The sequence below is a fragment of the Sarcophilus harrisii genome, chromosome 1 (genome assembly GCF_902635505.1).
Source record: "Sarcophilus harrisii chromosome 1, mSarHar1.11, whole genome shotgun sequence".
Classification (NCBI taxonomy): Eukaryota; Metazoa; Chordata; class Mammalia; order Dasyuromorphia; family Dasyuridae; genus Sarcophilus; species Sarcophilus harrisii.
The window spans coordinates 306,817,531-306,889,619 of record NC_045426.1 but is presented as its reverse complement, the minus strand read 5'-3'; the positions used below and the strand labels follow the sequence as shown (position 1 = coordinate 306,889,619).

The 72,089-nt window shown below is 34.9% G+C and overlaps 1 protein-coding gene across 1 annotated transcript; it reads left to right on the top strand.

Annotated features, from left to right (window-relative positions):
* The first annotated feature begins 15,656 nt into the window (after positions 1-15,656).
* Positions 15,657-58,869, top strand: C1H16orf72 (chromosome 1 C16orf72 homolog). The gene is made up of 4 exons (XM_031944744.1): positions 15,657-16,013; positions 17,001-17,081; positions 26,835-27,110; positions 53,070-58,869. The coding sequence occupies exons 1-4, from the start codon at positions 15,791-15,793 to the stop codon at positions 53,312-53,314; spliced, it is 825 nt and encodes a 274-aa protein (XP_031800604.1). The 5' UTR covers positions 15,657-15,790; the 3' UTR covers positions 53,315-58,869.
* Positions 58,870-72,089: the final 13,220 nt, after the last annotated feature.

Below are 72,089 nucleotides of genomic sequence, written 5' to 3'. Positions count from 1 at the left end.
CCCCAGAATAAATGCTAAATATAGAACATTCATACAGAGGAATCAAAATCTTATAGCCCAAGTTGGAAACAGTTCTTTTAATAAGTACACTGACTCATTGGTTCTTCTGGCTCTGACACACCCAAAAGCTGAGTCACTGTGTCCCTGGAGTCCCCAGAAGCTTACAGGGGGAACTGGAAACTTCAGGTGCATGCTTCTGAGATTGGCCTCTATAGGCTTGTAATATGGAATGTTCTAGGGAAAGAAAATTCTATAAAAGGGGAAGGAAGACCAACAAGACTTGTCTGAAACAGAAACAGATTTATATATATTAAAAAAAAAAATAAGACTAGGCATAGAAGACCAGAGAGCTTTTTTGGACCAATATGGGTAACACCAAGGTCTCTCATTGCATCCAGGGCCATCTTCAGTTGTCTTGATTTGTATCTGACCTCTGGACCCAGATGCTTCTGGAGGAGAAAATGAGGCTGGTGACTTTGCACAGTCCTCCTTTACTTACATCCAACTAACTTGCAAGTCATGATATGGCTTTCCTGATGTCACAGTCCTTTTGCAGGATGAAGGACAAAAAACAACAAGGAATGATTTTTCACTCTACGGGAGTTAAATACGTCATCTGATTTTTTTTTTTTTTTTTTGCCTTAACTATTGTCCTAATCCTCATTCATAAACTATAGAATTGAGTGAATTCTTTTGCATTCTAGTCCTATCTTTCTCCTTTCTTTTTTGATCCAACAACTTCAACTGTCCCTGGGTTTCTAAATTTGCCCATTTCTTTAAGTGAACCACAATATATGTTTGAATTTGTCTTGCTGGAAAATATTGTTAGATATAGCTCCCTCACTTTCTCCCTGTCCCTCTTTTCCACTCCCTTTTATGGCATGAAGACTCAAAAATTTAATACTCAGGCTACAATAGTTCCCTGTAGCTGTCATGATAGTATTGGCAGGGCAATGGATGTAGGAACTTTCTTTAAGTAAATTGGTTCATGTGGTAGCCTGCCTAGAAGCTGGAATGTCTGATAATTCTAGATCTCTTTGGAATGTAGGAGAATTTCTATTCCTTATTGATCATACTAACCACATTGATCAGCAGACCTGGGGCAGGTCATTTAAACACTTAAATCTATATTTTTCCACATTTCAAAAAGGAATAATAGTATCTGCTTTGCATACCTAACAAGTTGTGAGGAATAATAGCAAAAAACATTGACATTCCATTTCCCCTACAAAAGCTCTTTGAGAGTCTATATAAATATTATTATCCTCATTTGGCAGTTGAGGGACCTAAGATTTGAGAGGCTGAATACAAGGTTATATAGATAACAGCTGGAAAAATTTGGGATTTTACCTGGGTCTTCCTGACTTCAACCCCAAGGAGCTTTCCACTACCACATTACCTTTATCAAATGATTTAGGAAAATATCTTTGTAAACTGTGAAGCATTATACTAATTAAACTGTAATAATGGCAGCAAGCATTTTTATAGTGCCATAAGGTTTGTAAAGATCTTTGCACATACTTTTCTGCACTCAAGCCCACCAAAGTACCATTCACTGCTACAAACTATAATTATTATAGACTATTATAAACTACTATAGGATATTATAGATCCTCAATAGTAACCTTCTGAGGTTGATAGAATTATTATTCCCATTTTACAGATTAGAAAATTGAGACTGATAGGTGTTTATTTTATTTTATTTTTTTATAAGTATTCCATTAAAATTTTTTTTAAAGTAGCTAAAAGTCAGATGTCAACTCAAAAACTGTAGGAATCTACAGCCTTTTTCCCTCCCCCTGGAGTTATTTCTTTAGTTGCATCTAACTTTATTTGTCCACTCTTAGTTATGATTGAGTCAGTTCATTTTTTTTAATACTGCCTCTAAGCTTCAAGAAAAAAAGATGGCTATGGGCCAAAGGTTTGAAAGCATCTGTATTGTGAAAACCCAACCTAAATGACTGGTTCATTGGCTCTTTAAGTTGTACATTTTAATTAATGTTTGATTAGATCACCTGTGGAGGAAGGCCTATTTCATAATGAAGGAAAATGGCTCCAAATTTTCTTTTTGAATAATGGCAAAGGTATGATATGTGCAATTAGATAAAGAAGAAAGAAGCATTAGTGTTTAGAACAACATACTAAGAATAATTATTTCTATTTTCTATTCTTGACCTGGTCACTAATTTATCATGTGGCACAAACATGTCATTGGCTACTCAGTTTCCTGCTTCTAACTTTTTAGAAGGCATATTTGTCATATCTGAAGACATTGTTTTCATAGTTGTTTTAAACTTTGAATTTCCTTGATTAGCAGGATAGCAGATCTAGAATTCAAGAGATAATCATATCACTCTTCAGTTGGACCAATTTGCTTTACACTTAGGTTTTACAGATATCATTTTAATATTTATTATCCTTTGCCTCATAGAGTTTAGAAAAGGACTGATAATTTTAAAAATTCCTTTAATTTCCTTGTATTTGGTATTTGATTACACTAAGAAAGGTTAAAATTGTTCTGATGATTTACTTATTTGAAAAAAAAAAAACCTCCGATTGCTTATGTCATCAATCAAAAATAGTTTCAATATGACCATACAGATCACTTCCTTTTTTGCCCCCAAACAAAATCCATTTAAGGTATTGAAGCTTATTTTGCTTTGTCAGCTTTATAAAATAGATATCTGGATTTTGTTTTGGGTTTAGGGTCTTTTTTTTTTCTAATGGAACTTTTCTCCTTAAGTATTGCTAATTTCTTCAATATACAATTATAGTGAAATCTGCAGTCTTTTGATCAGCTGTGAAGAATGTTTAAAATCTGTTTCCCCATTTGACAAAATATAGATGCACTTAAATCTAAATTTCTTGCTATTGGTCTAAAACTACTTTGATGCCTCTGAAGCTATACTTGGTGGGTCATAATTAACATTCATCTATTATATCTACACACATATTCTTTTCTCCTTACATGGATAGCAGTTCTTCATTTAATCCTGAATAGCTCACAAAATCATGAATGACTGGTGTGCTGTCCAAAGCTCAGTGGTGTTATTCTATATTCAGAGAGCACTGTTTTCTTTTCCAAGGAGATCAAATAAAGGTCCTATTGTGAATTTTCAATTCACCAAGTAAATGAAGATATGCAAGGAATTTGTCATATGCCAAATATTTCTATCTACTAAAAATTATGGAATTGCTCACTTAAGGGTCGGTGAATACAAAGGCTATTGGGAAGACAGTCCAACAATTCAGGACAGTTTCTTCTTATCATAACATCATTGTGGTCTGGAGGTGACCTTAGATTCTCAAAGGCTATGACAGTGGAACACATCTTCTGTAGGATTTACCAGAATGGAAAGGCCTGGGGTACTAGGCCCAGTGATGTATTATGAATTGAAAAATAACATAGCTATGGACAAAGGGATTTCATCACTAGGAGATTAGCCCCAAGATTATACTTTTTTTTCCCAAAGCAATTTAATAAAATATCCACAAAAGTATGGAAATATCTTTCTCAGTAGAAGGAATACTTTCAGTGGGGAAATCATAGATATTTTGATGCTTAATCAACTTTAATAGATACTTTCCTACAGCATATGATGGAAAGGGAACTGAATTTGTTGTCAGAAGATTTGGGTTTCAGTCCTTAATAGTCATGTGATCTTGAATAAGTAACTTCTTTCTTAGCCTCAGTTTCCTCATCTATAAGGGAAAAAATGAAGCAACATATTGTTATTTATTTTTATTATTATCTATTTTGAGTCAAGTATTGTGCAAAGAGTTTTACAAGTATTATCTTATTTGATCCTCATAATATCACTGGGAGGTAGGTGCTCTTATTACCCCTGTTTTATAGTTAAAGAAATTAAGGAAAAAACAGTGTTTAAGTGACTTGTGCAGAATCATTGAGTCAAGGTTGGATTTGAATTCAGGTCTTCCTGACTCTAGACCCAGTGTGTTATCCACTATGCCACCAAGCTGGCTCTATGATATGGTTGATAATAATGGCAAAACCTATTTTACCTTAGGAGATGGGGCTCAAATTACATAATGCTTGTAAATATTTGTTTTTCTTTTTTTCTGGATGCAGATGGTATTTTTTTCTATCCAAAGTTTATTGGGATTGCCTTAGACATGTAAGTATTTACAAAATACTTGTAATCATTGTAATCACTTGTAATCAACTTAGTATCATAATATGAATCTGAACTATTAGTATTGTCACTCTTCCCTCATCATATCTATCTATTACCTTTTCCTTCTTTACTGAAGTTGAAATTTTGTACTTGTACAACTAGTTCTCTGATGAAATAATTGAAAAACTAATTTTTCCTTACAAATTCATGTACCTGGAATGGGCACATAAATGGGCAATTTCTCTCTTGGTCATACCTCCTTTTTCAGTCTATTCCTGGTTAGTTCAAACTAGGTTTATCTTAATCTTCCTGGTTAAGAGCTTTTTAAGGAGTGGTTTGTGTTTTTTTTTTTTTTTTTTTTTTTGTTGTTGTTGTTGTTGCTGTTTGTTTGCATGGTTTTTAAAGAACATTTCAAATTCTAAGAGTCAATTTGAGGCAACTGTCCAAATGCTTTTGTTTGTTGTCCTGGAATTCTTCTCTTAAAAAGTGGGATGGAGGCGAGAGAGTGCATGGCAGAGCAGATACATCACTTAGCAATTAGGAAGATCTAAGTTTCTTTCTGTTGGTATGTACCAACTGATTGTATGAACTGAAGATATTAAATTATAAAACAGCTACTAATAAAGGGGGAATTTCTTCCCTGGGAGTTCTTTGCACTAATGAGATCAATAGTCCAGGCCAAAAAAAAAAAAAAGTGAAGAAAAGGAGTCTGGAAATGTTTTTGTTATAAAAGATGAGGCTAGAAAACCTTATTACATGTTAAGTTTTTTTTCAATTTAAGGAAAATTAATATATGAAAATCCATATTTACAAAGTCAAGAAAATTAGTGGTGATTAGTTATATTACAAATGTTCTTCATTTTATAAAAACAATTTGTTAGCATTCCTTTAAACAACAAATGTAATTTGGTTTTCAGAACTTTTAAGGACTACATAGCAGAATGGCTTTTTTTGTCCAATTTTCTAGCATCAAGTGGAGGTGGTAGATATTATTAGACAACTAATACATATTCAAGTTGGGTAATGTGGGTACTTCATGTATATATACAAATCTTTCTGTGGAGTGACAATAGAGGATGTGCTATATTTGTGGTAACTATGGGGTTAACATGACTTGTAAAGTGTCATTATGAAGATTGTTTCTAAGCTGTTCACAGTTGGGGTGCCCACCTTTTGGAAGGAATTTTTTTTCAATTTACCAGAGCCTTGGGTGGGAAGAGGGAAAACCCAATGATAAAGCTATTGTCAGTGATAAAAAGTGAACTATTGACAACAAGTCCCCAGAAAATCAGGGAAGAAAGCTATTATTATAGTTTGCTCCCCTTCCAGCTCAGAATCTTGACAAGTTGAAGAGAGATAGGATTGGCTGTGTAAAGAGAACTGTGGATATCTACTAGGGTAAATTTGAGATGTCCAAGGAGGATCCTATTCAACTGAATGGGGACCTATGGATGTAGGGATATATTTTTCATGCGCATTTTAGAATGAAAAAGCATAATCCTTAAATGTCATTTTGTACCTGTGTTAGCTAAAAAATGCTTAATTACACATTATTCTCCTTCATACTTTGTACACACTTGCCAAAGTGACCCACTAGCTATTTCTCTGCATTCTCATTTCATTTCCTGCCTTCTAGCTTTTGTACATGCTGTCCCCCATGCCTGAACTGCTCTCTCTCCATTTATTTTTTTATTAAAACTTTTTATTTTCAAAACACATGTATAGATAATTTTCAACATTCACCCTTGCAAAAGGGTGTTCTAAAATTTTGTGTTCCAAATTTTTTCCCCTCCCTTCCCTCTACCCCCTTCCCTAGTTGGCATATATGTTAAACATATGCAATTCTTCTATACATGTTTCCACAATTATCATGCTGCACAAGAAAAATCAAATCAAAAGGGAAAAAATGAGAAAGAAAACAAAATGCAAGCAAACAACAATAAAAAAATGAAAAGACTATGTTGTCACCCACACTTAATCTCCACAGCTCTCTCTCTGCATATCCAAATTTAGCCAATCTGAACAAATCATGGACAATCACCAGGTCAGGAAAAGAAACAAAACGTGGTATAATCAAGTACAAGGAATGCTGTATAGTTCAGACAATATAAATTTAATTTTCAAGTAATTTTTTGACATTACCTGGTTAGTCCCAAATATTTTATATGCCTGAATAGACTTGGGAAATATGAGTTCTCCGAACTTCTTTCTGGTAATGTATATTTGCTAAAAGATAGGAAAAGATCGCCAGATTTCTTGTGAGAACAATCAGATTGTGGAGGAACTCAGTGACCAAGTCCTAAAAATGTAATAAACTAGACTCTAATATTGTCATTTCAGTATCCTGGGCATAGGAATAAAATAAGAATTGTTTGTTCAGGCTGGGATAATATCTTGTTTATTCTATTTTAATGTCCAGCATTTCCAAATAGCCTTGGTTTTAATGCTGTGACAATTTTACAATATGGAATTTTCAGAAGAATGAAAAACCCCTTTAAATTTTGAGTGTTGGAGAACTTAGCATAATGTGTCTTAGTGTTCACAGTAGTGTTATCTGTCATTGTGCAGAAGCATTGTAAAAAGGCCACCTGGTGAAAATGCAAAACATATAAAGGATTTTTCAGGAGCTCCACATAGTCCAAATAACTTTATTTCCCCTTCAGATGAGTCCCACTTTTCCCTAGTAACTTGTACTCTAGACTTGTAATGCTATTCTAAGTTTAAGGGAGCCTTATTTAGTAGGTCAGTGAGCATTTATTAAGTTTTTTTTGGGGGGGGCAATTGGAGTTAAGTAGTAAGTATTCATAGGATCACACAGCTGGGAAATGTTAAGTGTCTGAACTCAGATTTGAACTCAGGTCCTCCTAACTTCAGGGTTGCTGCTCTATCCACTGCATCACCTAGCTGCCTCTATTTATTACGTTTTTACTATATTCCTGGCACTATGCTAAACCCTGGGAATATAAAGAAAAGCAAAAACATTGTTGATATCCTGAAGGAGTCTAATGGGAGAGAAAGCATGCAAATAACTATGTGCACCCATATACGCTGTATACAGTATAGATCAGGGGTCCTCAAACTACGGCCTGCAGGCCAGATGCAGCAGCTGAGGACATTTATCTCCCTCACCCAGGGCTATGAAGTTTCTTTATTTAAAGGCTCATAAAACAAAGTTTTTGTTTTTACTATAGTCTGGCCCTCCAACAGTCTGAGGGACAGTGAACTGGGCCCCTATTTTAAAAGTTTGAGGACCCCTGGATAGATGGAAGATCACCTTAGAGGCAAGACAGTAGTGGTAGTACAAATAGTAGTACTTGTTGTGGTAGTTTATCCTTCATTCTCAAAGAGGATCATAATATTAGGGAAATGATGCCATGACATGCAAGTGAATTGGATTTAAGTGTGGGAGGGCTGTGCAAGATCCCTTGCCTCACTTTCCCCTCCAGAGTCATCTTGGTCCAGTACAAGATATAGATCAAGATGACTAGAGAAGCTCTGGATACAGTAGGAGACCTTGGTGTTTTTTAAGCCAGGTATTTAACAGGTATCAGTTTGACTAAGGTCACACCCATTCAATGATTAAGGCAATCTAGCAATTGACACAAAGAATGACTTTTCACTTAGCCCAAAAAAAATTAATAAATCTTGGAGGGGAAGACCCTTAGGATATCTGGCCAAAATAGAAATGATTGCTGTTTCATTCACTCTGAGTCGATGAGAATCTGAACTATGACTAAATGGGGCTTGGCCTGGAATCTATTGTTGACCACTCAATGAAAGTCAGAGTGATTTGGATTTAAGAAATGGTCCATAAGAAAAAAATCTAGCCAGTAACCCAGGATATCATGGGAGGGTTTCCCAACTGACCAGTTCCATTTGGGTTTCCAGTAGGACAGCTCTACTCACAAAGGTTTTTGCCCTTCATCCTCAAAGATGACCATGACATCATGCAAGTGATGCCATGACGTGCAAGTAAATTGGATTTAAGTGAGGTAAGGTTGAGTAAAATCACCAGTTTCATTTTCTCTTCTAGAGTCCCGTGGGTCCAGTGACCAGATACAGATTAGGGTGACTGGAGATTTCCCTGGATGCTGTGGAAGCCTGTCCTTTAACAGGTTTTAGTTTGAATGAGGCTGTATCCATTCAGTGATTAAGGTGAATTTACTACTCAGGAAAATCTACTGAATCTACTGCTCTGGAAAGATTGTAGACAGGCTTGCTAAAGTATATTTGCATATGATTCACCTTCCAGATTACAGTCATGATTAAATAGCAAACTTATATCCTATATGTTGCTGGAAAGCAAGTACCAACTTGCATTCAATGTTATAGTGTATATTTATTGAAGGTAGCAAATCACAGTATGAAGACGGAATTTTCTTAATATAAGGAAGCCTTCACTTTAATAGAAATAGCTGCTGTAATGAACAGTTGAGCAAGACAAAAACTGGAGAGAGACACTATCATTGTTATAACTCAGAAAGTAACTGCTTATCCTGAGATTCAAAGTATAATTTTCCAACTTTTCTTCATTTATTTTCACAGGGTCAGGAAGGGCCATAGATCAAGAGATAGAAGGAAACTTCTAGCTCATTTCTCTCCTCACACCTTTCCCCATTTTTCATATAAGGAAACTAAGGTTCATAGAGTTGGCAACCTACTTGCTCAAAGTGACACAAGTAGTAAGTATTCATAGGATCATAAATCTGAACTGGAAGGAACCTCAAAGCTAGTTTGTTCAACTATTTTTTCCCTCCCTCCCTCCCTCCCTCCCTTCCTTCCTTCCTTCCTTCCTTCCTTCCTTCCTTCCTTCCTTCCTTCCTTCCTTCCTTCCTTCCTTCTTTCCTTCCTTTCTTCCTTCCTTCCTCCCTCCCTCCCTCCTTCTCTTCTTTCTTTCCTTCCTTCCTTCCTTGGTCAAATACCAAATAATATCATATCAATGAAGACATATATGACTATCAATTAATGCTTGTTCAGTTCCAAATGGACCTGGTTAAATCCCTATTTTCAATTAGTTACAGTGTCTCTTTAATCCCACTTCCATAGCATTCCTCACATCAATTTCCTCTCTTTACTAATTCTGTATCTATCCTACAATGACCATCCCCACATCTTGCATGACTATTGCCATGACTTCTTAATTGATCTTTCTGCTTCCAGCTTTTCCAGTCTCTAATCCACCCACTAAATTGTTCCAAGGTAAAATTCCTGAAATGAAGATTTGACCAGGTCATCTACTTTATTTAGAAATCTTCAGTGGTTCCCTATTGCCTCTAAAATAAAATACACTTTCAGTCTGACACTGAAGACCTTTCACCATCCAGTTCTTATTTACTTCTTAATTTTTATTTCAGATTACTTCCTTTAACATAGTTTTTACTATAGTCCATCTAAACTACTTATTCTCCCTGATACATGACATTCCACAAATGTGTCTTTCCTCTTGGTTTCTAAACAGATGCCCCATATTTGGAATATCCTCCTTACCTCTGTCCTATAATATCTTTAACTTTCTTCAAAGCACAGGTGGGTGCCACCTTTCTGTTTGTTATGGGCCAGAACTCTGAACTTGAAATAAAGGATTCTTACAAGGTGCTAAGTCAGTGGAATTGATATAGACAATGGTTATCTAAGTTAGCATGGTTCAGTATGATAGATTTAATCTTACAACAAATAATGATTTCATAATGATATAATAATTGGTTTATACTCAGTGTAGAACACATAAGCTAGAGGCCTCAGCAGGTAGATTCAGAGATTTCCAGAGGCAGAAAAGACAAGGAACTAGAGACTGAAGCACAAGCCCTCATCTCACACCACCTTGGTGGCAGGGCTCTCCTCTTTCATTTTCTTCACTGAAACCAAGACTCCAGAAGACCTCTAAGAAAGCTAACCAGGCCCTAGGAAAGGAGACTAAACTTTGAAAGAGATAATAAAGGATCTGGGCTTTAACCCCGGCTGTTCTTGTGGTAATTACTGAACGAAAGGAAGGCTGCTCTCAGAGACCCCAGGAAAACCGAACCAGAGAACATTACACATGTTAGCACTAGCTATCATTTTCTTCTCTTCTGCCCCTTTTAAACTATACTTTTTGCATAGTTTAACAACATTGTATTTACTTATTTATTCCTGTACAAGTTGCAAGTTGTATCCTACCATAATGTAAACTTCTTAAGGGTAGGTGTTGTTTTTCTTTAGTGTTTATATCCTCAGCACCTAGGACAGTTCTCTCTCTATACATAATCAAGAGATAGAAGGAAACTTCTAGCTCATTCCTCCCCCCACACTTCTCCCATTTTTCATATGAGGAAACTAAGGTTCACAGAGTTGGCAACCTACTTGCTCAAAGTAACACAAGTAGTAAGTATTCATAGGATCATAAATCTGAACTGGAAGGAGCCTCAAAGCTACTTTGTTCAACTAAGACTTTTTAAGCCCGGTCTTTAACAGGTTTTAGTTGGACTGAGACTGCACCCATTCAGTGATTAAGGTGAATCTACTACTCAGGGTATTTACTTTAGAGATACCCACACTTAGGAGGACATAGCGGAAGGAAGGAAATGGATATATATATAATTTTTGGAGGGTGGGAAAGGAGATGGAATCCAGACTTGTGGGGAGGAGTTGAGATCAAGAATTCTCAGGGCAAAAACTCCTTCAGTGATTTAGATCAACAATTAATCTTAGAAAGCTTTCTGAGGACCAACAAGTTAAGTGATTTGCCAGGATAATATAGTTAGTATGAATCAGAGGCAAGACCTGAACACTGGCCTTCCTGACATCTTGTATCTTTTCTCTCTGTTACATAACAGGTCATTTAATATAGGTTTGTTTAAAAAAATTCAATTCACTCAAATCAATTCAACACATATTTGTTGAGTGTATTTCATTTTCAAGGCAATGTATTGGTGCTAGAAAAATATAAAATAAAAATGAAATAATCTTGCTATCATCGTGCTCACATTAAACTGAGTGATATGACATGCATATGGATATTTAAATATAAAAAATTAACAAGCATCTATTAAGGACAAATTGACAAGCATTTATTGTAGGAACTGGGATACATACTAGAAAACAAAATTTAGCACCGAGTATGAAGGATTAAAAAATAGATTTCATAGAATAGATTAAGATGATACCTGAGCTGAAACTTGTTGGTAGATAAAGATTCTGAGAGCTGGAGAAGAATGAGGAATGCATTCCAGCTATAGGGAATAGTCTGTGCAAAAGCAAAGAGATTGAAGATAGAATATTGAACTCTATTATGATAGTGCACAGGTCTGATGCAAGAACATTAGAACTGAAGTCAGGAAGGTTGAGTTCAAATACTACCTAAGTCACTTACTAGCTTTATAATCATAGGCAAGTTGCTTCATTCTCTAAATGTCAGTTTCCTCATATGTAAAAAGGAGACAATAAGACTTATACCAACTTGCCTCATTACAAAAGGCCATTACTATCTTTTACTTTCTCTTGTATCCCCAGCACTTAGCAGGGTGCCATAGTAAGCACTTAATAAATAAATATTTTCTCAAACACTGATTAATACTCTAGGTAAGGCTTGTAAACTGACAAGAGGGTCAGAACTAGAATGGTGGACTTTGGAATGGAGAGAATGATATGATGAGAGAAACTATGGAAATAGAATCAATAAAACTTGGTGCAGAGTAGGGTATAGGACTGCATAGAATACATATGGGTCTTTAGAAGAAAGAAGTTGAAAGGAAAATTATTTTTTAAAAAGGAAATTCATGAACATATTCATGGAGAAGAGAATAAACTTAATTGATGTCATTGTCTTTGGTGCAGCAAACTTTATCTTTAGGTTGCTCAAAATGGTTTGTAGTCATTTGATATTTCCTAAAGAGTTTTCTTTAGGTGAAATGGGTAATGGAGATTTTAATGATGGTTCACTCTCACAGTAGACTCAATCTAATAGAAAGTAATCTAACTAAATCATTGTAGAAGGACATATGAACACTCATCCTTGTAGAGACAGAGAGAATGGAGAATAGGGATAGGAGAATGCTAAGGGATACATTGTACCCTAACCCTGTTTAAGTATATATAGTTTATTCTAAAATCTTGAGACAGAGCTTTCCAGATGAATGACTTATGATTGCTTCTCAGAGAGTGAGATTGATCTCACCTTAAGCCTCTGCTAAAGCTCTCTAAAAAGATATATAAGGACTAACATTTATATAGTGCTTTTTAAGATTTACAAAGGATATTATATGTATTATCTCACTCGATCCTCACAATCATTTGAGGGGGGGAGAGGGTCTTAATCTTAAACTTGTTAGACCAACCATTTGAAATTTCCATTGTAACAATTACCATTAGAAGCAAAAAAACAAAAACAAAAACAAAACAAACAAACCACAAAAAGAGAACAAAAACTTACTATTACAGTTCCTTGAAAACAATCCTTGCTTTACTTTGGGCAGCTGATGGGGGAAAGGAGGGAGGAATCTGTTTACCTGGTGAAGGTAAGACTTATGGGGTATATGTTTCATAAAAGCTTCATTTAATTTTCAGAGGGGCTATCTTGAGGGAGAATTAGATTTACTCTACTGAGTCTACTCCTATCTATCATATTTTCCTATCTATTCACTCCTTGGTTGCCAATAAATATATTCTGGTTTCCCTTATCCTTAAAAAAAAAATCATGTGACCTTGCTATTTTCTTGATATTGATCAATATCCTCTCATTCACTACTAAATTCTTAGAAAGAACAGTCTCCATTTGCATTCTCCAGTTTCTTGCCCCTTATTCCTCTATATTCTGGTAGTTCATAATCTCTATTGTCCTGAAGTTATTCTTTGAGAAGTCAGTATCTTAGCTGCTAAATCTTATACCTTTTCCCCAGTTATTTATTTTTTTGGGGGGGAAATTTCCATAGCATTTGACTTTGTTGACCATCCTCATCTCCTGGATACTCTCATATATCTTGGATTCTGTGATGGTCCTTTTATTTCCTCCTGTATGTCTGACTGTTCCATCTCTATTTCATTTCTTCCTCTATGTCCTCCTAAGTGTGGGTATCTCTGAAGGCTGTCCCTAAGTCCAATTCTTGATTCTTTCGCTGCTAAATCTATGTACCCAGTCATAACCTGCCTCCAGTTTCAGTTGCCTCCTGAACAGCTTCACATGAGGGCAACTCAAATTCAGCGTACTAGTTACCATTCTCCTAGAAGCCTAAACTCTTAAGTCTTAGAAATTTTTTTTTTATACCTCCTCCCCTAACTGGTATCCATACCCCATCAATCAGTCATTTAATCCTGCTTACTCTAACTTCTCATCATCTTCCTCTTCTCTCCATTCTTATTAACATGAGTCTAGTTCAAGTCCTCAGCTCTTGCATATATTACTGTAATAACCTAGCAATTGTTTACCTTGTTTCTCCTCTCTCCAGTCTGTCCTTCATACAAATGCCAAAACAATCTTTCTAATCATAGGTCTGACCCCATAACTTCTCTGCTCAAAATCTTTAGTGATTCTACATTGGTTTCATAACATGGCTTCTTATCTGAGGTCTATGGACTTATGGGGGTGGAGGTCTGTAAGTTTGGATATGAAAAATGTTGTAATGTTAACAATGTTTTTAATCCCATACATTTTATGTATCTAATCTTATGCATTTTATTTTATGCATTTAAAAACAATCTGAAAAGAGCTCCTTAAGCTTCATCATATTCTTCAAAAGAGATTTGTGACACACAAAAATATAAAAACCCCTTCTCTAGAATAAAGTACAAATTTTTCAACCTTGCATTTAAGGTCTTCACCCCTGGCTCCAATTCACCATTCCAGTCTTATTGTACATGTTTCCCTGTCACCCATTTCAGATTCCAGTCAAGCGATACCTGACATGTCATTTCCCACCTCCAAAGCATTCTCACAAGCCATCAGTACGCCAGGAAGGCATTCCCTCATCTCCATCTTTCAGGTGGAGAAATCCTTTTCTTCAGAACAGCTCAGGCATCACCTCTTCCGTGAATCACTTTCTCCTTCCCTTCCCCCCAAAATGTATTCTCTTTTCGTAAATATCTGTAGAACCTGTTGTGTGGATCTTTCCTTTATATACACCCAGTCCCTAACGCAAAGCTCTTCAATTTTTAGTGATATTCTGTGTTTCTTGAAGGCACCAGCGGCGACATTTTTTATCACGTCCCCAATGCCTAGCCATCGAGTGCCTTGAATATTAAGCGCTTAATCAATGTTGAATTAAATTTTGCTTGGCCCTAGAGGGCTGGAATAGGATCGATGGATGGAACCCACAGGGAGCCAAACCATTGGAAAACAAACGAACTTCTAAAACCTTTACAGCTGACGGTCAGTTCCCCGGAGCTGGGGTGGCGTGAGGTGCGTGATTAAGCAGGGATGCGAGTAGAGAGGGGCTGTCTTACATTTGGGTGGTACACAACGTTACATAGTCCTTAAGATTCCTTTTCAACCCTTAAGGATGCTATGCTTCTTAGATACACACTTCTGTGATTCACTGTCAGATTGCCAAGGAGATTTCCGTATGCATGTTCATTTTACTGGGCTACCGGGCTGTTGCGGGTATTGCTCTTGTGTGTTGGGTAGAGGGAATAAACAATGATGAACCAAAAGGGGGACGTGATGCAACTCGGGACCCAAGGGTAGAGATCGGTTTGCGTCTTGGGAGCCAGTGATACGGAATAAAACCCGTCCTCCTCTAAAGGAGGTCCCAGCCGGGCGCGGCTCCTGCACTGAAACACGTGACTCCTTGGCTCTAGCCCACAGCTAAGGGTAAGAGACCGCTGACAACCTGCTTGGGGCAAACGTGAAACACGCATGCGCACCCAATACTTCTAGGTTTTTTTTTTTTTTTTTTTTTTTTGCGGATGCAACCACTCTTGGCTCCTCCTTCTGCTTCTTCACCCTCTTCCCCCCACTCCCTCCTGCGCTCTTCACCCTTTATGACATTCCCTCTCCGCCACCCTCCTCCCCTCTCCCAAGCTCGTTTACGTCACGACAGACACTCTTCTGCACCAATCATGTCTAGGGATCGGGTGGGCCGGGGCGCGGAATGAGGCGAGACTAGCCAATGAGGGCCCCGGAGCGGGTGGGACCCGGAGAAGGGGAGGGGGGAGAAGTGGGCGGCACCTTCTCCTGTCAGCATGTGGGCGGGGGAGGGGGGCGCGGGGCGGGGGGAGGAAGGAGACGAGGGGAAGCGAAGCGGCCGTCGCCGCCGCCGCCGCGTTCCTCAGTTCTCAGTGTGGGCTCCGTGGCGCAGGCAGGGACTGTGAGCGAGGGGCGTGGGGGAGCCGGCTGAGAGCGGCGGCGGCGGCTCCGAGGCGGTAGCAGCGCCATGGGGGGGCGGTAGGAGCGGGCCCGGCGGGCCGTGTAGGGGAGAGAGGCGGCGGCAGTTCTAGTGCTCATCTCCCCGGCGGCGGCCCGAGCGCGGCGGCGGTTGGCGGGCAGCGGCCCGGCCCTCCGGCGGGCCAGGCTGGGGCTGAGGGGGTGGGGTGTGTGGTGAGCTCGGGGCCTGGGGGGTGGGGAGGTGAAGGAGGCCCCGGGGTGGAGGGGAGAGAGAGCAGCCGGCCGCTGGGCCCCGCCGCCAGCTCGCCAGACGACGAGGACGACGACGAGGAGGAGGAAGAAGCGGAGAGGAAGGAGGAGGATGGAGGATAAGAAGGAGGAAGGCGAATCCGAGATCCAGGAGCACGGGCCCGAGCATTGGTTCACCAAGTGGGAGCGGCAGTGCCTGGCCGAGGCCGAGCAGGAGGAGCAGCTGCCCCCGGAGCTGCAGGAGGAGGCGGCCGCCGCGCAGCCCGAGCACAAGCAGCAGAAGCTGTGGCACCTCTTCCAGAACTCGGCCACCGCCGTGGCCCAGCTCTACAAAGGTGAGGGGGCGTCCCCGAGACCCCCAAAGACCTCCCCTTCTCGTTCCCCCCCCAAAAAAAGCAGACAGGGGACACAAAATGGCGGAAGGTGGCGCCTCGGCTCCCAGACCGGCCCCGGGGCCCGGGCAGTGGGGCGGAGTCGCCCCCGGCTCCCCACTCTGACCCCGGCCTCCCCGGCAGTGGGGGGAGGGGAGCCCTGGTCTGTGGTGGGTGGGGGAGGGAGGTCGGTCGGTCTGGTCTCCGCCCCGCTTCAGGTGGGGGCCCGAGGGGTGGGGCTGGGGTGGGGAAGCCCTGCCTTCCGGGGACGGGACCGGCGGGTGTCCCTGGCTGAGAACTCCCCCTCCTCTCTTCCCCAAAATGGCGAAGCACAGCCCCGGGATGGGGGGAGGCGGGGAGCGGCCCTGGCTTTAGGGGGAGGTGCTGCGCCCCGGGCCGCGAGCTTTCCGGGGGGCCAGGGGGGGAAGGAAAATCCCTCCTTGGGTTCCTGGGGCCACCAGGCCTGGTTTGTTTGCTGCTCTTGGGGAGGTGTGAAAAGCTGCCGGGCGTTTCTGGTGGGTGTGGGCTGGGGCGGAGTAGGACGGTGGGCGTCGGGTTATTCCTTGCCGGCCCGGAAGCTCTGGGCCTCCCCCGCTTTGCCTGGGTCAGACACCACCACCGAGGCCGCTGCCAAATCCGGGAAAGGGGGAGGAGGCGGCGACGGTATCAACAAAATGGCGAAGGAAGGGCCGGCTCTATTGTGCCCGGTGATCCCGGAGCCGGGGCTGAGGGGAGGGGCCGCTGTTCGGGTCGAGCTCGGGCGTTTACTCTGTTGCGGCTTTGCGGCCTGTAGCGCCGGCCCGAGGGGTTGGGATGAGGGGGTCAGCGATCGGCCTTTACACGGTCTCTGAGACTTGTAAAAACCCCTGAACAAAATGGCGAAACCTAACATGGCCGTTCAAATTGAATGATTCCAAAATCCTGTTTTTCTGTATTTATATGTTTCTTTAGATCGAGTATGTCAGCAGCAAGGACTTTCCCTCTGGGTTCCCTTCCAAAATGCAGCCACTGCCGTTACCAACCTCTACAAAGGTAAAGATGACTTGTACCTCTCTCCAGGCTAAATAGTCTGTGACAGTGCTGGGGGGATTTCTGAAGTTGGTGGCAGGGAGCCTCTTTTTGCCTTCTGTGTGTGCAAGAAATTGTTTACAACTTCGAGTAATTGATTGCATGACTAACTCTGAGGGCCTTACATTTCAAAATATTCTTGAAGCGTTGTAATTAAATGTTGTGAGATATTACTGCATTCTAAATGAAGAATACAGGAAAGAAAGTGCTTGATAGTATTTGGGCTTTTTTTTTTTTTTTTAAATCCAGTAATAATAATGAGAGCAACACTTGTGGTTGTCTTATCCAATAACATCAAATGATTGATTGCTTAGTTATATGCAAATGAGGGTATCGCCAATTGAAGTTAAATGACTTAAAACACCTGGGATGATGGTCTGGCTAGTTAGTAACTATGCTAATATTCTCTAATAAGTTGAAATTATTCTTTTTATTTCAAAGTTTGGATAGAGGTCAATCTGTCCTTACCATTGATTATAAACAAATTTTGATCTTGGTGATTTTGCATAATGAACTTTTCTTTGATGACATCAAACCTATCCATGAGTCACTTATTACTATTGCTGAGGTTCATTCTCAATTAATTATTGCATTTTATACACACTGATTTTGAAAATAAGGAATATGTCAAAGGTGGTTTTGGAAATCAACTACTTGATTTAAAAGTTAAACACTTAAAAGTTGACAGCACTAATGGTATTTCTTTGCATACATAGTAGTATCTGCATAAGTTGTTATGCAAAAACCAGAGATGAAAGTAACAAGGGTTCTCTACATTTATTTCTTGTTTCAAAAATTTAGGATTACATAGATGACATGTGAATATGTAGGTGACAGTAATATTCCTTATGAAAAGCTTGTTATTATAGTCTCTTTGAATTGCTCTTGTAGTTTTCTATCACTAAATTCTAAAAGGGTTGATATGATTATGAATGTTTTTAGGAAGGAAGTGTTTGTTTTTTCTGCTATTAGTTGAGACAAGTGATAGTTCTAATGAATTCCCATTTCTAGGTTCCATGTTTAACCTAATCTATGCTCAACCTTTGCTTTCCTTTTGGGCTATCAGTGTGGTAATTTGAAGGAGTAAGTATGAAATAGTTAAGAATGCTTTTGTCTTTGAAGGTATGTTGGTAATGAAAACACAATGTTGCTAATTTGGAAAAAGGCAGGCTAGAATTTGTGTATTATTTGAATTATATTTTAGATGTATAAGCTTAAATACATTTTCTAAGATGAGAAGTTAGTGAAAAATGGCATGTCATGTTAATGTAATGAACATAAAACATTGCTGGATGCAGAAATTGAGGTATATTGAAATAATCCCTAAATTTCCTGAGTTTTTATAGAAAAATCTATTTTAGAGTAATCTCCTATCTGTAAAAAATGGAATATTGGCAAAGGAAGAAGTTATTTTTTGGTTCAAAAGCAGCACGTTTTCAGTAGTTTTTAGTGGAGTCTGAATGAGGTTTTTCCATTAATAAGGATTTTGCTTGTAAATATGGTTAAACATTTATTTCCATCATTGTAAATATGTTGATGTAGATGATATTTATGAAATTTGCCTGTAGTGACCATCACTTGTAATCCATTTTTAAAAAAATTTTTTGAAAAAACTTCTTGAATAGTGATTTTCTCTCTCTCCTTCCCCCCCCTTTAAAAATTTTATCCTTGAAATGGAAAAGATCAAAGGATCTTAGACTTAGGGATGGACTTGATCCTCAAAGTCTGATGCAACTTTTTAATTTTATACTTGAGGAGACTGAGGCCCAGAGGTTGTGACTAGGCTTATTGTCATTGTCATGAAGATGAGTCTGTTCACTGTGTTACTTAACTGCCCTGTATTGAAATATTTTTTGAGAGGCAATTGGAATTAAGTGAATTATACCCAGATTCAAACCTTTGATAAGTGTCTGAGTTTGGATTTGAATTCATGTCCTCCTGACTTCAGGACAGGTGCTCTTTACAAATTGTTGTTAGTTGCCCTTTATATTATATAAAAACTGTAAAGCTTTTGTGTATGTGAATCATATTTACCAAACTTCCATATTAGAATTTAAAATACCCTAGGAGTATTGTGAAAATAGTTTTAACTTTGTGGATTTCTTGAAAGTGTTTTGAGGACTTTCAGGACTCCCAGAGAACACTGCTTGCTTTTATATATGCTAAATTGTGTGATTATATTCAGTAAATTAAAAATGGTAGGTTTTGTGTACTTTGGGCACTCTTATTGGCTACTAATTATTATCTAAAATGAATTTGAGAACAGCCAAAGTGAAAGTAAATCTGAGAATCCCTTCAAGGGGCCTGACAAGCCTATTGGTTGCAGTTTTAATCAGCTGTATGTCAAAGGCTTGGAATGCCTGCTCCAAGAACATTCTTTGTGTATTTACCATTATTCCCTCTTTTAAATGTATATAGGAAAATCCTGACTGCTGATTTTTGGCTTCTTAACTAAATTTAATAATCATGAATCGCTAATGATATTTAAGTTCTCATTTTATAATTTTTAGAAAATAAGTTATCAGGTTTTTGTATGTTTGTGAAATTAAGATCTAGGATATTGGTGTGAGTATAATTTGGTTCTTTCCCAGGCAGGATGGTGATTATTTTGTTGTTGTAAACATATCTCTTAGTAATTCCCAGTTTCCCCTAATCTTCTTTGGTGACATGTCTTCATTTTTCAAGTGTTGATGGCATTTGGAGTGAATTCCCTTTTCTGTTTTAAAACCTAGATAATTATTAGATAATGAGCTGATTTTTCTCTCAGGCAGGTGTTTTCCCATCATTGATTACTATTCTGGTCAATCTCCAGTCTAATTGCTGTGAGATTCTCCTCGTCATAAGTAGGAATAACCTAAGTACTTGACTAAGGACTTACCTCAACCCCACTTCATACAATTTTTAGGACTATCAAAAGTAGATAAAACAAAGTCTATGAGACTCTTTAAATCCTTGCCCACACTCTGGTTTGGGGGCTAGTTTGTTAGAAAGCTTTTGAAAATGGTTTTGGGAAGGGGCAAAGACAAATGACTTAAATTGCTAATTCTGATCCTGAGTAACTTGGATTAAGTTTTTTCTAATATTTTTTTCTTTTGATTCTGCCTTTATCTATCTATCTATCTAGGTGTGTGGGGCTATCCTTCCATCCATTTCTAAAATTGGGTCTGATATTTTAGTGAATCTTGGCTACTACTTAGTAGTTTGAGAGAATTACCTCCTATAGTGACAGTATTAGATGTGCCTGTGGGTTTATGGTATCCTAGAATTTAGAGATGGCCAAAAATAACTTAGTGTGGTAGAAAGGACACTCACTTCAGAGTTAGGAGACTTGGGTTTAAATTCAGCCTGACACACTTACCACCTTTTGGGGTCTCAGTTTCTTTAATTATAAAATAAGGGAATTTGGACCAAGGTTCCAAGATCCATTTTAGCTCTAAATTTATGGTCCTAGGTGCCTAGAATTCCTCTTATTTAGTAGAATTAGAATTTCAAACTCCGTTCTTTTCACTTACTCTTTCTCTTTTCATTGTACCATAACTGACTTATTAGCAGCCCAAATTATTTGTAAATAGTGTTAGTGTAATAATGTACTCAGTATAAGTAGTCCTTACTGTTTTCATCTTGGATAAGGTTTGTTGAAGAGAATCCTCTCTTTGAATAAGATTTTGAGTGAAGAGTATTAGCATTATTATATTGACTAAATTTATAAGTACTGGTTCTGTGTGTGACCTCCTTACTCTACCCTCAAAATAAATTCTGCTTTTGTCTTTTCTGTCCTATATCCTATGATCTCTTTTCAAACATTTTTTTTCCTCCAAAGCTCTCAACATTCTGTTTGTAGACATGAGAAGAATTTTTAGGACTAATGGTCCTAAGATTCTTGAGTACTGTGTTTTCCTCCAAGTCTTGTCTTTTTTGAGTTACTTTACATTTTGTGACCTCTATATAGAGATGCCAACTAAAGGACATTAAAATTCTAAAGGTCAGAGGGGAAAGTGAATGCGAAATGGATACTTGGTTGGGTCAGGGAAACTTTCTAAAATCTAGAATCTAAAATCTGTTTTAAAAATAACTTTCTGGAGCTAGGTTAATAAACCAAATCATTCATGTAATATTGCTAGTTAACTTTGACTTAAAAAACAAACATAACTTTTACACAGTAGCATGAAAGTCCTAAATGGATTTGTGTCTTCTTTAGATAAACTGCATATATTAGGGGAAAAGCCTCATTCATCCATTAATAGTTTTGTGTAAAAAAATTTTAATGGACTATTTGAATTAAAGCAAAAATTGTTTTGTAATAGGTTTTTTTCCCCTCATTTTTTGGACCATATCTCTTGTACTTGATGAGAAGATATAGTCTGATATTCTAAAGTCTAAGTCTTTTGCACAATGTATAGGGTATTTAATAAGCTTGTTTTATTTATTACTCCATTAGTTAACACTTTGTGTTTTTATTGAGAGGCAACAAAATACGAAACTTGGAATCAAATTTGAATATATGAAGAATATAAATTTATTTGGGGGGGGGGGTGATGGTTTGAACTTTGTCCGATTTCCCTTTTCTGATGCATATGTGCAGATCTGGCTATCTCTTCAAATGGTTTTAGATTTGCCTGAAGACATGGAAAGATTGAGTGACTTCTCTATCGTGACACATCTTTCTGCATAGGAAACTGGGCTTGAATCTAGTTTCTTGATTTCCTTGGCCTTCTGTGCACCATTCCTAATCATTTGGGTTAAAAATAGATATCTAATTATATAATTGAAGATACTAGTAAGATTTGAAAAAAGCATTTGTCATGTTCTGTAGACTTTAGGTGATGGTTACTTTTAAGGAACTTCGTAAAAATGGTTTTTCTTAGTTTATTTCTTTATAGGGTCATTTCATGTTTGAACAGAGTAAGATGGAAAACCCTTAGAAAATCTCAGATTTCTAATTGGGGTGAATTTGAAAAAAAGAAAAGTTTTTCTCCTTTGTGGACAGCAGCTAGATTGATAATTCCAAGATTTTTATTCTTAATGTTTTGCTATGATTAATTTTGTGTGTCCTTGAACTCTGTTTCTTTGCAGTCTAATATTATTGAACTTGGAAGACTGTCCCTTGGTGAAATTAAAAAATTCTGATATACTATAACATTTAGCTTTAAATAATAGCACATTTCAGTAGAACTACCTATATAAACCTATTGAAATTGAAATGTGGATTTTAGCTGATCTGAAATAACTTATTTTATGAATTTATTTATTAGTAAGAAAAGTCTGATTATATGACGATAGATGGTACTGTTGAGGTCCTGCCAAAGTTTAATTTTTTTTTTTTACACTTGGGCTTTGGCCTCAGGAAAGTAGTTTTGGATAACAGCAGTGGTGTGCTGGCAAATGTTTAACAATTGACTCTTTGGGGGAAAATATACCCATGTTTAATCTGCATTGTTAACGTTTTCTAAGTGACTCAAGTCTAGACAATCAGCAGAATATCCCTGATTTATAGCATTTGTTAAATTGTGAGGTGTAAGAACTTACTATGAAAATGTAATAGCTGGCTCCAGTATACCTTTAGATACTAATACCTCCTGAATCTCCATGTATATACTTAATTATTGGTGGGAGCCTGTAGATTTGCCATACATTTAGAGATTAGGAGTTAATTTGTTTATAGCATTCAACGATGCAGTAGGATGTAGCTGTTGAAGTTGATCCCTTAATCCTGGAGTTCATAGTCTCATTTTGGACCCTAAATTATTATAAAAACATTCGCTCAAAAAATTTAATTATTCGACTTGAAACTTAAGAGAACTAGGTTCAAGTTTTGTGTCTGATATATAGGGAAGTGTCCTCCAAAGTCAGTTATATAACTACTCTGAATCTTAGTTTCCTCTTCTGCAAAATGGTGGTAATAATTCTTAAACTATGTGTCTTACAGTTATTGTGAGATAAATGCTTGTTAAATCTTACTGTTCCATATAAATGTGAATTATTAGTATTACTACTTTTCATGTAGGTAGTTGAGATCTCATAATAAGGAGACATAATGCATTTGTTTTAGTTCATCTAAAGTCACAAATAAGAATTACCGTGCCAGCTAAATAGATGGATAAGAAAGAATAAAGCAGGTAAAACATTAAAGTTTAGAATTTTAAAAGGATTTTTTATTTCCTTTCCATATGTCAGACTTATTTGCTGCTTTAGGAAATGACAGTTTGGAGAATCCTTGGGAATAGACAGACTGTCTTTGTGCATTAATTTAATAGTGCACAGTTTAATAATTGTTATCCTAGAAACATAAAAGCATACACCTGAAAATATATATATAGCTGACTTTGTATGTTTTTTATATATTGTATTTTTGAAACTATGTTTACAGAACATTTGAGTCCTTTATTTTCTAGAGTCTTTGCTTGGCTTCTTGTTACTAGTGAAGGTAGGAAGGGCTTAAAACAAATTTCTGAGCTGAAATGATTGACCTATATAATAAAAAATGTGTTGTAGCAAGGATTCAAAATTAATGCATATCTATAATCAGTGTAACATTTTTTAAACCATGCCTTAAATCTGCATGATTTGGTTATAATTTTTGTTCTTTGAAAATTTTTCTTTTAATGTCTCAAGATCAAAATAGAATTTCTTTGCTTAGAATCTGCAGTGTTGTGTCTTGTTAAATAACTACTTTATTGACCCATTTCAATTTGGTTTGTATGAAATTTTGCTTTTCATTTTTGCTATCTGGTTTGTATGTATATACTTTGCTTGCTTTCTTATACTTTGGACTGTCCAAATCTGTTATTTGTTTTGCATATCTTTGTGGCTAAAATTTGTTTCTCTGTTCTGACTTTTATTCCTGGAATGTTGTAATCTGACTAGAATCTTATTTTCATTTAATTCCTTGTAAAATATATTCCTCCTAAATTATCTTTTGCTCTTACCTATTGAGGAATGCTTAATGAGAGTGAGTGAGGAGTGAAAGTGGAGATAGACTACTTAACTCTCCTTAGGATTTTTTTTTTTTTTTCAGTGTAGGCTTGAGCATCTTTTTTCTTTTAATGTGCAAGAAGCTAAACCAGAGAAATTGGGTACAACAAGACACCTTAGATTTGTAGCATTATTTCACTTTTTTGTTTTTTTGTAACTACTACCTCTTCTAATCATAGAACAGGAAGTAATTCCCTGGGTCAACCATGAGAAAGTGTACACTACTAGACTCTTATTAACTGGTGTAATTTAAGTCTGTTTTCTCTTGTATTCTTAGTGGAAGCATAATTGAGTAATTCCCTTGTTTAATTTTTTTTTTTGGGGGGGGGAGAGCTCTCTTTATTTACGAGTTCTCTTCTAAAATATATTGACAAAAAATTTGTGTTTTGAAGTACAATTTTAGTATGAGCAAACTCAATGGATAAAAATAAAGATGAAAATAATATAATTGGGATTATTTATATTTTATAAATGTTTAGATAAGGTATATATATATATATATATATACACACACACACACATATGCAAAAACTATTTCTCCTGATCTAGCTATGAACTTAAAGAATTTTTATTTGTTTTTCTAATTCTGCTTTTTATATTTTTATTTAGATCATTGCCCTTTGTGTTAATCACTTATTTCCATGGTAATACCTTACCTGTAATAAAATTAACCCACGGAATGACTGCCTCATAGTGTATAGAATAATTCTTCATTTTGTTTAATGTATAAAATAAAGATTTAACTCATTATAATGGAAAGATTTATTTATTTTTTTGGTTTGAGTGATATATGTTACAGGTTCATTTTTTACATGCCAAATTTCCATTTTCAGTTTGGGATCTGACATGATAAAAAAAAAATCACTTTCTACTATTTGCAACTATAGCTAGTCATTATTATTTTTTCCTTCCAAAAATGTGTCTAGGGTTTGAAACTGCAGTGGAAGAATTTTTTTTTTTTTCATTTTATGAAATAGTTTCTTTTCTTTATAAAAAGACCAGGAATAAGAGGGATGTGCTTTATTTAAAAATGATTAAAGATGCAGCATCAATTTTTTTTTTTTTTCTGAGGCAGTTGGGGTTAAGTGACTTGCTCAGGGTTATATAGCTAGGAAATGTTAAGTGACTGATACCAGATTTGAACTCGGATCTTTCTGACGTCAGGGCTGGTGCTCTATCTACTGAGCCACCTAGCTACCCCCATGCATTATCAATTTACTAAGACTTGGAAACAAGCTTCAAGATTTTCTAATATTACTGTTAAGAGAAATTATTATCAAAGGAATGTTAAATTAAGAGGTATCATTTTACTGAACCTAATTGAAGTACAAAAGTGGACAACTGTGAAAAGTGAGGAGATGATGTAGTAAATTTTAGGCCAAGATTTTAGATCGAGTCCATAGGCATTAGAAGTGGTTTACTAAACATTGGGCACTGCTCACATACCTGCAGAATACCCAGGATCCAAGAAAAATGTCAAAGTATTCATTTCATGCTGAAGTTTAATATTTTATAATCATCCAAAAAAATGTACCTTGACAAGGTTTTGCTATGTTGAGTTTGTTAAATTTCGGTGTGGAAATGTCTCTCTGAAATTGCATTGTAAATGAACATGTACTTAAGATTTGATTTCATGTAATTTTTTTTGGTTTATCCTTTCCTAATAGTATCTTATTTTTTCATTTACATGTAAAAGATAATTCTTAGTATTTTTTCATTTACATGTAAAATATAGTTCTCTACATTTTTTTATTAAAGCCTTTTATTTTCAAAATATATGCATAATTTTCAATGTTCACCCTTGCAAAACCTTGTGTTCCAAATTTTTTCCCTCTTATCCCCTTTCCTAGAGAGCAAATAATCCAATATATGTAAACGTGTAATTCTATACATTTCTGCAATTATCATGCTGCACAAGAAAAATCAGATCAAAAAGGGGGAAAAATGAGAAAACAAAATGCACGCAAATAACGAAAAAGATTCTACATTTATTTTTGTAAGATTTTGAGTTACAAATTTTTTCAGAATCATTTTAAGTTTATTTCCATATTTATCATGTTTCATGCAGTTTTTTTAAAAATTTCACACAATTTAAAAAAATCTACATATTATTTGAAATAATTTTCAGAATTTCATTGAACTGGGAGGTTGGGTGGGAATTCAGGTTTTAAAACATAAGTATTTTGGTTGCACTTAGATTAAAAATGATGGGAAAAAACTCGAAATAAATTTCATAATGAGATCTCAGTGAAGAAATAAAACTGACTTATTTCAAATTGATTAAATTTCATTTAATCTGTCAAAATTTATATTTTATATTTTACTTGAGAATATGATGCAATATTTTAGTCATTCAAAAAATGTCATTTTGATGAAAGATAAAATTGAATTAAGTCAAGCAATGTTTTAAAAATGATGAGATCTGAATCTTGTTGCTTTTAGCATGAAGATCTACAATTTGGAGTTGGGTAAAATGACATGTAATATTTCCAAGTCAGTTTAAAGTAGCTTTTTTTTTTTTTTTTTTTTTTTGGGGGGGGGGGCTGAGGCAGTTGGGGTTAATTTCTTGCCCAGGGTCACATAGCTAGGAAATGTTAAGTGTCTTGAGGCCAGATTTGAATTCAGGTTCTCCTAATTTCAGGGTTTAATTATATTGCAACTAGTCTTAGCCATTTATAAAATTTCTACTTTGAAAATAATAAACAAAATAACTAATAAATATATTTATATATATTTTTTTAACAGAAAGTGTGGATGCCCATCAACGGAGTTTTGATCTAGGAATTCAAATTGGCTACCAGCGTCGCAATAAGGATGTGTTAGCATGGGTTAAAAAACGCCGAAGAACTATTCGTAGAGAAGACTTGATCAGCTTCCTCTGTGGAAAAGTTCCTCCTCCACGAAACTCTAGAGCTCCCCCAAGACTAACTGTAGTATCCCCTAACCGAGCTACTTCAACAGAAACTAGCTCATCTGTAGAGACTGATTTGCAACCCTTCCGTGAAGCCATAGCTCTGCATGGTAAAGCTTTTTAAAAACATTTCTCTGCTAAAAATGATTATGCCTTGTTTGGACTATTTTTTTCTATCACAGCTAAACTGTATTGACATTTATAGGTGTTATCAAGAATATAGATAAATAGAATGTTAACCAAAAACCTAGGTAAACAGACGCTTAGGTTGCTAGTTAGACTTAATTTTCCAATGTCCCAAATGCTGTTGTTTTGAGTTAAATATTCTGTGCCAAGTGTGTGTTAGCAGGCAATGAAAATAGTATGTTTTAATTTGTAGTGTACTTAAAATTGGTTGGATTTTCTTATTTCATTTGCTAAGGACATTTTTTAGATTTTTAAAATATGTAATATTTATAATTATCATGGCTTACCTAATTGCAGCTAAGTATAAGGATTCATTGAAGTGATTGCATATAGATAATTTTTCTTTCAGAAGTCCCTATAAAAGTATGCTTGTTCTGTAGTAAAGATGAGCTTATGTGACCAACTAAAACTGGGAATAACAAATGAAGTATTACTTTACGTTATTTACTCTACCCTTAGTTCCTATTATCTGATATCATCTGGAATATCAGGTGTCTTAATAAGCTTATACCCAGTTTCCTTTTTTCAGGGCTGGAATTAATATGAACCAAAGACTTTTTTTTTTTTTTTTTTTTTTTTTTTGGTATAACAATTAGCTTTAGGAATGCAGTTCATTGAAAAGCATTTTAAAAAAATAATTTATTTAAATACTTATAATAATGTTTGTCAAAGACTATAAGTTTTGTTTATACAATATTTTTTCTTATGCTAGAATTCTGTGCAAGTATTATTATTTCTGATACACAGATAATGAAAAAGGTTCAGGAAAGCTAGGTGTCTTACTAGTGTGCCATAGCTACACAAATAGTAAATAGTAGAACTGGGATTTAAAGCTGTTTTCTAGTAGCACATGGTCAGTATACTATGATCTTATAGATGTGTATAACTCTCTCTCTTGCAATCTAGATCACAATCCATACATAGCTTCTTGAGTGATGTTCTTGTCCATATCCTCCTCAAACTTTGCAGTTGAGCAAACGTACCTAATGTGCTGGGTTTTATTGCATATTTTGAGTACCAGCCCAGAATTTGTGCTATTTATCTGTTACCATTGGCACTCAATATAAGACCAGCCTGTTTTCCTTTTTCAGAAAAGTTTTAATTGATATTTTCTGTTTTCTTACACCACCATATATTTTCCTGATCATATATTTCTTAAGAGAATTTCACTTATGCCACTTGTTGCATATAAATCATAATTGGTTGTATAATTGGTAATACTTTTCAACCTGTTTAGGTCTAGCATTGTTTTTCAAGTCATCTGTAATTTTGTTATTTTTTGAGATTGTTTTCCATCATTTCAGATGAACTTCTGAATTGCATGGTCAGGAAGCAAACTTGCTATTTGTCAAGCATTGTGCTAAAAGCAAAAACAGCCCTTGCCTTCAGTATTGAGCTCATGTTCTAATGGGGAAAGAAAGGATGTGAAAAACTAGATTCTCTCTTCCTATCTTTATATATGTATAGAGTAGATGGAAGGTAATGAAGGTAGGATAGAGAACGGCTAGCAGCTGGGGTATGGGGTAGGGGGAAGAAGATGTATTGGAGAGGGATAAACAGTCTAAATAATGGGATTTGAACTGAATCTTGAAGGGAAGCAGATCAGGGTTGAGAAAGCCGAGTTTTGGTATGGAGGGATCAGCTAGTTGAAAGGCTAAGATACGGAGATGTGTGAAGAACAATAAGCAAGCAAATATATCTAAATTATAGAGTACATAGACAGGAGTAAAATGCAAAAGTCAGGAGTATAGATTGAAATTGTTGAAAACACTGCTCATTTTCTTACAGTCCAGTCTATTCGCTTACTCATCTCATTGTCCATCTAAAGTGATGAGCCTTAAATGCAGAAATACTAATGGACTAATTAATGGACTGCTCATCCACTTGCATATTGTAGTTTAAAAAAGAAACATTTTTCATACATTTAATTTTTCTTTTATGGATTGTTAGGTTGCTTTTTTAGGTGACCAGGTTTCTCAGTGAGGATGCTTATAGGATTTAGGGACGTGATGCTTTCCCCCATGTCTTCTGAAAACAAAACCATCTAGAGGAACTTGCTTTCAAGAGGGGATTCCTTTTACATTTTCACTCTGGGCTGGTCATTATTCATTGTTGAAAACACCCTCGGCAAGCAAATTTAAACCTTGTTTTAATACTTTATTTAATACTGCTGCTCAGAGCTTCATTGAGCTGAGTTCTCTGAAGTTGCTTAAGTTGACTGAAAACTGGAGAGATTTACTTTTCTTATTTTAAGAAATAAGTTGAAAAAGAAGTCCGTAATTTTGCTTGTGATATTTTAGACAGGCTTGACTTAAAATACTAGGACTGAAGCATCAAACAAGTGACTAAGCATATAGAAAGAGTGTAGGTAGATTATCTTTACTCTTGTCATAGCTGCTACTTCTGGCACTTCAGTATTTTAAAAATGTATCCTAACATAAGTCCAAAGGATTCCTATAAATATTACAGCTGATGCTTGTAGTCACGATATCAAGTGAAGATAATAAATAGCATGAGATTTTAAAATAAGTTGTAAAATCCCAAAATAAAAAATGTTATAGAATTTCAGTTGTTCTGTAGTATATTTGACAAAAACTTTTGCTTTGAAGACTTTTAATAAGAAGGAACTTATGCTGAGAAGTTTTATGTTCTCTCCTGCCTAAGCCACATCATTCTTCTGTTTTTCCAGAAGTCACTTAAATTAGCCTAAGAATTTTAAAAATTTCAGTTATTTGCTTTGTGGTTTGTAACATCCCAATTTCCTGGATAGTTCTAAATACCCTGATTTTTTTTTTTTATAGGATATTGTTAAAAGTGTTATAAATAATAGATTTGGAACTTGGTTCAGTTTAACAAGTTGGTGGATACCTGTTGAAAGCATTCATTCTTTAGGTTTCTTAAGGATTTTTTTTTTTTAAAGTGAAGTTGTAATACAACTACATTCTCTCAAATCAGTGTTATAAGATTGTATAAATGGGTACTACTACTTATTCAAATTATTTTAATAGATTTCTATAGGAGGGAACTTAGAGGCCTTCTAGTTCAACCTTCTCATTTTACAGATGAGGAAACTGATTTTGTGTCTGAATTATAAAGGTAACAATTTTGATGAGAATGCTTAAATATTTTCTGTCACATTTATGGTTAAAACTTTAAACATTTATTATTATTTGTCTGATATTATTAGTAAGAAAACAAAATATCAAAGAACTTACTGGAGAACTTGACATTTTACTTGAGCAATAGTCAGTCATTAAGCATTTATTATGCTTACTTTGTATTATGCTGAACCCTGGAGATAAAAAAAAAAAATGAAAGAGATTCTTCAAGAAGTTTATATTCTAACAGAGGGGAGAGAGGGGTGTGTGTGTGTGTGTGTGTGTGTGTGTGTGTGTGTGTGTGTGTGTACAAAAAATAAAAAGGTATTTTCGGGGAGGAAGGGCGCTAGTAGCTAGCAGGATGAGAAAAAGGCTTCATTCAGAAGATGATGCTTGAGCTAAAAGAAATCAGAAATTCCAAAAAGTTGAACTAATGAAGTATAATTTTCTTGGCATGAAGGATAGCTGCTACAAAGGAGAACTAAATCAGCTTTAATGGGATTTTACTCTTTTTTTTTTTTTCCTCCCCTGTTACAGATGTAACAGTTTTGTCAGCTTTCTTACTGACAATAAAATTTTTCATTCACATGTTATTACTATGAATTTGTTTATTAGTAACCTAATGCTGTTAGGGAATACTTCAGCATAATGGTGAAAATAATTACAGAATGATTTTTAATGCTATCTAATTACTTTGTGTTTATGTTTATAGTAACTCAAGCTAATAGTTGACTGTTATCACTTGGATTTTATTTGTTCCCCTTTAATGAGTCAGTTAATTTGTAAATGGTACATTGTATAAAATTGGTTTGCTTAAAATGGTTTAAAATTTGCAAAGTTGATCCCATAAATAGGCTAAACATTTTGCCCTAAGTCCTGTTGATGCTTAATTTGCCTAGCCAAACTTTTTCCCCAGATATTTAATGTCTGAGATTTATTTTACGTTAGCCTAATGTGTAAATTGATATGAAATTTAAAATTAGGTGGGTTGAAGGTAATGAGTTTGTAAATATTTCCAAGAGCTAAAGGATATGATGTTGATTTGTGCTTTGGGATGGTTTCCACAAACTAAAATCAGCCTGTAATCAAAATGTACACATTTTAAGGTTCATTTTGTTTTTTTTTCTTTGTGTCTTGATTTAATAAGTATTAAGCTCTTATGTTTTGAGGGACTGTACTATAAAGCAGTGTAAGTAATTGTCTTTACCGTCACCTCTTTCCCATTTTGAGAAGAAATAATAAATTTTTCCCTGTCCCATTGAATTAACAAGCATACTGCCAGTTGAAGTTTTTTCAAAATATATTGCTTTATCCTTGTCCAAAATGGACTACTGGGGTGGTACTATCATGAATCCTGTGTGGATAATCTTCTAGTTTGAAGATGGGAGTTGGGATCTTTTATCCCATCCAAACCAATTATGGGGTTCATCGCCAACACACAACTGCAGTTATCATTCAACATTCTTTCTCTGCCCTACTCTTGTTACTGTCATTTTCTGCTACAACCTATGTAGGACATGAGCATGAGCAACAAGCAGTTAGGCAAATTTCCCAGTCTCCTTCAGGGCTCCACATCATATCTGGCAAATTGCCTCTTAGCTCATCAGTGAGCAAAATTCCTGTCCTTCTTTTCTCCTCCATATCCCTGTTTTCATTTGGGTTTGATAGAGTAGGATGTAGGATGCAGGATGCTCAGACATTTGCATTATAGACTTAAATACATTTATATTTCCCTGCTCAGATCTATTTCCCTTTTATAAATTCTCTTGATTCTGTGATCTTTTTTATTTTCCCAGAATCACAATCTTGTCATTCTTGACTCCTTACTCATTACATATATCCAGTCATGTTGGTGTTTCTACCTCATTTCTTGAAGCTATCACCTTCTCTCTAATCATAAATAAGTGGAGGGCCTTATTCAAATTCATATCACTGATAGCCTAAATGTCCTAATTGGTCTTCTTGCATCAAGTTTCTTCCCACTTAAATCCATCTTCCATACAATAGCAACATATTCCTAAAGAACAAGTCTGAAAGCCTTAGTATTATGTATTCCAGTGATTTCAACCTATTGATTCTGTTATTAAATGTTAATTTTATTTTCATCTCACACTTCTAAAGTTTCTGTTGTGTGTTTAATAGTGTTCATAGTTATTAATACAGTAGCCCATGTATGTAATTTGTAAATATATATCTTGAATGCATACTCAAAAAGAAACCTGATGGAGGATGTAGTCAAAAAAAAGTTTGGAGACCAATGGAATAGGCAAAGAAATAAAGAAGGGAGTCAATTTATCATTCTTCTCTACACTAAAACTCCAGTTTTATCTTCATTTTTTGGCACATAAGTCTGGTCTATATACTAGTCTCAGTCAACAGTATCATTTGAACTGGAGTTGTAGTAACAATCTTAATTCATCTAGAAGAAGTCAATGTAGTTGAAAAAACATTGAATCTAGAATTAGAAAGTCCTGAATTAATATCCTGCCTCACAGTAGGTCCTGGGCAGATCATTTAACTTCTGCCTCTGTTTCCTCATCTGTAAAGTGGTGATAATAGCACTTATTTTCTAGATTTGTTGTGGGGATCAAATGAGATATTTGTAAAGGGCTTTGCAGATTTTAAAGCACTACATAAATGGTTGCTATCATCATCATATTATTATTATTATTATTAGCCAAAGAGGCAGGATTTTAAATGTGAGCATTTCCTTTCAATCACTTACTTACAAATGGTTTCTCCCATAAAACTAATCATCCTTTTTCCTTCAAGCAGAGATGTTGAAGGAATAAAAGGAATAGGAGATTTAGATTGTATTTAATTATTATGCAGGTCAGTTAAATTTTTTTTTTTTTTAAATAATTTGAAGTACACACTTGTTAAATGGGGGACTAGAGTGTGTTACAGTTTCAGAAAACTACTACAATTAGTATTGGATCAAGAACTAGATGCTTTTGAATAGTCACTGTTATGTTCTTCTCTAAAAATATAATGTTCTCTGGGAGCAGGTTTCTTGGGGGACTTCTGGGAGCAGCCTTAGTTTCAGTTCAGTTCAATAATCACTTCAAATGCAGCCAGCAGTTAAAATCCAAATCCTTTATTGTCTCCTTTAAAGTCTTGTCTCCTTCACTTGGGGCTCAGTTAGTTTTCTGGAGGCCTTCTGTAGTCTTGTTCTGAGAGCTTAAGTTTCCTTCTCTGGCTTGTGAATCTCTTCGACTGAATACTGGCTGAAGCTCCCAGAGCTTCTAGTGGGCTTGTCCTTACTGCCCTGAGACCTTCTCCTTATATATCCCATACTGAGTATACATCAATCATAATATCACTAGGAAACCATTATTTGTTGTAGGATTAATTCAATGCTAAACTAGATTTAACTACTGTCTCCTCAGTTCCACTTATTTAGCACCTTGTAAGAATCCTAACAAGTCACCATGACTGCTTCCCTTTTTCTCAAAACAATGCCAAGACAATTTTGATACAATGAAAGGAAGAATAAGTACATAACTTTTTCTAAAAGTTTTTCTTTTCATACATAAGTCAGTTTGATAGGAGCACTGTTAGTATAAAAATAGTTTCACCATAGCTTTTATATGAAAGTCTTTTCTGTACTCAGGAAGTGCCAAAGATCTTTTTTTTCTTTATAGAATAAAGATGTAGAGCATAGTTGATTATGAGTTATCTATTCTTGATTAGGTATGTTTATTATTCACTTTTAGATGTCAGTTTACCACTTAGTTTGGCATTGATAAATCTAAACATGGGTTTCTTCTGGGTCATGATTTTCAAGCGTTTTAAAAGGGAATGGAGTTGTGGTCCCTTTGGTTATGACTTTTATGATGAATAATATTCCTCTGAGCAGTTGGGTCATATGTCTATTTGTCTGAGTACATTGTTTATAAATTTGTACTTTGCCAAATGCCTTGCAACATAGTAGGTGCTTAGTATAATATATCTCTAATTATTTAGACCAGTGTTTCTTGTCACTGATGTAGAAAAAAGTTGTTGATATTTCTGTAGTTACTTGGCATCCAGAAACTAGCTTCCCTTTTTAGGGTTATAGTTTTGTAGTTTACTATAAAGTTTTATCACCAGATATTAGCTTTTTCTAAAACATTAATCTATAATTACAGTAATGACTGAGAATCAGAAGGTTAGGAAATAGTTTTGATATGTATAGTTCTCAAAACTCATTTAGGCGGTACCAGAATTGGATAGAGTTTATATTGTATTTTTTTTTAAGCTTGAATTAATGCAGCTGAAGGCATTATTTAATTGGCATTCTTAGGTTTTTAACTTCATGAAATAATTTCATAGAATAAATTTTGACTCTTCCCTACCATGTTACCTCATTTACAAATAGCAGAATGTAGGATAATAAAAGTATCATCTCAATTTAACAGTTGAAACTGAGGCTTAGAAGAGATTTCAACAGAGTACTGTAACTTCATTGAGTCACATGAATCCAATTATGCCTCTTAAAATAAGAGCTTGTTCTAAAACTCACCTAGATTGTGCATAATAGTCTGATTAGTTATTTGATTTTTCATTTAATTCTAAAATTTCTTTGGGGGGAATGTTTAAATGAATTTATTTTATTAATCATAAGAGCCTCTCCATACAAATTAGAAAAATAGTAATACATTTATGTGTAAATAATAACATTTTATTGAATTTTTTTTGCTTTTTTATGTATTTGTATATAGACTCAGGGACCCCTTAAATGTAATTTTGTAAATAGTTAAGACAGGGCCTTGGTTTCCTTCATCTGTTGTGCCCTTTGCACACTTTTTGGGGAGGGAGTTGGAGTTAAGTGACTTGCCCAGAGTCCCTTGCTAGAGATTGGATTTGAATTCACATTCTCCTGTGTTAAAGGTTAGTGCACTAACCAATTTGCCACTCAGCTGCCCCAGCATTTCATTTAAAAGAGAAGATGGAGAAACATAGTCTTGAATAAAAGCAATTAAGCTATAAATTTTAAAGTTGCCTACTAGTTTTATAGTACTTAAATCTTAAATAGGTTTTTAGTATTAGGAGTAAGGGAAGTTCTTGGTAATTCCAACCATTCTAAAACTAGAAGTTATATTGGATTTCTTCTTAAATTTGAGTCAGTACTGAAGGACCTTTGAAATTCTAGTCTGAAGGGATGTCTGTGGTGTACAGAACTTAGTTAATTGCCCATAGTAATTTAGCTTTTATGATGTATTTGTATGTGTGAATATCTATATAACTATTTCTTATAATGGACCTTCATTTCAATGAACTTGAAAACAAGTTCAACATAACTGAAAAATCATTGGTAGATGAGTTTGGATTAAAGAGATTTTTCTTACACTGTTCATGTTAAGTGAAATATAGTTCTTCATACCAATATTTGGACTTGTAACAATATTTAAATAAATACAGAATAAGTATAAGTTATAAGTTCTTTTATAACAAGGGAAAGTATATATTTTTTAGGGATTCTTAAAATGTAAAAGCATTGTTGAACTTCCCCTAATTTCTTTGTTTTAGATTAAAATTTAGATTAGAATAATTCTGTAGTTACAAGTGGAAATGTGAATTACAGCACATGTTTTTTTGCCTCTTAGTAGGGTTAATTGGGAGTTAGATGACTAGCTACCATAGTGAACCTAAAAGTGGAAACTCAGACTGCCTACAATCTGAATTGTATGTAAAAACTGCAACTTTTGAGATGTCATTGTTCATCGTTAAATTATCAGAATTTATATTTAGAAATCAAGCTAAACTACAGGACCAATTCAACATTCTTAATTATTAATTAACATTTCAGTTATCTCTTGTGTTTTTATTCTCCCTACTGTACTTATAGCTATATTTAAAATCAAACTTTAATTTTACAAACTTGCATATCTGAATTTTAAATTTTCTGAAATTTCATTTTGAATTTTTATTCTCAACAAGTATTTATTTTGTTTCCACTGTCCTTGAGGATGTAGGAGATACTTGGAACTTACTGTCAAGTCTGGTAGGGGAAATAAGATGCTTATTACTACAATGTAAAGCACTGTTTGATAAGAATATATAAGTGGTACAAGTGAAGTATTGCTGAAAGAATTCAGAGAGAGAAATTGCTTCTGGGTGGGATTATCAGTTTATCAGTTAATTATCAGTTAACGGATAGCATTTGTACTTAAATACATTTCCATGAAATTTTAGGGAAATGTTTTATTTCTGTGTTTATTCTTTTTCATTTAAGGTAATTTGAAAGCATTTTGTATTTTTCTGAATATTCTTTATCATTGAATTAAGGTTTCTCCAATAAAGTCTCATATCATTGCCTCGTGGCGGGGAGGTGATCTTATCAAAGATTGTCAGTGGAAGCTGTCATTCTACAATATGGTTACTAGTTAAAGATCCATGCATGGTCAAGTACTGTATTTCTTTTTTTGTTGTTTTTAATTAAATTTTATTTCCAGTTACCAAGCATTTTTTCTCCCAGCCCTTAAAAAACAAAAATTCCTTGTAACAAATATAGTCAAGCAAAATAAATTTTTGTATTGACCAAATCAAAAAATGTGAGTCTCATTGTGCTTATGTATGTAGTCCATCACTTGTCCTGTCAGGAGGTGGGGCAATGTTCTTCATCATTAGTCTTCTAGAACAGGACTTCTTAAAACTTTTTCCACTCACAACTCTTTTTTTGCTTGAAAAATTTTTACTTAACTCCAGAGATACTGGTTTATAAAATCGATATACAAACCAAACTTTTACTGATAATAAATTATAGTTTTGTGACTCACATTGTTACATGACCCCAACCCACAGTTTTAAGCAGCTTTGCTTCAGAATCATGATTGGTCATTGCATTGATCAGAATTGTTAAGACTTCTAAAGTTGTTTACTTTTACAATGTTATAGTGTTAATTTTGCTTACTCTGCATGAGTTCGTACACCGTCCCATATTTCTGTAAAGCTATTCTTGTAGCATAATATTTATTCCATTGCATTTTTATGGCACATATTGTTTTCCTTTCCCTACTTCATTAAGCACATTTTTGTTTCCAGTTCTTTGCCCCAGTACGAAAGAGCTGCTGTAGTTTTGTACCTATAGGTCCTTAATTTTTTTTTTTAATCTTATTGGAGCCTAGGCACAGTAGAGATGTGTACAATTTGATATCTCTTGGAGCATAATTGGAAATTGTTTTTCAGGATGACTGACCAATTCATAGCTCTACCAGTGCCTCAAATATAGCTCTCCCACCTCCCCAGCTCCTCTGACATGTATCCTTTTTTTTTGTCAGCTTTCCTAATATGATAGGTATGAGGCAGAACTTCAGAACTGCTTCTCTGATTATTAGGGATTTGTTCAATTGCAAAGTCACTTGAAAGGGATATAATTGTGTAAGTGAAAAAGCAGATTTTTATGAAATTAAAAGAATTGTAAGGAGTATGTATTAAAGTTTCAGTTGCACTCAGAGCAGTATCTGACTTGCAGCTGAAACCTTTCATATGCATTTTCTTTTCTCCCTTTTAGAATGTGAGCTCCTTGAAAGTAGAGATTGCCTTTTTTATTTATTTCCCTGGCATTTATCACAGTGTTTGCACATAGTAAATGCTTAAATGTTTCATTTATTGCAAGGTTATGAAATTATTTCTAATTAAACATTTTAGTTTTTTATGTTCACCAGCTGATCCCTTGCATTGAGATAAAAGTCCTTTTCATCTGTTGTCATTGTTGTCCTTTCTTTTTCATAAGTCCTTTATAGAAGATGCATCTAATACATAATAGAGGTTTTTCTTTGAATAATATAACATTCAGGCTGTCTATTTTTTTCCCCCCAATTTCCCTAGGCACATGTGATCAATGAGAATATGTATATTCAGAAGTCATTAGTTATTAGATGTGGGAGTCTATGGAATAATTATACTTTTGGTTCTTACATGATCATATTGATTCATGACTTTAACAGCCAAGTGGTATTACTGTATCGTATTAGTGCTACAATTTAGACCATTTTTTTTTCTCCAGATCTGAGTCCACTTATATCACCTTTCTGTCAAAATTACCGTTGGAACCTTTGTAGGTAGGATCTGGATTTCAGTCCTGAATTGTTGAAGAAGTTACTTTACTTTTCTGTGCCTCAGCATCTATTTATAAAGTGAAGGTATATAGATTAAATGATGTCTTGTTCTAGATCCTATAATTCAAAAGTTGTCCATCTGGGTACTTGTGTAAGAGAGACAATAGGAAGTTTTTTGTTTTTTTTTTTTTTTTAATCCAACTTCCTCTCCCCCTGCCCCCCTCTATAGTGCATGGATTAGACTAATCTTGCTTTTCCTTGGATTCCATTGTGAAGCTTTTATAGTATTTAGTAAATACCTCTGCCCACAATAGACTTACTTTGGACAATGTGCAGGATACTTTTGAGGCAAAGGTGAAAACCTTATATGACTATTAATCAAAGGGGTCTTAGATCTAGGTAAAACTAGAAAGGAATTGAGAGTTCAATTCTCATTTCTTCCTAGTTCACTTCCTGCTTGAAGAATAGTTGAAAGAAAGCTAAATTTAATTGTCTTAATTTTAATGATTTTCAAAAATATCAACCAGCAGTAATAGTGGGATCTTATATTTCTTAGTCTTATGATCTTAAAGATGTCTGCTGTAGAAAGCTATTTATGAAGGCATACCTGTTTCCCTTTAATGGCTTAGAAATGTGATCTCTCTACATTTGTATATGATTTTCATACTTTTATTTTTAAAGAAAGATGTTTTAGTATTTACTGTTTTCTTGGTCCTTTTCTAGGGGAAGAGTGTTATTTGCACTGTGATTCTCTCCTGTAATTATAGAATTTCCCCTTTTTTTGGGTCTTGTTTTGAGCTGACATTTTGGAAAATGTGTTGCCTCTGATCTGGATTTTTTCTGATTGTATTCAGATCTAACAAACTATAAATTATATTTTGGAACAGAGTTTTGCTTATTTCATCACTGGCTACTTGAGGCGTTGGAATGCAGTTGTGTTTCCATTATCAATACTGTTGAAAATAGGTCAAGATAAAAATAACAGATTTTTTTTATTTCTCAGCTGTTGACATTTATATCTGCAAATACTCTGGGGATGATCCCTAAATTCTTTATAATCTGATTTTCTTAAATGCTTTTTGCTGTTTTGTAAGAAATACTGTTCTCTTTTAGTCTTCAAGACCATCATTATTATACTCTGAACCACTATAAAAGGGGTGTGTGTGTGTGTGTGTGTGTGTGTGTGTGTGTGTGTGTGTGTGTGTGTTAGAGTCCTTTGGTAGTTTGGTTAAGTAACTTGTCTAGGGTCACACAGCTAGAAGGTATTAAATGTCTAAGGTCAGATTTGAACTCGGATCCTCCTGATTCCAGGGCTGGTGCTGTATATGCACTGTGCTGTCTAGATATTTTCAAAATATCAAAAATCGCCCTTTCAAAATATTTTCCAAAAAATTTATGGACTACAGGTCAGTTACCTTTAACTGCTACCTTTGATAACCATGTCTCTTTGTTTGAGTTTGTTTTGAATTTGTCTCAGTGTCTTGATTAAAGCTGTTTCTGACTTCTTATGGCAAGCATTTTGAATCTTATTTTCTTTCAAAATGGTGATAATGTCTTATTATCTGTTTCTAGTTTTTCAGAATTAAGTAATTTTAGCACTTTGCTTTAGAGCTACTATAATTGTACCCAGTATTTTTTCATTATCTTTTTTTCTCTCTTGATAATTTCTTTAACTTTTGGTGTAAGTGATTGAACTGAGTGAATTTTACAAAAACAGATTCTGATTAACTTTTTTGATTAATTGACTTTATCTGATAAATTTGACTTCATCTTAAAAATAGTGTTTTTTTTTTTTTTTGATGTCCATTGCTTGTGGACTTCTGAAGAAAGTATATTCATAATGAACAAGTGCAAATCTTCTGAATAGGTCTTAGACTCCTTTCTTGCTGCTAAAATTTATTTCCTAAAAATTTTCACTGCCCCCCTGGCAGCTTTGGAATTGGAAGTCCCTTAGTATCAAAATACATTGACTTAATTTAAAGGATCTAGTTAAATTTTTCACATGATTTCTCTACCTCTTCATTTCTTTCAATGGAATTTATTGCATAAGCTATGATTATTTATTATTTATAAGCACTTGAAATGCTTTAGTTATTTTTGGACATATTACTAAGTATTGATAATTCCTATCTATATTTTCTTCTCTAAAGAGAATCAGTAAGCTTTTTCTTCAGATTTCATTTTAATGAAAATCAATTTCTCTATTTGTATGACAGCTCATTGGTCCTATCACAAAGATTATGAATCTTAGCATGCTCTCCAGATTCCTTTACTACTCTGTCCCTTTCACTGTAAAATTGCAAAAGCTACTGTATCTGGATGAAGGATATTTTGTATTTAATTTTGGGGGGACTTGGGAGGGGGAAGTGGTTACACTGAACTTAAGTCCCTGGTGATCTATCTTCTGATCATTCTTAATTGGATTGATTTTTTAATAGTAGACACAGTTTTTTAGTCTATACTTAAGCTTTTTCATCTTCCATAGCATGCCATTGTGCTGGCATAAAACCTTAGTTCTCAGTTTACCTCTCTGCCTTGATGTGGAGGGAGTATCATTTTTATACAAATCTGTCTTTTCCCAGCCTCAAGTGCTGTTCTTGCTCTCAGCTAACTCTCGATCCCACTAGGCTATTAGCTAAAATAATAACTAATATAATTTAAAGTATGACTTTTTCTAGTGGTGTTTGCATTTTAAACATTTAGAAAACTTCCATCTTCATAGAAAACCTGATCCTTTATGGAATTCAGCTGTCTTCCTATTACATGGTTGAATTGTGTATAGGCTCAGAAATTAGTTAAATTTAATTAACAAAAGTTTGCAAAAGTGCTTTCCTCTCAACCCCTAGCAGTACCTCACTAATTAGTGGGAAAACTGAAGCTAATCAGTTAAAGGAGTTATACCTTAATCTCGTGCCTCCAAGTCTAGTACTTCTGCTATATGTCATGCTTCTTCCTTTGCTGTTTTAGTTCAAATTCAAGTCTGCTTATTTTCAACCTACCTTACTTAGCATATTATACTTAATAGCAAAGGGAACATATTCCAGATATTATTTCCGTGGTATCTGATATTTTCTGCAGTCTTTCTCCTCCTCCCCCCCTTAAACAGGTAAGTTCAAATTTTAATTTAAAACTATTTTTAAAGTTTTAAGCTACTAAACACAATGAGTAGAAATTAAAAGTTGGCATTTTATTCTGGTTCATGTTTTATTTATCCCAGGAACTTAAAACCCTCAAAGCACCAAATTATGGGTTAATGATAGGGATCTATTTTGATGTGATGATTCCTCTGGCTGGACCTGTTAAAACCTAAGCTTCAGGGAGGAGAGACCACCGGGCACTTGAGAATTCTGTGCTTGGCTAATTTATCTCTCAGAAATCATCTTGGCCAAATATATCAGCTATACCTTTAAATTTTTCAAGAAGCTCCTTGCTTGCTTTTGTTTTAGATGCTTGAACTTTAACTAGATTTTTGGAAACCAAGTGTTCCTTGGAAGGGATTGGAACCTTTTAATGGAGAAAAGACTGAATAGTTCTCCTTAGAACTTTGTGTTCCTTGGAAGGGATTGGAACCTTTTAATGGAGAAAAGACTGAATAGTTCTCCTTAGAACTTTGTGTTTCTTGGAAAGGATTGGAACCTTTTAATGGAGACGAGACTCTTTGAATAGTTCTGCTTAGAACTTTGAAGAGCTCTCATATAGTTGGTATGTTTTTCTATTTAGTGTCAAGAAATTTTTTTATAGAATAGACAAATTAATAACTTGTCAGTAGAAGACCTTATAATAACATATTAATGTCCTGAGAACTAAGTAGGGAGCTTACAGAATTTGACCATATATATCCATTAAGGACTTCTATAGGAGGCCCATGGGCCAAATCCAGCAAGCTATCTGCTATTTATTGTTGTTTTTGTATGATCGGGGAGCTAAGAATCATTTTTATATTTTTAAAGGCAATAAAATCTTAAAAATGTGGAAAAAAAGTCACTCTTAGCTTGTGGTGTGTGTTTGTAGTTTGCATATCTCTGATCTATAACATCTACAATTTGTCAGACCCAGCTATAGAGAGATAGCCCACTATCTCTAGATGCAGTTCATTCCTCTTTTGAATATCTAGTTGTTAGGAAGGGTTTTCTTATGTCAAACCTAAATTTGCCTCTGCAATTTTTTGTCCTTCTGGGCTAGTCTTTCTTTAAGCACATAAATGCAATAAATTTATCACATTAGTGAGTTTCATCTTGGGAAACGGGATTGGAGTCTAGTTTAGCTGGTGGGATGGGCAAAAAGGGTTGAACTCTGAGTGTAGAGAAGAGAAAAATTGAATTGGGGACAACAACTGAAGAGAGACAGAATAGGTATGCTTTCTGGTTACATTTTTGAGTCATGGAGGTTGAACATAGGAGAAAATATGAGATTTTTTTCCCTACTAAAGTTAAATGATTTATTTGAGATTTGAAGACTTCTGTTTTAAATCTATCCTTGTAACCTCTTGGAATTTCTCTAGAGTAATTTGGATTAAAAATGTGACATAGTGTTTAGAAAGCAGTATTAACTTTTATGCTAGGTTATGTAAAGACTGAGCTAAATTGTTTGGGGAGGTTTGTTAACACAGAGCTAATAAAACATGTTAGGCTTTTTTTCCTACATGGCCTAGAAATTTGTTATTTAACAACAATGAAAAAAATTGAGCCTCTTCATAGGTGGAATTCTGTTAAAGGAAATTCTTTTTAAAATGCTATATTTGCATATATAGGATCTTTAGGGTGGAGGAATGAGAAATGCTTTGGCAAAGTTTGTGGACCAAGAATATTTGAGATTCACAGGAGAAATTCTTTTAGTTTAATCCTCCTGTAATACCAGTCACCTCAGGAAATTGAAATATCTCTGTCCTTTATGAGCCTAATTCTAGCTAAGACACTAAATGATGGTTTGGCTTCATTTTGACAAAGAAATAGTAAATTTCTTGATTTGTTATTTCTCTTACAACCAGCAGCTAAGTATACAGTTTGAGAAATTGCATCATTAGCTTTTTAGAAGACAAGGCTTTTATAAGAAATGGATTTAAAGCAATAGTTGATTCATGTGTGTAGAATGTAGGAGTAGCAGACTTTATTTTATTTTAAAGCTTACTAGTTACTGACTTCCATGTATTAAATTTAGTAGTTAATAGATTTTTTCTTTTTAACCTAAACTCCAGGAGAATTATTTGATGTCTCATAACTGAATAATAACTCCGATTTTTAAATAAAGATTTGATTTGTAATCTGGGTAGATATTTCTGGTGTGCTGTTTAGCCTTTTATGGATTATTCAATATATCCCCATGTAGAATAATGATTTAATGAAATGTAGAAATAACTATCATTACAAATTTAGCTTTTTTCCCTTTCTGTTTAAATTCTTTTATTTATATTAAAAATGCAATTATAAATATTTTATATCTCAAATTTCATTTCTCAGAACAGCTAATGGTTCTCAATAACAAAAAATTTCAATCATGTACTTGGTTTCTTGTTTGGAGAACTAAAGAAACAACAAATTCCTTTAGTGTAGTTTTTATTTGTGGACTTGTTAAGGAGACTTTTTTTTTTAAGTGAGGAGTCCAGAATTTTGTTTTCAGATTTGATTTTTCTATCTTAGTGATCTATAGTAATTTATTCTTTGCATAAATAATTTTTAGATGATAAACATCTGGAGGAATTAGTAGGCAGGTAATCTTGTATAGTGGAAAGAGTGCTGAATTTGAGTCTGAATTCTGGTGTTATACTACATATATATCTTTGAGCATGTCACTTAAAAACCAGTTCTGCCATAAACAAGTTTCCTCTGATCCTTCTTGGCTTTTTTTTTTTTTTTTTTAAATAGTTCAGTGTTTTAGGTAACTTCTTAATAGAGTAATAGTAGTGTACATTTGACATATTTTCCTGGTTACATGGTTGTTACTTTCTAGTGTCTTGCCTTGTGCCTTTGGAAATGTGCCTTTGGAAAACAGCTTTAAAATTTTTTTGCACTACTTCCTTTTTCTATAAAATGGTGGGACTACTTGATACATATTAATAAGCTGCTTTTGAAAATTATTGTATCAGAATAAATTGAGTAGAAGTATACAGAATTTCTGTTCACTAAACCATTTTAGTAGGAATCTTAACTTGATAAAATGGGTGCCACTTTTCTGGGTAATCCAATGGGAAGTTGATCTTTTTGATATCCCAGAATAGGCATTCTGATATTCTACAACAGTGCTGAACCTGGTGTATCCTGATTTTCAAAGGCCTGATTCCAGACATTCTGAATCAGTGAAGTTTTACTTTCTCCCATCAAGACTGTGATGGTAGGCTGGCCATTTTCTATGGCATTTGTGTCCAATAGAAAAATGATGACAGAAGAGAAATGAATTATCTAAATTACTAAATAGATGCATCCATTTATTTGATGGTATATTATTACAAGTTACATAAAAGTATAGTTGGGTGACAAGGATTGGAATAAAAAAGGATGTATGGAAATAAGGAGTATAATATGATTATTTGGAAATGAAAATCAGACTAGATAACAACATAACTAATAAGAGGAAAAATACGAAGAGTACTGTAAGGGAGTTCTTGGAGGTCAAGGCAATTTTTTAAAAGCTCTGTAAAGTTATTGTTAATTACTGTTAGATATGTGTCCACTTAGTATTTGTGTTCATTTCTCTTTTCTCTCACTCCTTTTGTTATTCCCTCACTCCTGCATTTAATAAAAGTAGAAAAATCACAGGTTCACATAATTAAATATGTATTGTCAAGTCTGTAAGCTAATACATTTTTTTTCCCTAAGATTTATTTTACTATTGTTGCTATAAGGAAAGTTCATGTGTAGCAAAACTAATTGGCCTATGGACTTTATATATCTGTAATTTTTCAAAGTTCTGTATACTTTTATTCCATTCTTTTTCTTTCTCTATTGAAGAAAACTGGTTGTCTGTGTACTGCTGAAATAATTGGTCCAAGTATAAATAATCTTGGGACACTAGTATTAAGTGAACTTTGGAATTTAGATGATAAAAATACTAATGTACCAAGACAACTTTAGTTGCTTAAAATTGTATTGTTTGAAAAATTTTTTAATACAGCTTTTCTGAAAGCATGTATTTCTAAAATTGTATTTAAAAAAAGCAACCTCTCGCATACAGTCACCATTAAAGCCATCAAAGTGCATTAAAAAATAAAAGTTTAAATTTTCCTTTTCTCCCTAAGTTTATTTGAATTCCCAACCTAGAAATTAATAATTGTTAATATTAAAAGGGATAAAATCTTTTTTTTTCTCTTAATGGAAAAGTAAAAATGAGATTAAAGTTGCTTATAAGTAGTTATGCATGCACTTAGAATTGCAAAATACTCTGTTTAGTCCTTAATAACCAATTTACACTCGTGAATTTTCATATTTGGAAGGCAGTTCTGAGGTCATCTAGTCCAGCCTGTGCAATATAATAACAATAAGTAATAATATGTAATAATAACAACAATAAGTCATTTGACTCCTGCTTCCCTTTTCCCCTTGGTAACCTTTTTCACTTTTGACCAAGTTTTAAATTTTAAGTTTAAGTGATTTAAATTTTTCCTTTAATCAAGTCTAAATCTTATTTTCTTTGTTCTTAGCTCTGCCCTTTAGCACTAAATAGGCAAATTTCATCCCTCTTCTACCTGACAACTCTTCATATACTTATGGATATTATAAGGCCAGACAATGAAATATGTTATCTTCAGGCTAAAGCCACCTCTTCCAATGGATCCTCGTAGTATGATTCCCTCACTTTTGTTATTCTTTTTTGCTTTGTCTGGATATTCTCAAACTTTGACTTTCCCCAAATATAGGTAGAATATGGTACTTGGGAATAAAGTGAGTAAAGCATAGTGTCTTTTCTTTTCTCTCCTCTAATCTCCCAAATTTGAGGTTTCACAGTTGTTAGGTAAAGCAATGTGCTAGAATGGATAGATAGAGAGCACAAATCTTGGAGGCAAATCACTTTCTCACTTAACTTTTTGTGTTATGGCTTCTTGGGGTAGTCTGCAGCCTTGGGACCCTTTTCAGAATAATATTTTAAAATGAATTTCTGAAAGCTCATAGGATTACTAAGAAAACAGTTTGAAATAAAGTAATCAGAAATTAAAATTTTGTGTGCTTTTAAAATTAAATTTATAAGACAATACATTTAAAAATATAGGCAAATTAAATTTTTTTTTCTTTTTTTTTCTTTTTTTTTTGCTGAGGCAATTGGGGTTAAGTGATTTGCCCAGGGTCACACAGCCAGGAAGTGGTAAGTCCCTGAGGTCAGATTTGAACTCAGGTCTGGTGCTTTATTCACTACACCAACTAGTTGCCCCTAAATTTTGTATTTTCAAGATGCCAGTGTAAAAAAAAAAAGCTGTTTTTGCCTAATTTAAACACATTAAGCTGTATAGGTTTTGATAAGGTGATGTTGGAAATCTAATTGACATAATATAGCTAATGTAATGTGATAATTTCTAATTTCTAGTGGTTTAAAATGTCAATGTTCCTAATACTACTGTAGTTTATTGCTTACATTTATAATGGAAGAAAATACTAAATTTCAGTTACAGTTTGTTGAAAATAAAGATGTCATTTTTTTCTATTCAAATTCATGAAATTTATGGACCTTTTGAAATGTACCTGGAACTAGTTTAAAAACACCTTCTCTGACTTAAAAGTTGCTGAGAAAGCCATCCTGCATTTGTAGAGAATTTTTTTCCTGGAATTCCCCAGTACAAATGAAATTGGAGATCTATTTTTGATCAGTAGTCATTATGATCAAAACTCTTCTAGCCCCATGTAACAAAAAAACCAACAATTTACTTGCAGCACCCAGTCTTAGGGGAAAAGAAATGATTTAATATTGAAATTGTTTTAAAAAATCTTAAAAATCTATTTTGGTCTATTTTGCATAATTTGAAGTTTCTTACTGTGGCTGATTTTTTTCTTTTCTTTTATTATGTTAATTTCTCATTTCCCCCCTCACCCCATTAGTTCTATAGTGAACACTGACACTTCAGAACTGTCAGTCTATTGTTTCAATTATCATACAGTCTAGTTTCTTTTTTAATCTGTAATGTAAATTTTTTATTTCTGAATCATATATTTTAGTTTATTTGGGTTTGATTTGGTTTGATTATTTCTGTGGTTTAAGATTCCCCCAAAGCATTTGCTGTAAAAGCTGTCCCAGTGGTTTTTAAAAATAAAATTGCAGACTATTAAAACCTTTTCATTTTTATAGTTGACATTACAGAAAATTGATGTTCTTTTATGTAGAGGTAGGGTAAACTCCACTGGTAAACAGGGAATGAAGTTTCATTACTTTGCTAGAATAATGATATCTTGTTGAGGGTTGGATATTTTTAATGTCAGCAAATGATATATCTTAAACAGATGAGTTTTTGTGTAACAAAATAGTATTTCCAACTTTCAAATTTCCAATTTCAGTATAGTTAGGAAATATCTTGATAATTACTTCATGTGTCAAGTAAGTAGCTCATCATATATAAGTTAAGTAAGTCTTGCAAGGTTCATAGGCTCTGTTAAAACTTTAATTTTAATTGATTTTTATATTGTAAAGCATGTGGTAATAATAAATAATGAGAAATACATTATCTACCAATGTGATGATAGAGGGAGGACTTAAGTGTTTCTACAAGTATTCCATTGTAATATTCAAACTTATTAGAACCAGGTACTGACACTAATCGATTTTAATGGTTTCCTATAATACAAGTCACATAAAAGAACTGAAGTGATCAAAAATCAGATGAAATTTTGAAATATTACTATACGTACACACACACACACACACAGGAATATTAAAAAAAAACTACACTGTATGTAAATAGTTATTATTACATGGGAGATTTAAAAATGCTAGTGTTTTTTCTCTCTTTATTAAAGGTGAAATTGATTAGTTAGTAAAAGTTTTGCTTGGTTGAATTTTATTTTTTTCATTTCCTTAATTTCTTCTCTGTCCCCAAATTTCTTCTGTGTTTTCATTTGATTTGTCTTTTAGGGTGTTCTATGTATACAAACTTCCCTTTTAAGAATTATGGATTTCATCAAAATGTTTTAAGCATAAAACATGTTTTGTGGCAGTTTTATAGCATTTTATTATATAAGCTAAGTAAGGCCAGTTGGTGTTTCTATATAGAAATACTACCCAAGCTATGGGAGATGGGAGTTGAGAGGAAGTTGGGACCTGGCATGAGGTAATTAATCCAAAGGGACTGTGAATTCCAATACCATGTGTATTCCAGTATGTGTTGGTTGTGTTTATTTCTGAATGTAGTTTACAAAATAACTTTGTATCTGTGAACAAGTCTCTTAACTGTATCAGTTTTTCTCTCTTGCAAATGTGCTAATAATATAATAATAGCACCCACCCTCTAGGGTTGTGAGGATAAAATGAGATATTTGTAACAAAATGAGATCACCCTCTAGGGTTGTGAGGATAAAATGAGATATTTGTAACAAAATGAGATAAGATTTTAAAAAATATTTTGCAAACCTTAAAGTACTATATAAAATGCCTATCATCATTATTATTGCTATACTATTATACTATTTACTCAAAGTTTTTTGACTTAATTTTGTGTAGAAAGTTAGCAAAGTTATTTCATATAGTAAGTATATAAGTGATCATTATGCTGGGTTAGGTTTTGGAGGTGGGGGAGTAGATATAAGGTAGACATGACTATTATCCTTGAGGAATATAACATAGTTGGAAACAAAGGACTACCTCAAAACAGTTAAGAAACAGTAATTCTGAATTATATGGTACTGTGACAGTTGGATAGGATTGCAGAGAATGGAGTGGGCTTAAATCTGGGAAAGAGGCAGCTGGAATTTCCTCTGAATCTTGCGAAGAAAGGATAGTAGCATTGGGAAGAATGAGTTATTTCAGGCAAATAGCTTAAACATAATACAGAGAGATAAAAAATGAGGATATGTATGGGGTAGGGGAATACAGTAGAAAGTGTTGATTAGACAGAAGTTAAAATTGTTAAACTGTAGGACCAGAGTGTATAAAATACCTTGGAGACCAGTCAAAATTTAGATATGGAATTAGGTAGTAGTAGTAGTAGTAGTAGTAGTAGTAGTAGTAGTAGTAGTAATTATGACTATTAGTAATGCCCTTATTCTTGAAATCTCCATCACCTTTTATTTCTTTGATTTTGTTTTTCTGGCTTTTTCTTTTTGATTTTTTTTTTTTAAAGTTCAAAAGTCTTATCCATTTTGCACAGTTAAAATTAATTTCACATTAAATTGCTGAATGTTTAACCAAAGCCTTCTCCACCTCCAAGAGGTAAGTAGTCTCTCCCTGAAGATTCTTTTCAGGGCTGATCACTCTTCTCATAATTCTTGTTTTATAGGATCAGCAAGAGATGAATAATGTGGACAGCAGGCTTAACTTAAGCGTCAAAAATACTTGGGATAAAGTCTGACACTTAATAGTTGTGGCTATGGCCAAGCCATGTTTAACCTCTAAATGCCTATGTTTCCTCATCTGAAAAAGAGGGGATTGGACTAGATGTTCTTTTAGAACCCTTCTCACGCTGAATCTGAACTTAAGAGGAGTTGGTGTACTCTTTTCTGCAGTTTCTCTAACCTTGCTCTGTCAACATTACCTTCATTAACATTTGCTGATCATGCCACTATGCTTTTATTATTCTGTCTTGATCCTTGTTGCCATCATTTGATACTGTTCCATACAATTTTAGTTTATACTTTCATTTTCCTTATAAAAATGCTTGGTATCTTTTTCTATAAAAAAAATTTTTATACCTTCATTTAAGTTCTTTTCATCAAGATTGGTGACTTCAGTGTCTTTGATTTCTTTTCATTTCCTGGTTGAAATTTGCCACTAATGAATTTCATTTTCACTCTGGTCATCTGATACTTTTATGCACCAAGATTCTTGATTTTAAGTTCTCTTCTAAATTTTTTGTCCCTCCTTCCTCACAGAAATCTTCTTAACCAAACAATATTATCTCTTGATCCTTCCATGTTTTTCTTGTTAGCCACCCATTGTTCTAGTTTCACTTATTGTTCAGTCTTGACCCTGTAGACTTCTGTTTCAACAATTCAATTTGGCTAATTACATTTTTCACTTTTATTCTTTTCACAGCTTGATTTAAGAGAAAAACATTAGACAAGTGAGAAGACTTGAGTTCTAGCCCTCCTACTTTATAACTGTGACTTTGGGCATTTTACCTTTCTTAGCAGTTTTTTTTTTTTTTTTTTTTAAATTTATAAAGTTGCTAGTTCTTTAAGGCCCCGTAGCTTTATCTTTCCTTGTATCCCTATCCTCTTCTGTCTGTGTAGGTGACCTTGTCTTCTACTTAAGTAATATTAAAGCCATCATTTGTTGCTCCCTGATATTCCCTACTCCATACCTCAAAACCTATCTTCAACTGTTCCTTTTTTATTCCAAAAGAATTAGCAGTTGTCCTTGCCAAGGTTAGTCCCCTTTGTACCCTATGTCCTCCTTTTTCTTCTGAGATTTTTTAATAAATTATTACCTCCTCTTACTTGATTCTCTCTCTACCAGAATTATTTTGAAAAATAAGTTACATTGATGCCTTCTTGTTTTTATGTCATTCACTTCTGGATTTGTTCTTTTTTTACTCTCTTCTATGCACTTTCCCATCTAACAACTAAAAACAAAAATTAAGCCACCAACAGTGAAGAATATATCTGACAGTTCATAAAACATTCTGTGTACACTACCAATTCTTTCACCTACACTTGTGCTTATTTAACCATTCTAATTTATATTCTTTTGTCTTGGGAATTTTATTCATTTCCGTGGCTTTAATTATCACCTCTGTTATGAATTTACTTAATAACTAAAACCAAATAGTGCATTGAACATTGCCTCATATTTCCCACTTCCTGCTAAATAACTCTAGAAGTGTGTCTTATACCATGGTACCTTTGAACTTCACATGTTTAAAACTTGAATTCATCTTCAGATTCCAAAACTACTTTTCTTCATAACTTCCCTATTTGCATAACTTATTCTGTCCTGTCACTCATATGCAGAACCTCTGCTTTTTGGGCTCTTTTCCTCTCATCTCATACATTTGCCACCTCCTGTAGAATCAGCAGGATATCTCACATTTTTCTGTATTCACTGTCTTTTATCCAGTTTGTTTTCTGTTGTTTTTAGTATTTTCTCAACTCTATCCTTCATGGTTGCCAGAAAAATATTTTTATTATACAGGAGTAATTATATCATTAGTCTGCTCAGAAGCCTTCCATTTGCTTATAAGAGAAAATACTATTTCCTTAGCTGACTATACAGAGTATTCTATTATCTGGTTCCAGTATACTTTTTAGCTTGTTTTATATCATTTTTCTGAACAATTTTGGTCAATCTAGAATAGTAGGTGATTTCTGAGTTAATTTTGTCCATTCCTCAATGAATTAATTTCCAGTTTCCTCATGCCAATGTAAGTCTTGTCCATTAAAAATATTTTTTAATGTCCATTTAAGATGCCACCTTTTCCATGAAACCTTCTTTGACCTTTTTTTCCTTACTTCAGAATTGAAAATGATCTCTTCTTTTTCATATTACTTGAAATATTTGTTTAGATTATTGTCTTAGCTCCATTCTTCATCCCTAATTAGATTGTGAAATTCCAAAGACTTATGTTTTTGTTTTGTATCTATTGCACCTGGAATGATACCTTTTGTATGTAGTGGGTTCTTAATGAATATGCTGAATTTTATATTTAGCATTTTCAGCAATTTTTAATGAATATAAAAAATGTAAATTGGTCTTAGAAATATTGATTACATAGAGTAGTATAACAAAATTAGTGAACCTTGAAAGGGCCTATAATTTCTTAAAACATAATTTGAGATTTAAATTCTAACTGCTGTTATAATTTTGTTACAGTTTTTCCTTGAATATAGACATTCAGGTGATGCAGGTTTCCAGATTTGATCCAAGCATATTTTGAAGGCTTAAAGTTATGTTGGTCAGTCAGGAGTGAGGTTTGATTTCATGGAGAGAGCCCGGGAGACATGGTTTCCCAAACATGGCTTTAGGTGCCATAATCACATCTTTTTACCTTTTATATCTTGAAGTATAATGGCAGTACTTTCATCCTGTTATTGAATTTTTTAGAACTTTAAAGCCCAGAAACTCTTTTAATTGAAGTCAGGTGGAGGTTAGGACAGTAGAATCCATTGAAGCCAGATTAGCTGAGTAATTTTTAGTCCTAAGAGTTGCCACAGCTGTTGGTTTGGGCCCTAGAGGTAGGTGCATTAAGTCTAAAAATAGTCAGAGGAAGTAAAGATTTGAAATAGCCAGCCCTGACATGTTAAAATGAGAATACTTTTTTTTTTTTTTTTTTGCTTGAGGCAATTGGGGTTAAGTGACTTGCCCAGGGTCACATAGCTAAGAAATATTATGTGTCTGAGGCCAGATTTGAACTCACTGTACCACCTAGCTGCCACCTAGCTGCCCTCAAGAATACATATTGAAAGAATTAAGGTATTATGATATAGTATGTAACAATACATACTCATGCCCTAAAATGAGTTTTTTTTGGTAGGCAGATAGCTGTCTACTCTTTTTTCATTGATTGGCAAAAATCAAAATACAGGCAGGCATTTTATACTGTTTAGAATGCAAAATTTAAGTTTTACGCTTTATATTATTGCTGTGCAACTTTTAAAACTATTTTTTCTCTTCTTAGGTCTTAGTGGCGCAATGGCTAGTATAAGCGTTCGTTCAAGTACTCCAGGCTCTCCTACTCATGTAAGCAGTGGATCGAATGCTAGTCGAAGGAGAAATGGACTCCATGATATGGATTTGAACACTTTCATATCAGAAGAAATGGCACTCCACTTGGACAATGGTGGAACTAGAAAGCGTACCTCAGCCCAATGTGGCGATGTCATTACAGACTCACCAACTCATAAACGCAACAGAATGATCTAAACTGCAAAATTTTCAAACCCACCATGCTGCTTGAAAGCCACTTGATCCTCAACATACTATTGAAAAGGAAACATGAGGCCATCTTCCCTTGTTCACTGTTTAAGACAAGTGAATTCAATAATGATTGCCATAAAGGAAGTTTTAGGTATTACAGTAGATGCCTCTTGTAACTATGGCTTTCTTAAACTATAATCCTAGCAGAGGACATCAGATATTGTGTAGTAGTTAGCAAGATCATCATAGGCAAACATGTATCCGTTCCAAGGCTAAAAGTGACCTTACTTGTATTCTTAAAGGGAAAGGAAATATCAGATGTTTATTTGGTTATAGAATGCTTTTTTGTCCTTTATTTCCTGCTGTGTTGAGTATTTTGCTTCAACAGTATTTGCCAGTTGACTGAAATTGTCTAAAACATGACTTGGCATCTTTGTCAAATCTGCAGGCTTCCATTTTCGCAGCACTGTACCATGCACCTAGTTTCTATATAGTAACAGTGTGCAAGTTATAAATATTGGACTGTGCCCTTTTTAGTTTTAAAAGCAGTTGATAATTCTGGTGATTGTGTGATAATGTAAAGAGGTGCTATGATGGTCATGCAATTAATACTTAATATTGAATCAATACAAGGATCTTTATTGGATTCACTTTGTGTGTTTTAGTGCTCTAAAAGTAGCAATATTAAACTTTTCCCCAATTAACCTCATAGACTTAAAAATTTTCAGTTTTGAAATGATATAATGTACTTATTTACATGCCGGTACTGTCCTTGTGGTAAGTGTAAGCACTGCAGACTGCACTCTTGAGTGACCTAAATTTAGAGAGGTCGTGAAATTTGAGAATAGGCTTCCTTTTGGGTTCAGTATTAGTGAAGGGGTAGGTATCGTATGCAACTATATATCCAGTTTTACATTTCTCATGAATGCCCATGTTTGTGGCAGGTGTTAACTTTGGGCTGGGTGGAGGGTAAAGGTATGTATTTTGCCTGCTAATGAACAAGATATGATCACTGTTTAAATAAAAAGGGGGGTGGGAGGGGAAACAATTGGAATATCATTCTTAAAAAAAGATGGAATCTTATGCAGGTTCTGTAATTGTTAGGTAGACCTAACCAAAAGTTCTTTCAAATAGTTTCTGGACAAATGTAAGACCTCTTAATAGCTACAATGTTTTGAAGCATGTTTTCTCTTCATCTTCTAATATCGAACCAAATATAGTGTTCTTTAGATGAAGAACTTAATGTAAGCCTGCCAGTCACTGTAACTTACTAAATGGCATTCTTACATCATGTAGGACAAAGATAAGAGTGTTTCCTTGCCCATTATCAGTTATTTCCTGTTTCTGTCTCAAGACCATTACAAATCAATGTAGGGATTTTCCAATAATTAATTATAGCATTTAGCTAAAGTTTGTTGTTTATTGAACCACTTTATAGTCTTGTAAAGACTTAAGTGAAATTTGGATAAATTTGACCCATAATACTCATTGGCCTGATAGGATGTGAATGGAATTTTGAAAGTTTGGAATGAATTGAAATTCTGGGCTCCTTTTTTGATTTTATTTTTTCATACTTGAGCTTGAAATGAAAATCCATCCTAAGACAAAAATTTAGGCATGATTTTTTAAATCATCCATTTTTGCAGAATGATGTGTGTATACACACATACACATACACACACACTCATTCAGAGATATACAACACAGTCTCACAGCCTCTTGTAAGGAAAACAGCTGCAGGTGAAATTTATAGTGCTCTGTCATATTTAACCTGAAACGGAAAATGCCTATGTATTATGAACACTTTTCCCAGCCTTCCACTTAATAATAATGCACCAAGAAATGCATCTAGGATCATCTTTGTTTTTCTATTGCTTGTAAATTGAATGCTGAAGTTGGGGTGTATTGATGTGATGCTAAGAGTGGATGGCGCTCCTATGCCTAAGTGAGCTTGAGGTAGTAGAACACGTTGATTTAATCCATCCCTTATGTACTAGCTCCTCTTTTCCAAGTTGAATAACAATTCTTTTTTTTTTTTTTTTTTTTTTTTTTGGGTTTTTTTTTTTGTTTTTGTTTTAAGTTGGTGCTCTGAACCTTAGTCCTAGTACCCTTTACACTAAATTGTCAAATTTTGATAAACTTGTGCCATTTTCTTTGGTAAGAGAAAAGCAGGTCTTAATGTCTGCCAGAACACAATTTATAAGCCTGACAGGCTCCATTAAACTTTTTAAAACTTTAATATTGGCTACTTTTTTTCAATTTTATTTAATCTCAATGCTACTTGCCACTTAAAGTACTTCTTTCCCTTTTCCTACTCCCATGCCCCAGTCCTTACATTTGCTACCCATATACAAAATAAACCTTTAAGATGCATGTATTCCCCATGAGCAGAATGGGGAATAATTTCTTAAAAGGAAAAATAGGTCCAGCACTTAAGATATTGAAGCCTTTCTTGTGCCAGTTTCAAAACAAATCATGGAAGATTGCCTTTGTGTGTGTTACTTGTATTTTTTCTTTCTTTACTTTTTTTTTTTTTTTTTTTTTTATAATAACTCTTAAAAGACAGCTTTGGTCTTTTAAGAACAATGTACATTGAACTGAAAACATAGTTTAGGTTGGGAAACCAAAACCTCTTAATCTTGCTTGATCCTTTGGTCCTTTAACTTCCACAGCTGATCAGTTGTAGGCAGACCTAATTTGACATGAGTGGGTTCAGTACATTTTACACTGCAGTGACCTGAGCTTGACTAAAGTATTAAAAACTTAAAAATCATAATGTACAAGATATAAAACAAAATTAATGGAAAATGCATTTGGCTGAATTTATAAAGTCCTGCAGTCAAATTCTTAAATGTGGTTTACCCAACTGAAGTAGTAGTATATACCTTAAATCATAATCCTAATAAATATTAAAAAAAAAAAAACAACACTGGGACTTGTTTGTAATTTGTTTTGGGCCATCATAATCTGGATCACTGCTTGATATAAACAAAGTTAAAATTCCTAAAGGAACCAAAGTCTACTAAGTTTGCCAGGCTAATAGAATTCACTGATTGAAGTTGTTGCTGATTTTTATGCTTAAATTTACAGATTCAAGGTGTGTAATTTTGAATCTCTAAAGGCCAAAGAGCTATGGAATTTTTAAGGTGCTATTTTATTGGGATAAGTAAAAGAGATAGGTAAGGTTTAATTTGAAGATTTAACGAACTTCATAGTGTGGTAAAAGTGAAAATGCCATGAAATTACTTTGATTTTTTTGAAGGAAGATAACTTACTTTAGAAAATCAGTAAAAAGAAAGTGGTTAGAGATTTGATATTGAACACAGTTGAGAGGTCACGGTGATAGGAGAAGTAGGCAAAGCCTGGCCTGAGGATTAAAAATTAATCAGCTTCATTATGTATTAAAAGTGAAAATGCCAAGAAATTGTTCTTTTTGGATCTAAATAGCAGCCTTAAGTTTGGAAAATTATATGAACAGGAAGTTGACATTTGGCATTTAATACACTTGAATACAAGCTTTTTAAATAGTTACATTTGAAGTTAACACGTTATCACTTTTCATTGGCTTTTTTTGTGGGGATAATAATTATTTCTGGCCTTAATCTAATAATTTGCCCAAGGTCACACAGTGTTCCCTGTTGACAGAGATGACAACTAGAGTTTAGGTTTTCTAAGATTTCCTAGTTCTTTTTCCTTAGCTAATGCTGCCTCAATATTTGTTTGTTACTTAACCAGTTATATCTGGCAGTTGTAACTTGTTCCCATTTCCATTGCTTCCCCTCCCAGACCCAGGGGCAATTTCTTAGTCTATGGAAATATTTCTACCAGGGGCAACTTCTTTAAGTCTATGGAGGTGCTCCCTAACTTTTTGGCAGTGGTAGGGATGATGAATTCCTTTGCCAAACTTAAAGAAAATAGATTTTCTTTAAATAGCAAGCTCCCTTAGTATAGAGATGTTAAATGAATGTAGTCTGAACCAGATTAAAATGTAATTGAGATGTCTAAATAAATAAAAATAAAATATAATGTAGATAATGTTAATTTGTGGTTTTCTAAGCCTATCTGCCAGTTGTAGGAAACCTTATATAAGTTTGACATCATTGCCCTAGTGTGTGTGTATGTGTGTGTGCGTGTGTGTTATTTTTTTCTTAATTGCACAATTTGAGGCATATATATATATATATATATATATATATATATATCTAGGTAATATACAATTGGATCCCAATTACTGATGTAAAATCATTTTATGCACATTTGATAACAATTATAGAACTTTCCATGCTCCCCATTTTTTGAGGTGATATGAGAGGGTCTTTGTTAAAATCGAGGAAGTAGGAAGGCAAAGTTTGTCTTCTACTTCCAGTGCTTCCCTCATTGTACCGTGCACCTCTTTCTCCAAAACATTCTACTTAGATTTGTCTTTACCTTACACTCTGCTTCTCTTCCTCTGCTACCCTCTCATGTAAAATTCTTTCCTATTAAAACATAGTATAAGTTTCTACTCCTATTTATTTGGGTTTTAGACAAGCTGATTAGTTCATAGCAAGGTATTAATTACTACTTGGCTGTGAAGGGGGTATTTACCTTAAAAGATAAATTTATTAAAGGTTATCTTGTACAATTTCTTCATTTTCAGAAGTGACTCTGCTAGCTAAAGTTAACAGCAAGTCAGTGATAAAGACAAAACTCCAAAGCCAAGACACTAGAACCAGTGTTTCCTTTGTTCTAGTTCGGGTCTAGTGTTCACTCTATATTATACTGCTTTTGTTAACCCAAATTGTTAGTTGTGAGGGAAACTGTTATTTTGATGCCCATTGCTGACTTTGGGCATAATAAAGAGGAAAGAATACTGGTTCTGGAGTCAGAGAACTTGGGTTTACAATATCTTCTGATGTTTAATATCTATTTGACTTTGTACAAGTTTACCCAACCTTTTTGGGCCTTGGTTTCTTCATTTGTAAAATGACATGGTTGAACTAGCCTGTGAAGTTCTCTTCTAGCCCTACATCTATGATCCTATGATATTCCAAATATCTTTGTCACTGTGCTCTGTGGAACAGGATGAACAGATGTATTGAAGGTGGGTTGGAGTGGTGATGGTGGAGCGTTTTCCAAAGAAAAGCTATTTTCTCTCTGGTCTAGTAGGGGTCAGCTTTAGAACCCCTTTAATACTTCTAGTGTTCCCATATATGCTAAATGTATGCCTGCTAATAGGAGAACATCTGTAACTGGAGGCATTGTTTCAAGTTGCACTTTTTTAGGACTCTATCCTCTGTGAGAGTTTGTTGTAATAAGTAAATGCACAGTACTGTAACTTAATAAATGTGGTTAATTTGGAAAATGAACTAGAACCTGAACTACTGGTTTCTCACAATTTAACTGATTTACAGCACTTTTAGTGATAGGTAGTTTTAAGCATGATAAAACATATTCCATAACCTTTTTGAAACCTGAAGTGAGACTTTGAATTTTGAAAGTGTTAATATTTTTATAAGGGATTACCAATTCATGTGTTTTTTTTCACTTGTTAATAAAGTTCCTTACTAAGGAACACTGAACAGTTGCATGGAACTGTCTTGTGATAAACCATATTGGCATTTACATTGACTCTAAGAAACTTTATCTTTTGAAATCTACAGCTGCATGGGATGAATTGTTAGCACAGATGCTACAACGACCGGCTATTTTATGACTGGAAAAGTATCATCTTGTGGTGGGAGAGCCCTACAGCTTAGTAGTAATTTTTATTTTGAGGTAAGGTGATATTAGAATATATTAGAATTGTAGAATGTGAGAACTCGGAAGGTGACCCCTGTCATCTAAACCCACTTACTTTATAGATGAGAAAACTGAGGCCCTGAGCTGTGAAGTCATTTTGAATGGTCATAGTTATTTTCTTATTGGTTTGTGTTTTCTTTTGGCATAAAGAGCATGACCACTGGCAAGGGGTGGGAGTGGGGAGGGGGGTGGGGAGAAGAAGGATTTACCATAATATATGTACTCCTAGTCAGGTTTCAACAGGAGAGTTTTAGGCTAGAACCCAGCTTCTAAAACTCTGGGTCATGTTCCCGTATGAGATCTTGTAACTGAATGTGGGGATCTCAGAATTATTATTTATCATCAGTAAATATTTAATTTGTATACCTATTTTATATAACTATACTCGGGGTCAGTGTAAAAATTTCTCAGGCAAAAAGGATTATGCTTGGAAAATGGTTTAAGAAACCCTGGGCTAGATGATACGTTAGATGGATTTGTAATGATTGCAAATCAACTTGGGGGAAAAAAGGCTATCTATTAGAATGCCCCAGGTTTTTATCCATGCCTGGCTGTACTGTTTATTAGCATTTTATCAGTGATAAAGGCTTAGCAAATTTGCAGCTGACACAATAGGGAGGAATAGTTGATGGATTGTTTTTCAAAATCAGTATTCCAAATAAAGAAATTTTACAAGCCAAAAGATTGGGTCATATCAGATAGAATGAGATTTTAATGGAGATAAATGTAAAATTTCATAATTGTATTAAAAAATTCACTTCACAAAGTACAAGATAGATAACTATTTGATCTGAAAAAAATTGGGGGAGATTTGGCAATTTGGTTTTAATAGAACTTTAGAGCGATAAAGTGGCCAACAAAAGAGATATAGTCTTAGATGGCATTAATAAAGACAATGTTCCTGAATTAAGGAACTACTGTACTCCGTTCTGCATAGATCATATATATATATATATATATATATATATATATATCTCAGTTTTAATTTCCACATTGGGAAGAATTCATTGATAAAGCTAGAGATTTCTGAGAGGCAGACAACCAAGGAAAGAGGGTTCTTAAGAAGTAAATCCTTTCAGGATAGGGTGGGTAATTGTGGTATAAGAGTAAAGAATTTGGAATATTTGTACTATTTCTCTTTGTATAATTTTCAATTACTTAAAGTCACTTTGCTAATATAAGCCAGGATCTTTAGCATGGGAGGTAGAATTCTTTGAAATAACTATGGGAAAATTGTTTAGGGGTGGAGTATTGAAGAGAATCATATATTATTGTATAGTTCCTTAAGGGCTAGTAGGAACGTGACACTGGTCCATCTCTGTATAAAGGTAGCTAACTATCATGCATACAGTGTTGGATTTGGAATCAGGAAGACCTCTGTTCAAATCCTGCTTCAACTGTTTCTTAAGTGGGTGACCCTAGGCAAGTCTCTCAAACAAAATGCCCTTATCTGTAAAATGATGATACTGTTAACACCTCATAGTTGTGAGAATCAGATAGGTAAAGTTCTTTGCAAACCATAAAACACTGTGGAAGGTCAGGCTGAAAGTTGAACCAAACTGGACAGTGATGTGTGGACACAGCAACAACCATTTTGGAAATTCAGGTAAAAACTAACTAATCCAGAGGCTAATGCTTTACTACTCATTGGGAACTTCTGGTTCAAGAACATAGAAATGCATTTTAATTTTCATTGCTTGTAAAATTATCCTTAATATAGTGAAAGGTATGGAAGTGTGGGAGAAAAAAAGTCTTAACTTTATTCAAGTTTTCAGGAAACTGACATTTTCTTCAATCTTCACTTTCTTTTTTCTGGGTCTTTTTGTGACTTTCTTACATATTAGCAACTGTACTTTTCTACTGCCTAATGTAGTACTGCATTAGGAAACCTTTGCCAGGCCCATTTTATGGTTGATTTTCAGTCTTGCTTCCAGTATACTAGTTTACCTTTATATGAATTCACAGGAATGTCTGGAAGGGACCTTAGGAGAAAGTCAGAATTGTGGGTTGCAATGGGGATTATAGTCAGAACCAAACCAAGTTCAGTTCCTAGATCACTAATTATTGTGACCTTGATATGCCACTTAATTTTTCTTAGTGTCTTCATTTATTAAGGGAACTAGACTAAGATTCTCTACAACAAATCTTATGATTGTACATGAAATTAATTAATCATAGAAATAGATCTTCCCAGTTTGCAGTAAATATGATAATCATTGATTCATAGGTGGATATACATTATTGAAAAAGTGCCAAAACAACCAGTGCACTGCAGTGTGCATTAATGATGTAATAGGCATTGCTACTACAATCTTCCCCAGGAATAGGCCAGTAAAGTGAGCTTTCTAAATGAGCACCTTATTAACTTTTTAGTCTTTTTTTTTATCCTATTTCTACTCTTAAGATGCTAGAGATAAATGGCAATTTGGCTCTTCTCTATTAGAATGCTGCACTCTGAAGTCATTTAAAAACTTTTTTTTAAAGGAAGTTTCAACATAGTTGAATGTGTTCCCTTGGTGAGAGAGTGTTGTAAGAATTTGCAGGGCTTCTCCCTGACCTTAAGGAAGAATGATGATTAATGGGCTGTCTTTTTTGCACCTCCCTTAGAGATTAAAAAGTTGACTAATGATGAGTGTCACACTTTTAAGAGTCATTGGAAATGACAAGGCAGCTTGTGAATTTGAGTTTTTTAACTCAAAGTTGATAACTTAGATGGGCCTCTGCTTTTTGCTCAGGCTGAGTAGTACCTTCTCTTCTTCCCTCCCTCAATTTTCTTTTGCCACTGGCACTTGCCTTCCTCTTTTGAGGAAATTTGTTATTTATGGAGATGATAATTGAGGTATGGAAGTAAAAAGTAGGATGGACAGACACTGAACTGATGCTTTTAACATTGAGGGTGAGATGAATTTTTCAGTTTTTTTCCAAGCTGCCAAGAGCCAGCACTTCAATGATTCAACTTTTTAAAGCAGGCTTTATATTCATTCCCCTCCTGATCTATTCATTTTTGAGTCTTTAGTTTTTTGAAGATGTAGTAGTGTAGTGTAGTGGAAAGACCAATGGTATTAGATGATTTAGGTTCAGATCCTAGCTCCATTTGCCACTTATGACATAAAAATGTATAAATTTCCCAAACGTTTAAGTGAGAGTGGTTGGATGAAAAGACTTCTGGGATCAGAGCTCTAAATCTCTAATTCTGTTATATATTTATACATGCACACACACACACACACACACTTGTGTTGTACTGGACCCAAGAATAGAAAGTAAGAGTCTTAACTCAAATTATTTTCTGGAAGTAGTATCTCCTTTATAAGATTTCCTAGCTCTTGTCTTTTTCCCTCATTTCATTTAGTGTTATGCTGTTTAGAGACACCAGTACCAAAGGCAATAACATCAAATGGTAAAAATTATGTCAATCATTTGAAGTCAAAATAGACTCATAATTTATACCTGGAAGAGATAGTTCAAACTTCCTTAGCAGCTGAGCAAAATGAAAACCAGGAAGATTAAATGATTTACTTTGAAATGTATAAATAGTGATGTAACCAAGTAAAACTCTATCAATATGTTATCCTGAAACCCTTTTCTGGAATTATTGCCAGGGTTCTTAGATACTTATCACTTTGAACTAAAATATTAACCTCTGTTAAAATATTCTGAGTATTAGGATCACAGGAGCATTAGATTTAGGGTCATAGAATTATAGATTATCTGGCACTGGAAGGTACCAAGAGATTTTCTAGTCTAGCCTCCTCATTTTATAGATGAGACCCAGAAGTGACTTGTTCATGGTTATACTTTGCTAATTTGAAGGAACCATGATTTAAACTAAGAATCTCTTACTCCAGTGCTTTTTTGTATGTGTGTACTCACATATTTCGTTTTCCTTATGTTAAAGATGAAGTCACTGATAACCTGAAGAAGTGAATAACTCACATGGGTAGTGAATAATACAGTGGGAATTTAATTCCAGCATTCTTTGTTTGCACCATGTTGTGTTAACATGGTAAGATATTTTGAGTCAGTTTCATATTCTTTACATCCATGGAAGTAATCCAAAGCCAAATCCATAGTAATCTCCCTGGGGAGCCGAGGCCATTTGTCCAAAAAGGCTTTATTGACTAACATCTCTGCCCTCTTGAGTTGAATAAAGCATGGTTATTGGCCTCAAGAAACTTACAGTACAGAAAAATAGTACAGAAAACCATGACAGCTTTCTTAACTTTTTTCTTTCTTTCTTTCTTCCTTTCCTCTGTCTTTCTTTTCGGTCTTCCTTCCCTTCCTCTCTCCTTCCTTCCTTCCTTTTTCTTTTTCCCTCCTTCCTCTCCCTCTCTCCCTCACTCCTCTCCCTCCTTTCCTTCTCCCCTTCACTCTTTCTTTTTCTTTCTCTGTCTTTCTCTTTCTAACCTTTTTATTTTTTCCTCCCTTCTTTCTCCCCTTTTTATTTTCTTTCTTCCCTTTCTCCTATCCTTCTTTACTTCCTTTTTCTCTTGAGGGCAAAGTCATTCTAGTCATCCAGGTTAACAACATTGGTGTTATCTTCTAATCACTCTCACACCACATAAATAAGCTGCCAAAATTCAGATTTTGTACCTTTTAGAATATCTTACACTTCCTCTCCATCCATAGAGTCGCCACTTCAGTCACCTTAGATCATCTGGACTATTTGGAAAATTGTGGTAAATAACCTTCTTACTGCTCCTTCACTCAAATCTCTGCTCATTCTAATCATCTTTCACATAGCTGCTAGAGTGATTTTCTTGAAGCCCAAGTTTCTGACCATGTCATGGCCCTACTTGGTGAATTTCAGCAATTTACTATAATTTTGTATCAAATATAAGGTTCTGGCATTTAAAAAAAAAAAAAAAAAAAAAAAAAAAACTAAACCAAAAGCAAAATCTGACAAAAACCATCTAAACATGGCTCCAGTGTCCCTTTCCAGCATTATTGCACATTATGTCCTTCCTGGTTGCATGTGGTCTAGTCAGTTTGGCCTTTCTCACAATACCCCATCTCTCATCTCTACTGTTACTCTGACTATACTTTATGTCTGATTTATCCCCATCCATTTCTTAGAATCTCTTATCTATTTCAAATCTCAACTCAAGTAACACCTTCTAAATGAGTCTTTATTTCTCCTTTTGCCCAGTTCGTAGTTTACCATGCACCCCCCCCCCCTTTTTTTTTTTTTTTAATATTCTTAAATATGTATACTTTGCTCCCCTCTGGAATGTAAGCTCTTTGAGGGCAGGGACTGTTTCATAGGATCTAGCACAGTATTTAGAAAATCATAGCAGATAACTACTAAATGTTCTTTTGAGTTGAACTTTTAAAAGACATATGGTAATTTAACAGATAAAAAAAAGGGAAGGAAAGCATTCCAGACTCAGAGAACAATGTGAAGAAAGGCAAGAAGGTAGAAAAGAATGAGTGTTTGGGAGTCATAGTTCACTTTGGCCAGAGTGTGGTATGTGTGGAGCATAGTAACATGAGATTTGGCTGAAAAGGCAGAGGCTCAAGTATTGTTCTTTCAAGTCCCTCTACTGGTGCCTTGTACCAAAGATCCTCCACAAAATTTGTGATATAATTCATGATGGTCTTCCAAAATGCCATACACAGAGTTCTAAGCAAATTATTCTTTCCAGTTCCTAGACAATTCCCAAATATCAGTTTTTACAGAGAATTCAAACCTATAAAAACTGGTCCTCTCAGGATACTACTGTCTTGAAATACAAGTTATTCACTAACAGTTTGCAATGTTTGTCATTTTCAGGGCATTTTTTTTTTTTTTAAACTCAGTATATTTATCTTTACCTAGTTCTCTCCAGACCAAGGTGAGCCACTTTCTGGTGAATAACTTCGTACCAAAGTCACAAATTACAAGAGTTTGTATTAAGACTTCTGATCATTGGAGTCTCCCACTTTTCTTTCCTTCTTTCTCTTCAACCATGAGGTCATTCTTAGATAGTCCTGCCAACTGATAATCAAGTATTCTGGCCTTACTCAAAACTGGTCTGATGGCTCAGTGGTTCATTTTCTGAATAGGGTGGAAAGATTATATTCAGTCAGGATGCACTGTGGATTCACATGGCTGTAGCCTCTCATTGATAATGGTGTCAATCAGAAATAACTTGTGCAGCTGGAGGAACTAGTAACTCCTACTACATTGCCTTTTGTACTTAATGGACTAGTAACGTGTCAATAATTAATTTCTTAGGCCAAATAAATCTCAAGGACAGTTTCATTGAGGAAAAACCAGCCTAGTCCATATGACAGGAACCTTAAATTATTGAATCAATAAACTTGAATCAAGGACTTCAGCTCAAAGGGGAAACATGGGTATAGTGGATAAAAGTGAATCAAGAAGCCTTGAGTTTTTAACCTCTGACACCTAATAGGTCATTTAATCGCTCAGAACCTCAAACAATTTTCAGAATATAAATTATAGTTGGACTATAATCTGTTTAGGGGAAGAAAGTTACATACTGGGGATTTCTATGACAATGAAATCATAGTTACCTGATGTATTATTCTTGTGGGTTGGGGTAGGAATGAAACTTGTATACAAATATATTTCAAGATAGAGAGAAATAGGGGCAAAAAATGTTCAAAGTTTCTCAGGGGAGAAGTGTGCTTTATTTTGAGCTGGGTTAGGAAAGGAGCAAAGAAGTTTTTATCCCAGAAGAGGCAATTAAGCCAAGTCTGGAAGGAAGGGAAAGATTTTGACTGGCAGAGATAATAGGGTATTCCAGAAATGGAGGATGAATGATTTGCTACACTATATGGATGTGAGGATTACCAGGAGTTGGTATAATTGATAGAATTCTGGGCCTGGAGTCAGGATGATCTGTGTTTAAATCTGGTCTCAGAGGAAAGTCATTTGACCTCTTGTTTACCTCAGTTTCCTCATTTGTTAAAAAAAAAAACCAAAAAAAAAAAAACCCAACAACCTGGGTTGTAGCAAGGATCGAATGGGGTGATATTTCTAAGGTGCTTAGTACAGTACCTGGCACATAGTGAGTGATTAATCCCTTTCCATCTATTATCTATATTCTTGCTATATGACTTCTGTTGGTGATGTTTCCTAAGGCAGGGATTCTGATGCATCATTTAGTCCTAGGAATGGGGAAGAGTTTATTTCTATAATTGCTCACCTTAGTCACCTCAGCTTGATTTTTTTTTTTTTTTTTTTAAGAAGAGGAGGAATGATGATTGTGTTAAATCATACTTTTGATGGAGTTTAGTTGTTATCACACACATATGTGCTGTTTTTTGGTTGTAAAATTTATAAACATTTTATTTTCCCAATAGCCCCATAAAGTAGATGGTACAAGAATGTATATCCACATTTTGCCAATAAGAAAATAGATTTAAATGATATTCTCCAGGAAGTGGTGGAACCCAGATTTTATAATTCCAAATCCCTTCTTCATGACAGTATTGGAGTGAGAATTTATAGTAAGAAGAAATGTGATCTGGGAACATTGCCCAAAGAAGTATTTACCATCTCCCTCCCTTGACTTCTCTTTTGAAAGCTTCAGAGCTGAGCTTGGGAGTTAATTTTTCTCCTGAAAAGTATGTTTCAAAATTGTTGGAGGAATCCTGGGACTGGCTGATTTGAGTTTGTTATCTCCAGGAAGTAGTGGGGGGCAAGGGAAGGAAGGGAGCAAGTGTTCCTACTGTGTGTGTCAGGCAGTGTGCTAAATACTTTACAGATGGTAAGTGGTAGGTTAACCTGTAGCAGATAGGAATTAAAGAGAATTTGTGTTGGTGGGATTTTCCTTTTGGGAAAATTGAATGGGAAGGACAATGGGATATTTCATTTCTGCTACCACAGAACAGAACACTTATTTGGTAAAGTTATTTAAGGTTAAAAAAGAAGCAATGGTCTTCACATAGGACAATGTATTTTCGGTTACTTTTTTAGTATTGTCCTATACGTAGTTACACTCTGGCTTGGTTTTTTTCTTGATGACCTGATCTTTTTCATGGTGGCAGCTGTGTGGCACTATCTACTGATCAAATGCTGCACGTAGGAGTCTGGAAGACCTGAGTTCAAATCAGAACTCAGACACTTGTTACCCATGTGACCCTAGGCAAGTTACTTAACTCCTGTTTGCCTCAGCTTCCCTATCTGTAAAATGGGGATAAGCTAGCACTCCCAAGTGTTGTGAGGTTCAAATGAGATAATAATTGTAAAGTGCTTAACACAGTGTCTGGCACATAGTAATGTTATTTTTCATGTGTTTCAGTCAAATCCAACTCTTCATGACCCCATTTGGGTTTTCTTGGCCAAGATACGAGGGTGATTTGCCATTTCATTCTCTAGCTCATTTTACAGATGAGGAAACTGAGGCAAACAGGATTAAGTGACTTGCCCAAGGTCACATAGCTAATAAATGTCTGAGGCCAGATTTGAACCCAGGAAGGATAAGGCTTCCTAACTTCAGGCCTGGCACTCTATCTTCTATGCCTCCTAACCACCCATAGTAAGCTGCTATTATTGGGATGAACAACAGCTGCATTTGTGAAATGGTTGACCAGGGAATTGTAGAACAGGCTTTTGTGACCCTTCACCTTATTCAAATTCATTCATTCATTCTTTGATCAGAAATGACTGAAGTGCTTGCCATATTCCTTTGGAAGATACAAAAGAAATATATTAGGAAGGGTTCTCAGATGTTTTTATAAATGTGTGTATAGTAGGGTGAGGAGATGGAGAAGAGGCAGAATTAGAGTCTGAGAGTCCCTGATGCCAGGCCCTATGTCTAGGAGTTGGAGAGCCACTCATTGTGACTCACTTCCTGTTTAGTATTCTGATGGGAAACCATGTGGTATTTGGAACATGAGGAAACCCAGAGGGTGGCCCAGAGCCAGTTTCCTGGCCACACCCATCAGAACCTTAATGATACAGCCTGTAGGGTAGTGATTCTCTTGGGAGCCCTGCAAGCACTGGGTCGGGGGATGGATTGAAGGGGGAGGCTTTGTTTCTAAGCTGGTAAAATTTTCTTTGTATGATGAAAGTTGACAAGGGATAGAAACTTTAGATTTTAACCCATTCTCCATTCTCCCTTTTAAGGTATTAAAGAATAAGTTGTTCTCTTTTCTTCTCAATTTTTTTTTCTAAGATTTAACTTGTTTCAATGAGCAAAAGACTATTTTTCTCTGTCCCTTCCCCATTGGAGAAAAAGGGAAACAAATACATATAGTGACACACAATCACCGCATGAGCTCTTTAATGTTCCCATCTCACTCAGGAAGAAACTTGAAAAGCTTGTTTTGTTTCCAGGGCCTATTTGGTCAGCAGAAGGTCTTTGGGACACCAAAGGATATAATATAACTCTGTGCTTATCATGCTCTGAGATGTGCATTTTTGGAAGAAGAGAGTAGTTGTTGGTCTAGGACTGTCTTTCAGCCAAAAGGTGCTTCATAGTTGGTTGAGGATAGAATCTGAGTCCTTGAACCTGAAGGCAGTGTTTCCTATTCTGGGGCTCCAGCTCAGGTCTTTATCGAGATAATTGGAGTTTGGACCAGATGATCCCTAAGGTCTTTGCAAGCCCTCACATTCTCTGGTTGATTATACCCTTGAAGTGATTTGTTGCCAAGGGACTCTGGTCCTTGTTTGTGTCATTTTTCTACCTCATTTGAATTTGTTTCAATTTGATGATTGCTGTTTACTGGTCTATTAGTTGCTAGTGGTTATCTGGATCTCCTAACAATCACTTTTTGCTTCCCCATGGCCTGCCTTGGCAGGGCTGCTCAAATCCCATTCTGAGGATGCCAAACTGAACATATCTTCCCGGTTTCTGGGAAGTTCAAGACGGGACCTTTAGACTCCAATGGGATTTTGCCTTTTTTTTTTTTTTTTTTCCTTGTTTACTTCTACCCACCCATTCAGCCCTTAGCATAGTGCCTGACTTTGTTTGTGGTCAAAAAAATACTCATTGACCAATTTCTCCCAAACTAGCAATTCTTCAGCTTTATAGGAGTAGGATGACCTGTAGCAAGGAGGATTTAATTAGAACTCAACTTAGCATGGTAAACATGAAATAATTTCTAAATATAAGACTCCCCAAGATGCCAAAGATGAAAAGATGAGCATTGGCATAATTCCTGTTCTTAAGAAGCATAGTATCTAATAGGGGATAAGATAAGTAGAAATAAATATACTACAAATTAGAATTTGATTTAAGTGTAAGAGGGAGGTCAAACAAGAACAAATCAGGTAATGTTAGATTCTTTTATTAGATCCATTTCACTCATCAAAAATAACAAAAAGACAGCTTTAGTGGGGAAAAGGGGAAGGGCATGGTATAGGAGCAGAATTTCTCAAAAATAAGATTGTGGATCCAATGACCTTTGGCAGATCTTTTCTTACTAAACAGATTATTACTCTGGTAACAGACTCCTTTTTTGGTACGCTGCACCTCCTTGCCCTGTGATATAAAAGCTTCTCTTTGGTCAAACCAGTTTTAATCTCCTGATTAAACACCTGGAGAACAGAATGGAGTGTGTGAGAGTGTAAAAGCCAAACATATTTTAAAGTAAGGACTTGGCATTGTGCAAGATAGTGTGGTCCTGTGAATGTTTGCTTTAGAGACCAAAAAACTGAGTTCAAATCCCAGTTCTGCTCTTATACACACTCTTTTTATTTTATTTTATTTTATTTTTTTATTTAATAGCCTTTTATTTACAGGTTATATGCATGGGTAACTTTACAGCATTAACAATTGCCAAACCTCTTGTTCCAATTTTTCACCTCTTACCCCCCACCCCCTCCCCCAGATGGCAGGATGACCAGTAGATGTTAAATATATTAAAATTCTTATATACACTCTTAAGCAAGTCACTTAACCTCACTGGGTTTCAGCTTCCTCATTTGGAAGGGAAGGGGGATTGAATTAGATGATCCTTCAAGTTCTTTGTGACTCTCAATATGTGATTCCAATTACAATTATATTACAATATGTAATGCTAACTAGAGTTTTCCCCCATGCCAGGATTTATAATTTTCATCTTATCTTTCTTTGTATTAATCAAAATCTTAACTTTTTCAGGAATAGTTCTTTTTGGCCTTGAAGGAATAGGTACTAAAGAGATTATTATTCCCTTCTAGTAAAGTTTCCACTGGGAGGGTGATGATTAATCAGAGACATTAAAATTAATGATTTTTAACATGTTTAAAGAGTGACTACTATTTTGAAACACTTTGCTACAAAGTGATTTAAGTCCTAGTCTTTGCTCTTGGGGATTTAGGGAAAGGATCAACAAATCAGGTGTAATGTTTTTAGGGAAGAGAGGAGACTTCTAAAGACCTTGGATGTTACCATATATGCAAACTTGTATATAAGACTAAACAACTGTAAGGATGATCTGGGTGGGAACAAAAGCCATCATTACTGGTGGAGCCCTACACCCTTTTTTTCCTTCCTTCTGTCTCTCCCTCACCTTAGGCTGTCCCACAATTCATCAAGTTGGCCTAATTGTGAGAAGAAGCATTTCTACCACTGGGGGTGCTCCACAATCTTGCTTTCTCCCTTTGCCCTGTTTGTTTTACAGAACTTGTATGATATGGGAGTTAACAACCTTCCTCTGTTTCTTCTGAGACATAGAATTATCATTGGGTCTTACCATATGCCCTGTTATTTCCTTCTAATATCCTCAATGCCTTATTATCTGCCTTGCCTCATATGCCTTCCTCCATCCTTCCCAATGTCATCTTAACTAGTTATATAATCTAAAAACTATGAGCTATATCATCTACTCCATAGTTGAAACTCTTAGGACTTATTGACACTTTCTTCAACCCTGCAATTGAACTATATATCCTGATAAGAATGTGTTTTTTATGAGCAGACTATTTTAAGATACTATATATCTAGTTCTTTCTCATTCCTTCTAGAGAATTAATTGGTGGGGGACTTGCCCAAGATTACAAGCTAGTATGCATCAGAGGGTAGACACTGAACCTCAATCTTCCCTATTCTAAGACTTGCCCTCTCTCCCTTCTGCTTCTCTGCAACATTATCATAAATTTCTTATTTATTATCATAAATATGGATCATTATATTGATATAACAGATTCTCAAGATTACTATTTAAAAGAAAATGAGGTGTACATATGACAGTACAAATTAGGTAGTGGTAAATGTATAGGAAAAGTTAAAATGGAAAGGAAGATAGATAGCTAGTAGAAAATGATCACCTTTCTTTGGTAACCGAGAAAGATGAAAATCAGAGCATGGCCACAGAACAAGTAAGTGCAAAAGCCAGAATAGGAACCCAGTTCTCCTGATCCTACATATAGACTCTCTTAATACTTTATGTTGCCTTTATAATTTTCAATTCCTTGTGAGATATTTCGTTATTAAGAGAAAGAGCTTGTTAGTTTCTAGTTGGTAGTTTATAGAAATTTGCCATGTGGGTAGATTCTTTGGTGTTTGGGTACTACTCCCTTGGGTGGGATTCTGTAGGGATGGATGCTCAGAACTATATATATATATATATATATATCCTTCTCTTCACATGGAGGAATCAGTGCTGTGATGGATGTTTCCTCATCTTTAATCTTTTCTCACCCAATTGTCTTTCTTTCAAATAATATTTTCTTCTCCTTCCCCATTTTATAGGGGGTAAGGCCGGACAGAGCAGGGTAAAGGACCACAGTTAGGGATCTGAGAGTAGTCAGAATCATCTTGGATCTCACTTTCCTAATCAGCAAAGTGGGGGAGGGGTATTGTTGCACTTATACAGAAGGTTCTTGGAGTCCATGAGCTGATTAAAAAAAAAAAAGCTTTATATCTTAATGTAGCTAGTTTATTTTGTAGTATTTGGTTTTATACATTTGAAAACATCTTGAGAAGGGGATCCATTCAGATTTCACCAGACTGTCAAAGGTTATGATACAGAAAAGGTTAAGAACAAGGGTCTAGCTGTTGTATGTGCCCTTGGATTTGGAAACAATTACTATGTTCTACTGCCATCTAGAGGGGCTAGTAAA

Excerpts from the sequence above, each read along its gene's own strand:
- C1H16orf72 (XM_031944744.1), top strand. The coding sequence starts at position 15,791 with ATGGAGGATAAGAAGGAGGAAGGCGAATCCGAGATCCAGGAGCACGGG. Across the intron at positions 17,082-26,834 it reads CGTTACCAACCTCTACAAAG|AAAGTGTGGATGCCCATCAA; the intron begins GTAAAGATGACT and ends TTTTTTTAACAG. Across the intron at positions 27,111-53,069 it reads TGAAGCCATAGCTCTGCATG|GTCTTAGTGGCGCAATGGCT; the intron begins GTAAAGCTTTTT and ends TTCTCTTCTTAG.